This window comes from Peromyscus californicus, unplaced genomic scaffold, assembly GCF_007827085.1.
Source record: "Peromyscus californicus insignis strain IS unplaced genomic scaffold, ASM782708v3 Scaffold_10__1_contigs__length_136768540, whole genome shotgun sequence".
Lineage (NCBI taxonomy): Eukaryota > Metazoa > Chordata > Mammalia > Rodentia > Cricetidae > Peromyscus > Peromyscus californicus.
Genome location: NW_026294391.1, coordinates 132503159 through 132575247, shown reverse-complemented (window position 1 = coordinate 132575247; position 72089 = coordinate 132503159). Strand labels below are relative to the sequence as shown.

At 40.0% G+C, this 72089-nt stretch overlaps 1 protein-coding gene across 2 annotated transcripts; it reads left to right on the top strand.

The window, feature by feature from the left end:
- The first annotated feature begins 17685 nt into the window (after nucleotides 1–17685).
- Gabre (gamma-aminobutyric acid type A receptor subunit epsilon) lies at nucleotides 17686–42678 on the top strand. Of its 2 annotated transcripts, none has more exons than XM_052741037.1 (9): nucleotides 17686–17881; nucleotides 21311–22584; nucleotides 22942–23009; nucleotides 27526–27746; nucleotides 28444–28526; nucleotides 29803–29940; nucleotides 40063–40215; nucleotides 40493–40560; nucleotides 40805–42678. In XM_052741037.1, the coding sequence occupies exons 1-9, from the start codon at nucleotides 17826–17828 to the stop codon at nucleotides 41180–41182; spliced, it is 2439 nt and encodes an 812-aa protein (XP_052596997.1). In that variant the 5' UTR covers nucleotides 17686–17825; the 3' UTR covers nucleotides 41183–42678. The 2 variants fall into 2 exon arrangements, with proteins under 2 accessions (XP_052596997.1, XP_052596990.1); XM_052741030.1 differs by having other exon boundaries at nucleotides 40439–40560.
- The last annotated feature ends 29411 nt before the right edge of the window (nucleotides 42679–72089 follow it).

The window sequence follows — 72089 nt, the reverse complement described above, 5'->3', positions numbered from 1 at the left end:
TCTAACTACTAACTTTCATTTCTTTATATCCTAATAGTTGCTAATAATAACATTCAAGGATTAGAAAATTGTTATTATTAAATGAACTGTATAGGTACAATATCTTGAATAAGATTAGAAGTATATGTACAGCATTTTCTAACAAAATCAATCTCAAATTTGTATCAATATGTATAATTGTTATACAATATATAAAAATCCAACCAAATGTAAAATACTTAAAACTAGTAGTTGCCTTTTAAAAGTAAATTCAATAATCTACCTTTTTATCTGTATCATCCCTATATCCCCTCTTTTTTCTTTTCAAAGTAGATTCAATAATATGGTGATATTTTATTTGTATTAAAATGTTATTTGTATGTTAATAAATAAAGTTGCCCGGGGGTCAGAGCTATTAGCAAGCCATAGGAAAGCAGGGCAGTGGTAGCATACGCTTGTAATTCCAGCACTTGGTAGGCAGAGCTGGGTAAGTCTCTGTGTGTTCAGGGATACAGCCATTATTGGATACACATGCCTTTAATCTTAATACCAATCATGGAAAACCTGGAGGCCTATACAGACAGGCTGTGAGGAGGCGGTCATGTGGTTGGGTTTACAACCAATGAGAAGGCAGGACAGGAACTCTATATAAAGACTTTAACACAGGGGTAGCTCTGGTTCGGAGAGGTAGGACCACCGCAGGAGGAAGGGTAAGGTTTTAGCTCTTAGCTCTGACCTCTTGGCTTTCTTCTTTGCATTGGTTCTGTGTTTCTTATTTAATAAGAAGGTTGGATACATCTACATTTGGCGCCCAACGTGACAAGAATTCATTAAAAACCACTTGGCTTGGCTTGGCTTGGCTTGGCGGCAGGTCCGGTTTCCAGCCTGGGCAGCCCGGCTGCCTAGCTTGGGCCCAGGCCTGACTGACCCGCAGCTGGAGCTACTTGCAACTGCTACAAACAACTCAGACCTGCCCTGCTGAACAGGGCCCCTGCCTGTAAAGCCAAGGCTTGACTCTGCTCAAGCAGCTACACTTTCTCTCTATCTCTCTCGCTGGATTCACACCTTGAACACCAGGTGGCTGTGAAATTCCCTGGGATTCTACTGTTCTACCCAGACTTGGTAAGTCAATTAACATATCTATTTAAAAGAATTTTTTTCTACATTAAAAAAAATGGGCTTTATGTGTACATTGGAAGAAAATTGGGCTTTGTTTGAAATTTTAGGCACTCTGACAATGGAACAACTATATGAAAAGATTAATATTGATCGAATTATTCAGTTTATTACTTTTCTTATCCTCATTTTACTATTTAAAAGATCGTCAACTTAAGTGCCAGGATAACAGTCTTAGAAAAACTTGTTAAACCGGTAAAAATGAATTATAGAGAAATTCAAATTCAGACAGAAGAAATAAATAGTGAAGTTGTTTCAAAATTGGATCATAAGGTTACAGAAAGAAAGCCAGTTTTCACACAATCACCCTTAATTTATCCAGTAGCCGTACAGCAGCTACCTGATGAAGAGAATGAACAAAATACTTGGGTTCCAGTTGAAATGTTAGACTTACAAAGATTTAAGGAGGCAATAGCATCTTATGGCATGCACTCCCCATATGTAAAGCAAATGTTAAACACCTGGTCAACTTGTAATAGGATTCTACCAAAGGACTGGCGGGAATTGGCACAGGCTGTTCTTGAACCTGGACAAAATCTCCAGTGGAAAATGTGGTTCAGTAATGAGGCTAAAAATATAGAAAGACAATGGAGGGATAGCGGAATACAAGTCTGCCAGGATCAGCTTATTGGCGAAGGCCAATATGCTTCAGTACAAACACAATGTTCATATGATGTCCAAACCCTACTTCTATGTAAAACGGCAGCTTTGAATGCATGGGACAGAGTTGAAGAACCAGGAAAAAAAACTGAGTCATTTACAAAGGTTATACAGGGCCCTAAAGAATCTTTCACAGATTTCTTACAAAGATTGACTTCAGCAGTACAAAAAATGGTCCCGAATTCAGAGGCTAGTCAGATAATAATTGAATCTTTAGCCTTTGAGAATGCAAATGCAGCGTGCAAAAGAATAATTAGGCCGTTAAAGGCAAGATCTGCACCTTTGAAAGATTGGATTAGAGATACAGTTAATGTAGAGGCTTATGACCATGATGATATGTGGGTAGGAAAAGCAATTTCAAAAGGTTTGAGCAATGTTAGATGTTTTGGATGTGGAAAGCAAGGACATTTGAAAAGGGATTGTAAACAGGTCATTCCTAGAAATAATGTTTCTTCAAGGAACACTGGCAACAGAATGCCCCTTCCTTCTGGAGTATGCAGAAGGTGTGGTAAGGGAAAACACTGGACCAATGAATGTAGATCAACAAGGGACAGACAGGGTAACCCTCTGCCTCGAGCTTCGGGAAACTCCCAGAGGGGCCTCAGGCAGGCCCCCACAGTAAATCCAGTTCAAACCTTTCCTGCAGTTGTAGAGGAAACCCCTACTCAAAGCAACTAAATAACCAAATGTCTATTGGAATAAATCATGTTAGTCGAGATGATGAAACAGAGAAAATAGGAAATACAGGAAAAAACATAAAGAAAATTTTTTGGCAAACTTCTATTAATGAACAAAGACCAAAACTAACAATAAAAATAAATGGTGTTTTGTTGTCTGGTCTGGTAGACACAGGTGCTTCTATTAATGAACAAAGACCAAAACTAACAATAAAAATAAATGGTGTTTTGTTGTCTGGTCTGGTAGACACAGGTGCTGACATTACCATAATTGCACCAGAATTTTGGCATCCAACTTGGCCTCTTCAGGAGGTAAACATTCAACTCTTAGGAATTGGGACATTATCTAGAGTGAAACAAAGTGTAAGATGGCTTGAATGTATAGGTCCAGAAGGACAGAAAGGAAAATTAAAACCATATATGGCTAACATAGCTATGAACCTGTGGGGTCGAGACTTGTTACAACAATGGAATACTCAGATTAATATCCCTCCAATCTCAGAAACAAATCATAAATTAGTACATGTTTCTGAGAGAAATATTAAAAGATATTATTCTAATGAGTGCTCACCAGCCATCCATGTCATACAAGAACAGGGCACAACAACTGATAATCTTCCAAAAACATTAACAGCTCTACCTTTAAAATGGTCAACAGACAAGCCTGTATGGGTTCAGCAATGGCCTTTAACAACAGAGAAACTCCAGGCTTTACAAGAGTTGGTGGAAGAACAGTTAAATGCTCATCATATTGAAGAATCAACCAGCCCTTGGAATTCTCCTGTATTTGTTATAAAAAAAAATCTGGTAAATGGAGAATGGTAACAGACCTTAGAGCAATTAACAAAGTAATTCAGCCAATGGGCTCTTTACAATCTGGAATTCCTTTACCTACTCTGTTACCAAAAGGCTGGCCTCTCATAGTTATTGATTTAAAAGACTGTTTCTTTTCAATACCCTTACAAGAAAAAGACAGAGAAAGATTTGCTTTCACAGTGCCTACTTATAATAATTCTCAACCGGTTAAAAGATTTCAATGGAGGGTTCTCCCACAGGGAATGTTGAATAGCCCAACTTTGTGCCAATATTTTGTAAAACAGCCATTAGAAGTGGTACGTAAAAAATTTCCTAAATCTATAATTTATCATTATATGGATGACATTTTATTAGCTGATTCAAATGCAGATACTTTAGAAAGAATGTTTGAAAAAGTAAAGAAAATTTTGCCTTGCTGGGGATTACAAATTGCTTCAGAAAAGGTACAAAGAAGAGATTCTATTAATTATTTAGGTTATAAAATAGAACTTCAAAAAATTAGACCTCAAAAAGTGCAAATTAGGATAGATCGACTACAGACTCTTAATGACTCTCAAAGATTATTTGGAGACATTTCTCATCTAAGAACTATTGTTGGGGTAAAAAATGATGAACTGAATAATTTGTTTAAAACCTTAGAAGGTGATAAGGACTTAAATAGTCCAAGAGAATTATCACCTGAAGCTGAGAAAGAATTGGCCTTGGTAGAAAAGAAAGTACATGAAGGGCACGTAGATCGTATTAATCCAAAGCTGGATTGCATTTTGGTTATTTTACCTTCTAGGCATTCCCCAACAGGAATATTAATGCAAAGGGAAGATATTATATTGGAATGGATATTTTTACCAAATAAACCAAATAAAAAATTAAAAACTTATGTGGAAAAAATCTCTGACTTGATTTGGAAAGGAAAATTGAGACTTCGTCAATTAGCAGGAATAGACCCAGCAGAAATTGTCGTACCTTTAACTAAGGAGGACATTGAAAAATTATGGATAAAAAATGAAGCTTGGCAAAAAGCTTGTAGTAATTTTTTGGGAGAAATTAACAGCAAATATCCCAAAAGCAATAGAATTGATCTTATAAAGAGAGCTGATTGGATCTTGCCTCGAATTGTGAGGAAAAAACCCATATCTGGAGTTCGTACATTTTATACAGATGCCAACAAACAAGGAAAGGCAGGTTACAAATCAGAAAATTTAAGTAAAGTGGTTCAAAGTCCTTATAATTCAGTTCAAAAATCAGAATTGTATGCTATTCTGTTGGTATTAATGGATTTTTCAGAACCTCTCAATATAGTAACTGACTCTCAGTATGCTGAAAGAGTAGTATTACATATTGAGACTGCAGAATTTATCCACAATGCTTCAGAATTAACTTCATTATTTATTCAATTACAAGATACAATCAGAAAAAGGAGTCATCCTTTCTATATAACTCACATCCGATCCCATACTGGTCTGCCAGGCCCTCTAGCACAAGGCAATGATGAGATTGATAAATTATTGATAGGAAATGTGCTGGAGGCCTCAGAATTTCATAAAAACATCATGTCAATAGTAAAGGTTTAAAAAAGGATTTTTCCATAACCTGGCAACAAGCCAAAGAAATAGTAAAGAAATGTCCTACTTGTTCCTTCTACAATCAAACACCATTACCAGCAGGATGTAACCCAAAGGGTACTCGGAGGAATGAAATCTGGCAGATGGACGTGTTTCACTTTGCAGAATTTGGAAAACTGAAATATGTACACCACACTATCAATACTGATTCAGGATTTCAATAGGCAACTGCTTTGAGTTCTGAAAAAGCTGATTCTGTAATCACTCATTTGCTAGAAGTTATGGCCATCATGGGTATACCTGCACAAATCAAAACTGATAATGCTCCATCATATGTCTCTGTTAGAATGAAACAGTTTTTTGCTTATTATAATATAAACCATGTTACAGGTATACCACATAATCCTACAGGTCAAGCAGTTATAGAAAGATCAAACAGAACTCTAAAGGATATGCTAAATAAACAAAAAGGAGTAACAAAAACCCCCAGAAATAGACTACATAATGCTCTATTAACTTTGAATTTTCTCAATGCCAATGAGAAAGGAACAACAGCTGCAGAGAGACATTGGATAATAGAAAAAACTACAGAATTAAATCAACCTATATACTTTAAGGATGTGCTGACCTCAGAATAGAAACCAGGTTATGTGTTACGTTGGGGACAAGGTTTTGCTTTTATTTCTACAGGAGAAGATAAGCTGTGGGTACCATCAAAATTGATAAAGGTTCGATTTGAACAAGAGAGACCTCTTAATTAGAGGAGGTGATAGTTCATCAACTATCGTAAACATCCAATTTAAACTAACTTACACCAGTAACACATGCCTTTTCATTTAATCAGATAACTTGTCAAAAAGGAACATCCCCACAAAACCTTGGGGAAAGGTTTTTGTTTTTGTCTTTTAGGAGAATGAAGGTTAAGGAATTTGAAGAACACTGGACAAATGAGACAACTGAAGAAAAGGAACAAATCATCTATCCTAAGAAACAGAGTGAAATGGCGTATGGGTATGTTATCTAAAAAAATTTTATGTCTTCCTAAATGTTTGTTTCTGCTTTTCTCTAAAGATTTAACACTATTTAACTTCTAATAGTCCCAGTTCAATTAAAATTTAAAGCTGACTTTGGAGTTGGAGAATGGCTCTCTCCTTCTTTAAACTCAAGCATGTTGTTAAAAGGAAAATGCAAACTCCCTGTATCATGCCAGAAGAAAAGCTCCATCTTCTGCTATGGGACAGGAGAAAAGCCAAATTAATTAAGGGACTATTCTATTACGAATCTCAACTCTTTGATTCTATTCTGATTCTTTAAACTTTTCTTAAAGTATGAATTTTATATCAAAATTTACAAGATCAATATATATAGATATATATATACATTTTAAACTTTGTTAAGATATAAATGGTCATATAGAGTACTAACTAATTCTAAAAAGTCGCATATATAGTCTTTGTGTTTGAGTCTCTTATCAGTTTTTTGCAGGAAATCACGGTTAGGCCTAACATCAACTGAAGTCTCCAGGAAGAAGATGGGGCCCCACAACAACAACAATTCCACGTGGACAATAATAACATCACTAAGCTGACAAACATCATCTACAGATCAGCTTTGAACTACAAAGTGCTCAGAGCAATTTTGAGAAGAGCTAGCTGAGATGATCCAGTCTCAAAGACTACTTGAATAAGGATTTGAGATAAACCCTGAATTTTGGCATTATACACAGACTGGATAATGAAGGATATATTTACCTTTCCTAGAATTTGACAATTAACCTAAAATTTTTCTTTCAGGATAAAGATACCTTCGCCCATACCCAGCAGGAAGCAATTTCAAGAATACGACGCCCACATTCCCAAAGAGGTGGTATGGGGCGGTTGGTTTTTTTTGGTCTTTTAATGGGTTTTGGGTCTGGGATAATTTTCATTGATTAGGGGGGTTGGTTACAAGTTGTTGTCAAGGGTTAGGAAAAAGGCTAAGCATAGGAGATCAGATTTAAGGTTCTTATTAAAAAAAAAAAGAAAGAAAGAAAAGAAAAATGTAAATACTTTACATTGGATTGGATTGTTTTATATTGTATACAAATTATATATATTGAAATTGATATTGTTAGAAAATGTTATATATATTTTTCTAATTGTACCGTTCATCTAACAATGTAATGCAATTTTCTGATCCTTGAATGTTATTACCAACTATTAGTATACAAAGAAATGAAAGTTAGTAGTTAGATATTATAATAGAACTTGTAGTTATATTAGGTATGTTTTCAAGATTGAGTAGATATATTTTAGATAGACAGGTTATCTTCAAACCCTTCAGAGATCTACAGAATATGGCATTTAAAATGTTTTAATAACTTAGAAAATTTTTCTTTTTTGTTATGACTACGAGACATGTCGGCTCCTGGCAGTACCAATCTACTTCAGAGAAAATATGGGCATTGAAGAAACTGCATATGGAGTTAACTTTCATTGTGGCAAAAGTTAGCCACTGGACAACAAAGTATCCTCGAATCAACAGGACAAAATGGACAGACAGGACATAAAACAAAGGATTACTGATTCTTGCCAAAACAAGTGTGGTTATGGCTTTATCAAAAGGCATCTTCAGAGGCCAGGACAATATGGCACCATCCCTGAAGTGACCTTCGCAATTCGAAAAAGGTACAGTGCCCTTTTCTTCGAAGGCAGCTGAACAGGCAGTGGGCCGATGGCCTCTGATGTGCAATGGAACAGCAGCTGAAACAGTTATTCTTGAAGAGTAACTAAGCTCACGCCTCTCAATAGTAGACTGGCATTTGATAGAGGGATATGGAGAAGAATGGGATGCTGAGATGAAGCCATATATACACAGCCAAGAAGAATGGACAGCTGAATTAAAAAACCATCAACAATTTCCAGAATTTAAAATCCTGAATCATGACATGACACTAGTGGAATTCAGGTGTTTCTGGTACATGGACTACTCTCACTCAATGTGAGGTTGAACTGTTGACCTTGTGTACATCCTACTTCACAAATGAGTCTGTCAGATATGCTAAGCCTATAGGCTGAAGATGATGCCCCAGCACTTCGGAGAAACCTCAGGTGACTGTCCAGACAGCTGTCTGTTTCTGTCAACTCACAAATTTTTTGGAAGTTGCTTATGTGCACTTCCTGTTTTTATTTTTGTTAGCTAATATTATTTCCTTCTTGGGTCTCTGAGGGAGTTGAAGATTAGTTAGTTATAGTTGAAGATTAATTAGGATACATTTTGGACTTACCAAAATAGGATAGATAATGAAATTATTTTCTCTGAATTTGTCAAATACAAATGGACTAGACATTGTTTAGGTATTTATTACTTGTATATATTGTATATAGTTATTGTCCTTTTGTATATAGTTTTTCTTATATTATAAGCTTTTTCTTTTTTTTCCTTTTTATTAAAATAGAAAAGGGGAAATATGGTGATATTTTATTTGTATTAAAATGTTATTTGTATGTTAATAAATAAAGTTGCCCGGGGGTCAGAGCTATTAGCAAGCCATAGGAAAGCAGGGCAGTGGTAGCATACGCTTGTAATTCCAGCACTTGGTAGGCAGAGCTGGGTAAGTCTCTGTGTGTTCAGGGATACAGCCATTATTGGATACACATGCCTTTAATCTTAATACCAATCATGGAAAACCTGGAGGCCTATACAGACAGGCTGTGAGGAGGCGGTCATGTGGTTGGGTTTACAACCAATGAGAAGGCAGGACAGGAACTCTATATAAAGACTTTAACACAGGGGTAGCTCTGGTTCGGAGAGGTAGGACCACCGCAGGAGGAAGGGTAAGGTTTTAGCTCTTAGCTCTGACCTCTTGGCTTTCTTCTTTGCATTGGTTCTGTGTTTCTTATTTAATAAGAAGGTTGGATACATCTACACAATAATCTACCCTTTATTCTATCATTTCTATATTTTTTCAGAGTAGATTCAATAATCTACCTCTTATCTATATCCTTTTTTTCTTTTCTTGAAATGTGATATTTTATTTGTGCTGAAATGTGGTGATATTTTATTTGTACTGAAATATGATATTTTATTTGTGCTTTAATAAATAAAGTTTTCCTGGAGATCAGAGGAAATAGCAAGCCATTTTAAGTAAACAAATAAATCAGGCAGCTGTAGCACATGCCCTTAATCCTATCCCTTAGCAGGCAGGATCTCTCTGTGTTCAAGGACACACTGGGGAACAGAGCCAAGTGTGGTGACACATGCCTTTAATACCAGTACCAACGATAGAGTTCTGGAGGCCTGTACAGACAGGAATTGACAGAGCTAGCCAGAAAGAGGAAGTGATGTAGCTAGAGACAGAGCAAATCAGATGGTAGAACAGCAAGGCATATAAGCCTAGGTAGATAGGAAGTTGCTCTCTTTGGAAGCTGTAGCACTGCTGAGGTAAGGTTGGCTGGGGACTTTCCCTATTTCCCTGATCTCTCTAAGGTTTTCACCCCTATATATGGCTCCATGTTTTTTTATTTAATAAGACCATTTAGAAATTCGTCTACACTTTGCTTCCTGTTATAAAGGTTTAGTAGTCTGTGTGAGTAAGGGTTTTCATTATTGCAGCTAAAAACACCACAAATGATCTGACACTATAGTTGACTTGAGCAGAGACATAGGCTAAGTATGCAAAGGAACTATCATCCTTCTCATTAAAGAAACAAACACAAAAGCCGGTACTCAGAAGAGGAGAGTGAGTTTCGAAAAACATCCTCAAAATCCTATGGCTTATTGCACTCGTTGTAATTTGTGTAGTTTGGTTTACTGGATGGAATAAGTAAGTCCTGCTACCTACCTTCTGATTTTGCTGTTTTGTTTCTGTGAGTTGGGAATCCACTTCACAGGATAGCTACAACTGTGTGTAGACTAAGTATAAATTGGATGATTGGATATCCAAGAGCTTGCCTTTGAAGAAATTGGAGAATCTAATCTTTCATTCACATTTAAGAGGGGTTAGGAGGGTTAGGATATGCCAACTGCTTATTTTTCTTGTGAAAATGCATACTATCACTGGGTCTCTGTATGTATGTGTGTGTGTGAAAGAGAGAGAGAGAGAAGGAGAAAGGGAGAGGGAGAGAGAAACCAAGTCTGTACTAGGGTAGTAGGGACAGGAACAAATGTCAATCAAGTTTAAATGTTTTGTCCTAGAAATTTTTGAATAGAAAAGCAAGGGAGGATTTGTCCTGTGACTGTTTTTTAGGAGCCATGAACAAATACCTACTCACCCCAGACATGGCATTGATTGATGACATAGAAAAGAAATGATTCTACCCAAGTTTATCTGGGTGAACCAAAGCATTTATTGGCACTGCATACAGACTCATGGGTGAGGGATTACTTACACTGGGCTCTGCATTCTTGATTCCAACCAGGTTTGAATGGTCACTTGTGACAGCCTGGAAGGAACTTTTATGTCATTAGGAGTCTAGAGCTTGTTTCATCAAATCCTTACTGCCCTGTTACAGCCCATCATACTAGGTTCTTGGAGAGAGAAATTTTCACTGTTGTGGTCCAGTTGTGCATAGATAGAGGAGACACTTATCTGTCTCCAGTCTTCCCCTGAACCCTTTCAATTTCATAGAGTGCACTAGCCCTATTGATTTGGAACTGATGTTCAACTGATAATATGACTTGATGATGTATCAGAAAAGATAAATTACTTGTTAATTACAGGACATATCTACACTGAAACTACATATTTTCCTGTTGAACACACACCAATGTCTTCTAGCACAAATTCCTTTCATAGAGCTGGATTTAACAGCAGAGCTTCCATCTGAGTATTCTTTTACAGCAAGCACTTCACAGCTCTTGATCATGCTCAACCCTCTCAATTGTTACTACTGATCAACAGCTAGGTCCGTGGGCATTATGAACTTAATAACTGAGTTTCCACAGCTCTGGAAACTTCTCTGCTTGAAGACATGGTTGACACATTTTTCTTCCCATGAGACCTTTTGGAAAAGTCTTTCTTGCAGCTTCTCTGAGTTAATCAAGCTCAGAAGTCTTGTCACCTGAACTCCAGGCTCAGTAAAATAGTAAACCATCCAGAATATTTGGTGCAAAGTCCTGCAGCTCTGAAGGATGAGTCATCTGCTTTTACCACCACTTGAAATAAACGATAATGGCTTGCCAGTCTCTTGTATATTAATAGCCTTGTCATTTTACCTTTCTCCTGCTCTCTTTATTCCACATTAGAATTATACATGGCAAAAGTGGATTCAGATCTGATAGTCTTACCTTTGTTTTTAACTGCCAAGAAAGCCCAACAGGAGTTCAAAATGTCCCCTGCACCCTGACCAGATCGAGTTTTCCCAGTTATCTCCTGCTGTAGTTCTTGGCTACATTACCAATTTCAATTTCTCTGTAGCACTTAGTGATAGAAATATTCAGAACTATTTTCTTGTCTGTGCATTGCCTGTTTCCTGATTTACAATTGTGAATGTCCTGAAGACAAAGACTTATCCAACTTTTATTATATGCCAGAAGAGCACCTATGAGAAAGTGAGGCAGAAACTGGCTGTATTATATACCAGAGGGCAGGTGTTGGAACAGCAGAAGTGCTTTAAGAAAATGACAATTTTCCCTATACACAGAAGCTTTGACATATGGAGACCCTTTCCTCCCAAACCCTGCTTCAAACAAAAACAAAATGGGCTTGGCTCCATCTCTGGTCCATCTCAGACTTAATTATTAATTATAAAGGGTTAAAAGTAGGCCTGGAAATATGTCTTCAAGATTAAGATCACTAGCTGCTCTTACAGAAGACCCAGGTTTGATTGCCACCATCCACAACTATCCACATCGGATCCTCTGGGACCCGATGCCCTCTTCTGGCCTCCACAGGTACCAGGCAGTCAAGTGGTGCACAGACACACATGCAGGCAAAACCCTCAGACAAATAAAATAAAATAAATCCTTTAAAAGAGAAATAAAATCCTGGAGGTTTAATACAAAAATTCCTTTACTTGATGTAGTGTGTCCACTTTGCTTGTGAGGTGGGTCACTTGCAGGGCCTCTGAGACATGGAGAAAGGTGACTAGTCCTTTGTGTCTACCTGTCTGTTCTTGAATCTGAGGCAGGGAGAATGATGAGGCATTGTTTATGGAAACCCACTTGACTGTAGCTTTAACTCTTCATAGTCTTTATTAGGGGGAGTGTAGCACAAATATTAAAAGGTCTTATTAATAAAAAAAAAAAACTTCGGGAGCCAGATATTGGGGTGGACGCTGAAAGATCAGAGAGGCAGAACCAGCCACATCTAACCTCACCTCGTCAACTTCTCAGCTGATCCTGTTTCCTCAGACTGGAAACCTCTGAGTCCTCATCCGGAATAGATCTCAGCTGAACTGCCGCTCAAAAGCCTAAAAGCTTAACCAGCCAAATGCTTCTAGTTCCTGGTCTTCACGCCTTCTATATCTTTCTGTTATCTGCCATCATTCCCTGGGATTAAAGGCTCACTTCCTCGGATTAAAGGCATGTGTCACCATGCCTGGCTGTTTCCAATGTGGCCTTGAACTCAGAGATTCAGATGGATCTCTGCCTTCAGAATGCTAGGATTAAAGTTGTGTGTGCCACAATTTTCTAGCCTCTATATCTAGTGGCTGTTCTGTTCTCTGACCCCCAGATAAGTTTATTGGGGTACACAATATATCAACCACAGGGGAGTGTGTTAGAGTTTCTATTGCTGCAAAGGGACACCATGACCATGGTACTCTTATAAATGAAAACATTTAATTGGGGTAGCTCACTTACAGTTTCAGAGGTTCAGTCCATTATCATGGCATGGATCATGTTCACCTGCAGGCAGATATTGTGCTGGAGAAGTAGCTGAGAGTCCTACATCTTGAAGGCAACAGGAAGTTAGCTGAGACACTGGTTGATATCTTGAGCATAGGAAACCTCAAAGTCCACCCCCACAATGACACATTTCCTCCAAAAAGGCCATACCCACTCCATCAAAGCCATACCTCCTAATATGAGATTACATTGAAACTACCACAGGATGTATTGGGATTTTCTATTCTGTTTGCCACAGACTCTACATTCTCTTTTAAATTACTCTGAATAGGAGGAGAGAAGATAGAAGTGCAGTTAATCATGTCCCTCAATCTACAAAGTCCAGCAACTCCACTGCCTGTCTTCTACTGTTCTCTGTAGCACACCCACTCACATTGATCTTGCTTCTGCAGCTTCTCTGGCACTACGATTGGTCCTGGGACCCTCCACAACTTCCAAAGTGCCCAAGAGCCTGCCAGCACCTTGCTGTTTGAGATAATTGATTTCACCCTTGAACCTCAATTATGAGCTTCTCTGCCTCTTTGTCCAAATGTAGCTTTAGCTCCTCTGTGCCTTGCTGGTTTCAAGACCCAGCACTCATTCATTAATTCCATTGGTACTTTGCAGTTAGGCATCAGCTCAGTGCCACTTAAATGGGCATATTTTCCCACATACCTCGTCCTTCAAATCTGAATCCACTTCCATCAGCCTTTTGTCTCTCTTCCCCACCCTTGTGAACACACACACACACACACACACACACACACACACACACACACACACAGGGGACAGAGTGTGTGTGTATGCACATTACTATAAACTTTTGTTGCATGGGCACCCACAGTGTGCATGTCATTAACCCCAGTGGTCAATTTTTAGTGCTATAGATCTCTCTTGTACTGTGTCTTCCATGTTCTCATCAGCTCTATTTGAACCAGCATCTGCCCTACTGTTTCACTGCAATATCCCATGCAAACTTCACTAATGGCCTCTCTGTTGATCTAGCCAATGGTCACTGTTATCTTTTGCCTTGCTGACACATGAATGAAGCTGTCAATAGTCTAGAAACACCCTCTACCACCATTTGCTGGTGACCCTCAGTCTCCATCACAGACATGTCTCTTGTCTGTTGTAGGCTGGTTCCACCAGACTAGAGTATTTGTTCAATTGTTCAATGGTCCAAAATACAGAGTCAAGTTTTATACATGCCATTTCCACTTTCTGTGGACATGTCCTGGCTTGCAGTGTACATATGGATCTGGAGTTTTATTTCTTGACCAGATACCTCCTGGGTTCTTAGAAGTAACAAATGTGCTTGCTCTAACAATTACCAGTTATTTCCTAATGCTATTAATGATAAGAATGGCAGATAAGTTTTGTTGCATACTGACCATGTGCCAGACACTACACAATGTTTCAAGAGGATGCAAAAAGTTGGAAGTGTTCTAAATGTCATTTTTATGTATATGTAGGACCTAGGGTCACTGAACTAATTTATTTGTGAATATTAATCTACCATCTATTTGGGGATCTATAATTCAACCCCTCCTTGCCCTATCTGCAGGAGAGCACAGAGGATTGGGCTCTGCCCGATGCTGCCTCTACTTCCACTGTCAGTCTAGATGTTCTGAACCAGAGTGTCTTCTGCTTGCTCCTTCATCAACCTCAGTACCTGGCATAGCCATATAGATTACTATCTGTAGCTCACCACTCTCAACTCTACCCAGCATCCTAGTCTTATGAAATCCTAGATAATTAACAACTAAATGGTCTTTCACGATTTGTATAAACTAGTGTACTTTCTCTTACCTTAAGAGGGAAAGCATGATGTGTGTGCTACAGTTGGGTCCAAGCTAGAGCAGGAACACACAGACTTTATGACTAGCATCTCTGATTTCATCCTTAAACCACACACATAGCAAGCAAGGTACACAACAGTTTGATATTTGTTAAATTTGATAATTCACAACTGACAAGTGGTGCTTGCTGCTATTCTGATCAATGGCTAGTTTGCTTCACTTATGAAAACACAGCTGCTATGTTAACATTTTGTTTAGATGCAACTTGAATAATAAGTTGCATTACAAATAGCCAGGGAGAGAAAAATATACCCCCACACACATGCACACACACACACACACACACACACACACACACACACACACACACACACACAAAAACTAAGCAATAAATGTAAATTTTTATTTCTAATGGAGCATTAGAAGTACAATGCAACTTAGGGAACTGTTCTCACAGCAGTAACTAAAAGCTCTTCTTCCATCTCTCATGTTTTTATTTCTCTGCTGTCACCCTGGTCACCTGGGAAGAGCCTTCTCCCCTTTGTCTACTCCTACACTCAGTCTAATAAGCTGTTCATCTTAACTATTAGAAATTTCCACAGTTGCAGTTGCTCTCTCCTGTGATTCTCCCAGCTTTTTCTTCCTGAAATTCTTCTTGAAGTACAGTTCTGATACTGGATACTCTTATGAAATGTCCCTGTTGCCCACAGGATAGCATGCAATCTCTTGGCAGGATTCAGTGTTAACATTAGACTAGCCAGCCTCTCAATCCACCTTAATTTCCCATATTGACTCTTCACACAAACATTTCTGGCAAACTCCAGTTTCTTTGTCAATTATTCCACCTTTCTGTTTTGAATTTCCTGGGGTTGCCCATGTCTGCACTTTGGCAGCCTGGAAGTCCCTCTTCTTCTTGTGATAGTCAAAGCCTATGAAAAAGACTCTTCCTTGGAGTACTGGGGTTCTCCTGAAACTTAGTCTTATATTTCAAATCTCCAATTCCTTTTCCTAGCCTATGCTTTATATATAAGGTCAAAGTAGTATATGAGTTCTTTTTGTATATTCCTTTATCACCCAGGCTAGGACCTGGTAAAGATGACTACGCAGAAAACATTTGGAGGACAGGGAAACAATAATAATATTGAGTAATCTGCACAAATCCTTGTAGGTATACTACAGATGTGCTTATGAGAAAGTTGGTAAAGTGCTTAAATCTCAACCTGTAAAAAGGTGCCTGGGATTCTCAGGTGGGGGACCTAAAGACCTGCCTATTTTGGTTACTCAGGATTAGGATTAGTAAACCCTAATGGTCATTGGAGAGTATTCTAGGCCCAAGAGAACACGGACAAAATCTCCTTAGGACAGACAATACCAGATATATCATTTGAAAGGGCCAAGGAAAACAAAATACACAAGGCCACTTGTTTAGGAAGTCTTAAGAAATTTAAGAATGTGACAACAGTGTTAGGATCAGGGAGAAACCCTGTGAAATTACAGAGGCCATAGGCTGACCAAGGTGGTTCTTCCAAGCAGCTATAAAGCAGGAGAGGCATAACCATGCTCTGTAGTCATTTCTCCTCTGCTGCATCAGAGTCTGAAGCAGTGGTTCTCAACCTCCCTAATGCTGGGACCCTTTAATATAGTTCCTCATGTTGTGGTGACCCCCAACAATAAAATTATTTTCATCACTACTTCATAACTATAATTTTGCTATTGTTATAAATCATAATGTAAATATATATATTATTTTTTCCAGTGGTCTGAGGCAACCCTTGTGGAAGGGGCATTCAACCCCAGATGGGTCACGACCCACAGATTGAGAACCACTCATCTGAAGGCAGTCCCCTTTTATGCTGGCCTCAGTGGTAGTAGGCCACACAAAATTTTATGCAGGGCAGTAAAAAATGCTTGTTGAGTGTCTTCTGTGTACTCAGTGTCTAACTTTGAGGGATGTGGTTGAAAAGTTGAGATATAAGGTGTGTGTGTGTGTGTGTGTGTGTGTGTGTGTGTGTGTGTGTGTGTGAGAGAGAGAGAGAGAGAGAGAGACAGACAGACAGACAGACAGAGACAGAGAGAGACAGAGAGACAGACAGAGAGACTGAGCTTACTTAAGTGACAACAACTTACTATAAACAAAATCAGAAAGAAATGCCCATAAAAATAAACAGGTAGAGAGCAGTGCTCAGAACATGACAAAGCAGAGTGATGCATAGGGAGAGTGGTGCTGAGGGTTTATTAGATTAGTGTGCTACAGCAAAACCTCTCCACAGAGCCTTCAGGCCCACAGTGCTTTCTAGAGCAACAGGTGAAGGAGGAGGATGCTAGTGATCAATAAGAGCTTGTCATGCAAATCTCTGAAGTCAATTCAGAGGGTCTATGCAAAAGAAGTATTCCAAGGATGCTGGTGTGTAACCCCACCTCTCGGCTTTCTCATTTCTTCTTTTGGTATTCTCTGGAGCACAGACCTAAGAAAAAAATGCCTGCCCTATTGCAGAGAGGCACTTTCCAAAGCCTACTCTGATACCCAGGCCCCAAGGCTGAGCAGGAAACAATTTTGAGTTGATACCCCTATGGGATTCAGTCTTCCAGTGAATGCCTTTGCCTGATCCTCTGCTGCTGACTGTTCCTTTGCCTCCTGGGTACACATGGAATTGACCTATAGAGTGATTCAAAACAGAGGTTACGAAGGTTACTTGGGAGAACCGCTAAGCATCTCTTCTTCCCTGTACCAACGGTAGTGGTATTGTCCAGCTTCCTTTGGATGCCAGCAAATGTGTGGAGGGTGTGGAGCAAGACCAGGAAAAATCTGCGATGCTAGGGGAAGATGTGGAACAGCATGGGACTCAACAGGTAGTAAGGAAGAACATAAGGATCTCAGAGCTAGTCAGAGATCTCGAAGGGGGTCGCAGCAAAGTGCCCCCCGCCCACTCGCCTGTGTGAGCCTATTCTGGCCCAGCCAGTCGAGTCTCCCCAAGCCACAACTGCTAGTGCGGTTTCCCCAAGCCCAGGGCCTCACACTGTAGGCTCGCCTCCTCCTCACTCCTCCTGCCCCCCGCCCTAGCTGTCTGGCAGCGCCGCAGTGCTGGCGGCTGGGGGCCTTGACGACAAAGCTCCCTCCTCTCCACCCTTCCGCCTGCTCGCCCCAGCCTCGCTCCCCGCTGCCGCAGGGATCACGTCGTCGGAGATTTCCATGGGGCTCAGGGGGTGGGCCCATGGTGCGGAGCGCGATCTAGGGCGGGGCAAGTGGGAGGAGTGAAAGTTAGAGACCAACAAAACCCTTCACATCTCTCCTTAGCAGCCAGATCTGTGCTGCGACCTCAACACAGGTGGTCGTGCCAGGTACCGCCGAGATGTTACCCAAAGTTCTCCTGATGCTCCTCAACATATTCCTGGCCCTCCAATGGAGGTGAGTCTCCATCCCACTACCCGAGAGCCCTCTGTGCCCAGGAGGCTTCCGGACTCCCGGGGTTCCTTATCCCAGCTCCCGCTTTGCCAGGGGCTGTCCTGATGGCTAGGCCAACCTGAACACTTGTCCCCTCGATGCGCGCCACCCTCCTATGTGCCCCCTGGTAGGAGGGCGTCCCGGACTGACTAAGGGGAGCTCGGGGAAGGAGGTGGGACCGTCTTCTGTTGGAGTCGTGGACTCTGGTTGGCCCTCAAAGCCCCGGAGCGGGCGGCCAGGCAGCAAGAGCACCTGGTTCCCTCTCGGAGTTTAACGCAGGAAGAGGGGAAAAGGGCGCACAGAAACCACTAGAGCTAGCGCATACAACTCAGGGTTGTGCTGGGGACTTCGGGAAGGTGGCTACTGGGCTAGGGGACCTGAAGTGCCTCGAAATGCTTGAGCGTTTCCTAGTCTGTTCACTGTTGCTCACATTTTTCTCCCGGAATGCCTGCTGAGTACCAGGCATGATGTCAGGCAACTCTGACTTTACTTGTTTCCCCATCCCTTCGCGTCGCGTTTTTCTTCCAGTCCCAGACAGGAGGAGCCTGAGCCTTGCTTATCTCAGGGTTCCCATCCCATCTGCCTTCCTTTTTCCTTCTTACACCAAGGTATCCTGCTTGGTCTTAAGGGCAGACCTGAGCCAGAATGTTTTTCTTTCCTGAGGTCTGTGGTTTGTGGCCTGGATTTCTAGCCCCCTCCCTTTTTCTGTTTTCTCTTGAGCAGCCAGTCTCCCTCCCATAATTCCCTGACCCTGGGCATTGGTAAGAAGGATGTTCCTAGGATTTCTGGCATTTTAAGGTGGAAGATGAGTGTTTCGTGTGTTTTTAAATTCTCTTTTCTTTCTTTCTTTCTTCCTTCCTTCCTTCCTTTCTTTCTTTTCTTGGAGACTGTTTTTTTTTTGTGGTGTATGAGCTGTCAGAAGTTCTTAAGCTTCCTGATATGTTGAGGTTTCTAGAAGATTCTATGGCATTGGGCTTGTGTCTTGTCATTAGTTTGTTTTGAGGAGGGGCAATATGTCTTCGCTTCCCACTCCAGGTTATAGCTCCTCAGGTAGGCATATGTGGCTCTCTTCTGACTCCCTGGTGCCCAAGGTGAGGCTGGCCTCCTCAGCAGGGCCTTGGTGAATATTTCTAAGTGCATACTAGCAATTTCTTGTTATCCATGTCCCTTTAGATGAGATTTTTCTGGGAAAAAAAAGATGGCTGAGGATGAGGGAGGGGCGTGAAGAAGGGAGGGAGATGAGAGGGGAAAACAGCCCATCTAGTGGGGGTTGAGAGGAACAGACAAGGATGTGCACACACTGTCAGCATGTCAACATGTGATGTCAAAAAAGGGGAGGTGGCAGTGGAGTGTGTTGGACCAAACTTAGATTTGATCCGGGTTCAGCTTCAAATCAGGTGTGTGATTTTGAGCACAGCCCTCCCCTTATATGGTTTATCTATCAATAAATTGAAAAGGCTAGCATATTTGAGAAAGAAACCCAGGGCCTTCCTCATGCTCCTTTGCTCCCCTCTTCAGCCAGATTTGGAAGGTGGTAGTGCAGAGCATGAAAAGCTTACTTGGAAAATCCTACTAGGCCATGTGATTTTTCTAGGCTTTATTCTTTCTAGCCTTGAAAAAAAGCTTGGTGGCTTTTTGGAGATGAGTATGTATACTCAGGAGCTTCTTAACCCCAACGATCTCAAGGTGTGGCTATTTGTTTGTTTATGCTGGCAAAATCAAATTGAAGGACCAAAGCAACCTCCACCCCTCACTCATCATTTTCCTTGCAGGCTATTTCAGAAATGAGAAATGGCACCAGCTTAACACATCTGTATGCCAATTAAACTATTCTAAAAGCTTGGAACACTTCAGGAAAAATATTCACTTTGATGTCCAATTCCAAGTCCCCTAGTCTGCAGCACAGCAACTGCTCACCCTAGTCTCTTGTTCTCATTTTAGGGATTAAGGTTGCCTGGTAGCTTTAAAATAACATTTTAGAAAGTGTAATACACAAATATGTAAACACAGCAATCATAAATGAACAACAGCTCAGTGTATTTTCATAAAGTAAGCATGATCAGGTAACCAGCACCTAGATGATAAGGAAGAAGTCTGCAACCCCTCCCTGCCACCCCCAAGCCTCACCAAATGTGCAGTCTTCCTAAAGGAAACTGCTCTCTTGCCTTTCAACATCAAATGTTAATTAATGCTGATATTTTTTCAAATGCTTTTAATTGTATTTTTTCAAGGATATATAGTAAACTGAATTTCCACATAACCTTAACATTAATGAAGAAATTAATGATCATTTATTTTCTCTGCCTCCTTCATACCTACCACCCATTTTAACTTAGGGTCTTTTTTTAAAGAATAAATATCAGACTTCATATCATTTTGTATGTAAATATTGTAGTCATTAAGGGCTTCACCAATAAAAATGTCATCATTACACTAGATATTTAAGAATGATTTATTCATGCTTCAGTGATTTAGTGTTAAAATCTTTACCTATGTTTTTGACAGTTTTGGTTTTAAAAATCAAGACTCAAGTATGATCTATATATTAGTAGGTGGGATTTTTTTTTAGTTGGGTGGGATATTTTATTGTTAAAATGCCTTTTTACTGAACTAGAACTCATATACAGAAAGTTGTTCAAATAATAAGCATATAACTGATGAAGTATCACAAAATGTCCGTAATGGGGCCCTTTCATCACTACCTGTCATGCTAACCTCAAACACTGTGGGGACTTTCATACATTAGTAGATGGATTTCTAAAGTGTTTTTATTATAATTATTATCATTATTGTTGCTATAGTCATTGTTGGCCCTGGTACCCAAGAAGGTCTCCTATTGGTTACCCATTTCCTGGGTGTAGGACACAGTATAGAGACAGCCACAAAGCACTGCTCTATAGCCTGCCTTCCTCCACTTCAGAGCCTCAATATGAGTATTACGGAACCATCCCAGGAATTTTCAGTCCCACCTGCTTGCAAGTATTCCTCAGCCGCCCTGTCCTTTGGCCTGCCCTGTCCTCTCAGATGCTGCAACTCAGGCAGATGTGAGGCCAAGGTTAGTAACAGCAGGCAGCACAGCAGCTGATTGGCCAGAGTTCACAGAAAAGATGCCCACCTACTTGATTTCACATGAAATGGCCTTTGAAAATTTAATCTAATATTTGTTGTTGACTATTTTAAAGTAAAGAATTATGAAATAAGGATTGCATACAAAGTCTCCAAAGAGCAATAAAATTTAAAAGGAATTATCAAGTTTAATTTGTTAGTACTTCCTCATTTACTATCACTATTCACTAATTAAGCCTTGTGTTGTAAATATTTTTGTTTTCTTCTGACCCAAAAGGCATCAGCCTGATTAGAAGTAGAACTTAATTTTTTGGTTGTATATTCTAGGGTTGGACCTCACATTAAACTGGAGAACAAACCCCCTGCCCAAGATAATGTAGTCTTTGGCCCTCAGCCTCAGCCTGTGTCTAAACCTGTACTTCAGCCTGAATCCCCTGCCTATGATGATGTAGTCTTCAGCCCTCAGCCACAGCCACACCCCAAATCCCCTGGCCATGATGATGATGTAGTCTTTAGCTCCCAGCCACAGCCTCTGCCTCAGCCCCAGCCAGAGCCAGAGCCCCAGCCTCAGCCCCAGCCCCAGCCCCAGCCCCAGCCCCAGCCCCAGCCCCAGCCCCAGCCCCAGCCCCAGCCTCAGCCCCAACCTCAGCCTCAGCCCCTGGCTGGGCACCAGCCTCTGCCCTATCCCCTGCCTTGGCCAGTGCCTCAGCCCCAGCCTGATCCAGAACCCCAGCCCCAGCCCCAGCCTGAACCCCAGCCTGAGCCCCAGCCTGAGCCCCAGCCTGAGCCTGAGCCCCAACCTCAGCCTCAGCCCCATCCTCAGCCTCAGCCCCTGACTGGGCACCAGCCTCTGCCCCATCCCCTGCCTTGGCCCCTGCCCCTGCCCCTGCCTGAGCCCCAGCCTGAGCCCCAGCCTGAGCCCCAGCCTCAGCCTGAGCCCCAACCTCAGCCTCAGCCCCAGCCTCAGCCTCAGCCCCTGATTGGGCGCCAGCCTTTGCCCCATCCCCTGCCTTGGCCCATGCCCCTGCCTCTGCCTGAGCCCCAGCCTCAGCCCCAGCCTCACCCTGAGCCCCAGCCTCAGCCCCAGCCTCAGCCCCAGCCCCAGCCTTACCCTGAGCCCCAGCCTCAGCCCCAACCTCAAACCCAGATCCCAGTCCAGATCCAGGCTGGGCGCCAACCCCGACCCAGGCCCCAGCCTGAGCCCCAGCCCCAACCTCAACCAGAGCCCCAGCCCCAGCCTGAGCCTCAGCCTGCGCCCCAGCCCCAGCCCCAGCCTGAGCCTCAGCCTGCGCCCCAGCCCCAGCCCCAGCCTGAGCCTGAGCCGCAGCCTGCGCCCCAGCCCCAGCCCCAGCCTGAGCCTGAGCCGCAGCCGGAGCCCCAGCCTGAGCCGCAGCCAGAGCCCGAGCTGCAACCCCATCCTGAGTCAGAAACCCAGCCCCAACAGAAGCCTCAGCCTGGTGGAAAGAAGCTTAGAGAAAAAGAAACAGAACTCATTGTTGATTGCACGACTGAGCACTCACAAGAGAACCTGACAAGAGCTTCTCGAATCCTTAGCACCATCCTGAGTGACTATGACCATAAACTGCGCCCTGGCGTTGGAGGTGAGTTCACAGAAGAAAGCCGTCTCCTCTCTTGAAGGAAAAGCGGGTTTCATATGTAGTAGTGGGCAATGAACATGAGATGATGGTTCCACATACAGACAGGAACAACTGGAGCTGATCCACCGGGTAAGCCATAATTACTCTTCTAGGTCAACACTTTCCCCCTCAGATTTTCCAATTCCAAAATAAGATGAATGATCTGAAAGTGTATGCTTAACCCTTACAGTCCATTAGCTGGGACTTTCCGTGGAGGAACAAAGGAAGTAGGACTGGCCCTCTTCCCTCCCTTTTGATGACTCCCTCTTTGGTGGCATGCCTCTATGTGGCATTCACCCTGTACTACTTCTTGCCTTACAGAAAAGCCCACTATGGTCACTGTTGAAGTCTTTGTCAACAGCCTCGGGCCTATTTCCACCCTGGACATGGTGAGTACTGAGCTTTGATGACAGTTTTTCCTAGATTGGGCACCAAGATAAGGAACCTGCCACATACTTTTGCTTTCTGCTCTTCATGTTACTGCTACTATAGGAAGTTGTTTTTTGTTGTTGTTTTGAGAGTCAGGTGGGGATTGTAACCATAATTAAGCTAAGAACATGAGTGGAAAAGGTAAGTCCTTTGCTGCCTGAAGAGGACCTTTGGAATGGTGACTCTAATCTTCAGTTTTTCATTCAAAATAAAAACAATAAAACAACTGTAAATGCCACAATGGAATGCCTCTCTTTTGTCTGATTATTTATATGAACTTAAATCTACAGATACTATTTCTTGCTGTATACCTGTCCCCATAATTTTGTCTTAATTCTTTTGTCTCCTTTCCTTTCCACTATTATCAATATGATCCTCAGTTAACCATCATCATCATCTTCTACCTGAAATATGCAAATGTTTCCCTGTCTAGCCCTACTGAGCAAGCTTCCTCAGTGATGTGCCTCTTATATTTGTAGTTCAACTCCACAATCTAGCAAGCATGCCCTCTCCTATGACTCTGCTTTTTTTCAGCCCACTGAAGTCTATAGACTATGACCACACTATAATATGCACATTCCTGGACAACCTTGTACCTCAGAGGTGGGCTTTTGTTCAAGTTTGAGATGCCATTGCTCTACTTTTTCACTCATTCAGGGTCCAGCTCAGATAACACCTGTTTGTGATAACTTCTCTGACTCGCATAGCAACTAATTGATCCCTTCATACACCATACCCTTCTGTGGGCATTCACATTTTTCTGGCCTACAAGTAGCTTATCTTCCCTAGCTCATTTCATGGTAATTAATTGTTTTATGTTGGTCTTATTCTCTTTGTTATGAAATATTTGATATTAAGAACATAGTATATGGTAGCTGACAAAATGAATTACAAAAGATGCTCTGCAAAATTTAGATGTGCAGTATCTGACAAAGAAATGTGGTGGTAATCAGTTCCATAATAGCCATGGACTTAGTTTGTCCAAAGGTAGAGCCAGTTTTAACATACTTAAACCTAATAAACACTGTGTGATTTGGGTGAGTAAAGAGGACTGATGTTGAGGTGGGTATTCCTGATAGACTCAGAGGTAAGTAACCTTAATGGAAATCAATCTGTTTACATGAATGAGTGAGAGTGGCTCAGAATTGTTGCTTCCTCTTTATTATGTCATTCTTAATTTTAGCAAGCTGGCTTGTTTCTTTACTAGTGACCTTCCCAACTTCACGTAGTTAGTGTTGGCTAAATTTCATAGGAGAAATTTATTAGAGGAGAAACCACAAACTTTGATAAATACAACAGATGATCCTAAGTTGTTTGGCTCTGTATTCTGAATGAGTGTCCTATAAACCCAACAAGCAGTGGAAAACTTCTCAAGCAATTTGTGTAAGTTTTAATTTATGGGAACTAGCTTCTATCCTCTGCAAGAGTCCTTGTGGCAGCAGACTATTAGCCCCATTTATTCACCATCTATCTCTCCTTGTTCAACATCTATTAATCCCTCTAGCCTTAGTCTCACCTGAGCTTTTATTTATGCACAATCTAATCACCCAGAAGTCACTCAGCTTGATATCATACATGGAACTTGTTCAGGATGGGGATCAGCAGCCTGATTTATCTAACTGATAAGATTTTTTTTAACCTTCCAAAGCCTTATCTGATACATAGTCTCCCCCGAAGTTTCAGCTTCTACATAGTTCCACATAATTCAAGTCCCTGTTCTTGTTCAGCCTGATTTCCTCTAATTCATTTGCTGAGGAGAACATATGTGTCTTCCACACAGCCACAGATCATGTCAATGCTCCAGAATGGGTTATCTCTGTCGTTATTTGTGGCAGCCAAGTATCCTTTTCTGACCTCAACATTTGAAGCAGTTGATTGTCTCAGCAAGGTTTGTTGGTCAAAGGAGTAGCAACCCAGTCAGTGGAGTTGGTTAAGTGGACATTTGGCACCAGTCACTTGGGCAGATAGAATAGTAGAGAGAAACCTAAAAAAGCATTGCATTGTAATCAAATATTTCTACTCCCCTCCTTGTTTAACTCTGAAAACACCCAGTCTGACCTTCAAAGCAGTGACTAGTCTGGAAATGTTGGCTCTTACTATGGTAATTATTGCAGGTGATTCTAATTAAGCCAGCTCTGAAACACTGCATTTCTATTTCAGCTCAACTAAAAGAGATCCATCTCTAGTTCTCTGTCAAACTGGGGGAAAATTTAATCACAAACCATTAGTTTTATGTTGATGTATGAGGAATTTATAATTGGTGTCTTCTAAACAGCAGTAAAATGCTTCTTTTTAATATTGTATAGCAGACCTCCAGCATGGCTGGAGATGAAGGTTTCCCATCAACCACCATACAGTTCATGTGCTAGGATGCAGATAAGACTTTGCCAGTTACTGGGAAGGTGCAAATTCTTTGAAGTCTCTTTGTGAGGGTAGATAGAGTAGGACAGGACAGAACATGACAGGACAGGGCTGGGCAGGATCAGGAGTTCTGCCATTATTTGCCTGCTTTTCTGGTTCATTGTGGTAAACACTTTGCCCTTTACTTTCTTTTCTGGCTACCAGCAGTCTGGTGGCTGTTTCCAACACTTATTGCCCCAGTGCAGTAAAAGCCAGCAGGGATTTTGTTCCCTCTTCTCCGAGGGTGCTAATGCCCTTTAGCTTCTGGATCACAGTGTCTCACTCACTCATGATGGAAAAATGTTCTATCACTGAGGTATATTATTGAACTCTTTCTGTAATTTTTTTTTTAACTTTTGAGACAGGGTCTTACTCATTTGCCCAAGCTGGCCTTGATTCAGTACAGCCCAGGCATGACTTAAACTTTTCGCCTCCTTCAGCCTCCCAAGAATCTAAGATTACTGGCCTGTGCCATCAGGCCCATCTGATACTTGTTATTTGGTGCAAGATTATTCAGATTATTCAGGAAAGTCCTGGTGAAGTTGGACCTTGACACGCAAAGGTTTTTTTTTTTTTTTTTTGGTGCAAGTGAAGGCAATGACAGTGTAAAGCTATGGTAATGGTGCTCTGAGTGGCAGAGCCAGTGTGCTGTCACTGACTGTGTGACTTTGGACATCTTATCACTCTGAGTCTCAGTTTACCTACTTCTAAAATAAATTAGGCAACCAGCCTTTAATTGTGCTGTGGCATAGCTCTGGTGCTTGCTTCAAACTGATTACAATTATATTGCCATCTGTGTATTGCCCTACAAGCTTCAGCCATGTGAACTTCTTGCTTCTTGTGCTTCTTATTAAACATCTCCCTTGATGTTTAACAGTCTATGGGATCCATAATAACTAGAGACCACATAATCATGGAACTAACTATTCATGTGCACACACTCTTCAGAGATTATATGGGCACTTATTTGAAAGGAAAAATAAAACAAAGCACAAATGTAATTCTCCTTGTTAGAAAAACGACAATAGATAGACATTTTCTTTGTAAATCAAATCATTTCATTTTAAAATATAATTCTGTGGAATGAAAGGTTGTTTAATTAATAGCTGTGTGCTATGAATAAAATCTGAAAGAGAACCTTTCCTGTGTACAATGAGTTGTGTGTGCTTATACATTTCTGAGCACTTTTGAGCTGGGATTTTTTTATTTGCAGTGTAGTGGCTGAAAGAGTGTTGACATAGTAAGAGTAACACTATGGTCCTATATACCTGCAATGTCATGCTGAGTTCAGCTGTGTATTGATCCACCATAACACAGGGATTTATTGATGAATGCAATGTGCTACCTATTTGGGAATATTACTCTTTTAAGACCATATGACAATGGAAAATTTCTGCACCCAAACATATGTTGCTTTACTCTTTATAGTACTCAGTGGATGCAAGCCTAAGGGTCTGTCAATGACACAAGGCCTTTGCCTACTGGTAGAGAGAGGAGAGGCCACAATGTCAGCTACAAAAGGAAGCAGAGCTGTTTAAGGGAACTTCCCACGAAGATGAGGCAGAATACTTACAAGTTTGAGATTATCCCAGGCTTTGTAAGATCCCATATCAAACAACAAAACAAAAATAATGAAATGTCACTTCTGGAGATTAATTCTCCAGAACAGAATTTAGACTTTATATTCTTCTACAAGGCACAAAGGAGTTTTGTATGAGAAAGTAGAAAGTAGGAAACTCATTTGTGGCAACCCTTTCTATAGTTCTGAGCTGTGGAAGAATGATATTAATCACTACATAACGTGGGGACTTAGCTCCCTTAGTTGTGGCATTTGAGCTGGACATGACTGACTTCTTGTCTGTGTTAATGTCTGAGTCCCTTTCAGTCCCAACACTGAAAGAATTGGTTAAAAAGAAGGAACTCCATCCCTCTTCTGCTTCTTAGGCCAGTGTATCACATATTCTACTATGCTGTCTTCAGGGTTCCCTGTTAAGTAGTGACAAACACCACATTTGCATGTGACTATCCCTTGTCTACTTAGCCCCAACTATATGGTTTTCTGTCCCTTCTCACCAGGAATATTCCATTGACATCATCTTCTACCAGACCTGGTATGATGAGCGTCTTCGTTACAATGACACCTTTGAGACCCTTGTTCTACATGGCAATGTGGTGAGCCAGTTGTGGATCCCAGATACCTTTTTTAGGAATTCTAAGAGGACTCATGAATATGATATCACCATACCCAACCAGATGGCTCTCATCCACAAGGATGGAAAGGTGTTGTACTCAGTTAGGTATGTCAAGCCTTTAGTGTTTCATCTCCTAGGACTCTCTTACTCCTTTAACTAAGGACTCTTATGTAGATATATCATCCTGAAAAATGTTCCTAAAAGCCTGTGCAACTTTTCTAGACCAGGAATTCAACCTCTTCCTGTGTAGATATAGACACTGAGATCTTAAAATAAAAGACACTACTTAAAGACACATTCTAAGTTTGTGGCAAACTTGGGAGCTGTTATAGGCCCCCACAGTCTAGAAGGTGCCTGCATAACTGCATTGCCTGGACAATTTCATCCCAAGTGGGCACTGTATATAAAGACACATCCACAGTGGTGGAATTGTCCAGGCAGAGTAGAACTACATCAGTTGGAAATGTATCCAAGACTAGGCTACATAACTTGAATGCTGGGAAGGAGATTCTTGTGTCCGTGGTGTGGGGTATGGAGGTGGTGGAGATTAGAAGAGTGTAGAACAAGAACACTGGGTTGAGCAAGGAAGAAAAATCAATCTAAATGGTTCCATGTACTTCTCTGATGATGGAGTCCAGTAGTCAGATGTTAGAAGCTCTTCTTCCTCTCTTTGTATCGCTACTTTGAGCTTTTTGTCTTAAATTCTACTGACGCCATTCATTGGAGGTGAACCCCTGGTCAATGTTGAGTGAATACGTAAGTGCTCAGAGCCAGCCTAATATGGCTCCTTTCTCCCTTCCAGGATGACCATTGATGCAAGATGTTCACTCCACATGCTCAAATTTCCAATGGATTCTCACTCTTGTCCTCTGTCTTTCTCTAGCTGTGAGTACCTTCTTAGGTTTCTGAGGATCCAGAGATGTGCTGGGCCCCTCTTTTTCTCATCTTTTCATTTTATGTTTTCTGCTTCTCCTTTTTTTTCCCCCGTGATGGTGCCAAGGTTGCTACAAGCCTCCATCTTCCATCCTCACTTCCTTTCCTGTCAACAATGCTGTGTTTGCATTACCTTGGCTTTATGTTGGATTCTTTCCTCACCCTTGCTCTACCTTAAGCTAGTCATCTGCTTCTAAAGTGTACCTGAAGTATGTCTGCTCCTCTCCATCTCTGCCTTGATGCAGGGCTTTATCATCTTCTGCTTGGACTTCTGCAACATCTTCACTTTGAAACAGAACGTGTCCTAAGCTAAATTCATTGTCTCTTCCCAAATCCTGCCTCCAAAGCAAATGTGTTGCTTCTGTGTTGCCATTGGCCTCATTGCAGGGTGCCATCACCCACCCAGTTGTCCAAGCCAAGAACTGTGACCTTCCCCTCTCATTGACATCTACTCAGTCCACATATGCTGTTGGTGTTCCCTCCAAACCTCTATTGATCCCAACTATTTCTCTGCATTCCGAGCTTTCACTCCTGCCTTCACTCATTTTATTGTGTCTAGACTACTGCACTGGCATCCCATAACTGGCACCTTGTCAACATAGTACACTTATATTAGAATCAGAGTGACCTAGCTGAAGCACCATATAAACCTGCTCACTTCCTCATTTCAAATATTTTCTTAGCTGTCATGGATCAATTCTAAATTCCTTAGAATGAACTTCAAAGCCCTTCATGACCTGACCCTGTTGTTTCCTGCTACATGACCCATCTGTGAAGTAGTTGCCCTAAAATTTTCCATGTTCACCTTTCTCTGCTTTCCTTTCACTCTCTTCAGCTTCATCTATATGGAAAATGTTTAATTTCAAAATTTAAAGTGAATGCCCCCTGTTCTACAAAGTCTTTTCTGAGTCTGTCCCCAAATGATCTTTCCTTACTTGCCTATTGTTCCATGGGAAGAGATTTTTCAGAACAACTCCAAAAATCACAGCTCTATGACCTTACTCAGTGAAATGTTAATGCTGGAGGGTAAGTTCATGACTTACTCAAATCTGCATTCAAATACCAGGGCAAATGTATTCTTTGAATGGACTTCAACAACCAGGCCAGAGGCAAGGTCGCAAAGCTGGTGAAAAACTCCAAAACATGGCTCAAGCTAACACCATGTTTGTGGGGCACTCAGCTGGGCTTCCTAGACCAATTCACTCCTCTTTTCCACGTTGATTTCCAGTTTCCTATGATGCACATGAGATGATCTACAAGTTGGAGAATTTCAAGCTCAAAATCAATGAGAAGAACACTTGGAAGCTATTCGAGTTTGATTTTATAGGAGTGACCAACAAAACAGAAATCATCTCAACCCCAGTTGGTAGGTGTGCAGTGGGAGCTCAGGTTGGGCAGACTCTGAGGGAATAGTACCAATAACTGGAAGTGGCTCTTTGTACCAATGCTGTGTAAAGAACACATGGAAATACTGTGTAGAACATTGCTTCCCTCTTATACATGCTAAGTACTTATAACTGTTTGCAGAGGAAACTGAGACTTTATAGCTATGTCTCAGTCTCATCTACAAAGAAGTAAGTGCTTTGCCAAGCCCCTTAAAAGATGAGGTAAGTGGATACATTTTTGTGACTTTCAGAATGTTCATCTACCTTTGTTTTTTAGACCCTTTGGGTTCAATGTCTTTCTTATGTTACTGACATACTTAGACAACATTGGAGAGGGGGGTACTTGTGTGATTTCTTCTAACCCAGAACCAATCCAAGCTGGATGAGTGAGAAGCAAGATCTACCCTAGCAGGAGGGGAAAGGAGAAGCTAGTATAATAATGGTAGCTTGTGGGAGCCCGTTCTCGGGTTCCTCGTGGCTTTACCCAGCAGGTCCGCATAGAGGATGATTAGACCACGGGCCTAAGTGCAGGTGTCTGGGATGGTCTGCACTTGGCTGTGCTGGGGGAGGAGGTCTTTTGCTCCACCCCTTGGCATCTCTATAAAAACCCTGGGGCAGAGACAGTCAGGGCCCGTTGGAATAGGTTCCAGGCCCTCTCGAGGCTATCCTTTATTTTCTATCTGTTTATCTCTGCAAGATTCTCCGCAATAAATCCTTCTAATATTTCCTGCTGCTCGCACTCAAGAAAACTCTGGGGAACTGTGGGGGTGGTTGGTTAAACGCCCCACAGAATGGCGCCATGAACAGGGACTAACGAAAAAAGAAAAAAAGGGGGGGACTAAAGAAAAAAGAAAAAAAAGGGACTAAAGAAAAAAAGGTGGACTAAAGACAAAGTAATAGGGACTAAAGATAAAGGAAAATAATAGTTTTATTAGAGTTTTTGGCTAAAGTGCTGAGTTCAGCCCTGCCAGTAGATAAGGCATGCCAGTGTTATGGAAAATATATATTTTTTATATATATTGAGAGTCAGGAGTTTTATCCTTGAGAGAAAAGGAAAGCGGACTGGAAGGATGTCCGATGCTGCAGGGAAATTCTCTTCTGTCAAAATTTTCTATCTTCTATCCCTTTCTCAATTTCTATCTGTGAAAAATAAGTATAAGGCATAGGGTAGTAAAACAGTGTAGGAAAACCTTAGAAGTGTAAGATTGTGTAGGAAAAAATAAGTAAGGCAACTAGACAGAAAAACTCTCCAATTTTCTAACTTTGGGGGCTATGAATGCAAACTGGGGGGAAAAATCTTTCTTTGGGCTTTATGGGTAGTAAAAAAAGCTCTTCTCTGAGCTTTTGGGGAAGAAAAAGTTTCCTATGGAAGCTTCTTGACCTGGGGACAGCTGAAATGCTAAATCCAAGCTGCAGGAGAAAGTGATTTCTCCCTGAGGCAAAAATGGGGGTGTAAAAAGCCAAAGTTTAAAGTTGGGAAGTTTTGGGAAAAGTTGGTCTTTCTCTTTTGGGAAGAAAAAAAATCTTAAACTATAAAGCTTTTCTTGGAAAATTTGGGGGGAAAATCTCTCTAAAAAGCTTTAATCTTTCTCAAAAGCTCTTAAAAAACTTAAAAACTAAAGCCTTTAACTTTGTCTCTCAGAAGGACAAAAATTAGAATCACCTGAAGATATTACTATGGGAACCACCTGTGATTAGCTCTAAGGGAAAACAACAAACCTCTTAAGACAGCAAAACCTAAGTTCTTTCAAGCTTTAAAAATCCTCCCTGCAATGCAGGAGGCAGGGACAAGTTCCTAAAAACCTCTTCTAAGCTCTGTCTCTTCAAGCTAGTAAAAGACAGTGGGTCAGAGTACCCTGAGGGAAACGCTTGGGAGAGTGTGGGTGAAGAGCTACAGAGAGCCCAAAAGGGCAGGAAACTTTACCTGAGAAAAGCAAAAAAGCCAAGCTTTTCAGTTACAGCCAAGCTGAGGCACCAAGGGTTTTGTTTGAGCTTTTCAGAATGAAAAGGTGCTCCTAATCTTCCTAATCAAAGATCCCCTGAAGCATTGTATTCTCGCTTCTGACCAAAAACCCAGAGGAGACTGACCAGCGACTCTCAGTTGGAGTGCATTTCGGGGATACTAGGGTTCCTGCAGTTGTAAACTTCCTGGAGCACAGAGCTGAGGCAGGAAGGTGCAGGACCCAGGGGAAGATTGCCAATGAACAAACAAAGCTAAAGCCAGTGGGAACGGCACAGTTGTCCACTTTCCTACAAGTCCCGGGTTGATAGGTCCACAGCTGCAAAAAGAAATCTGAGAAAAGCTTTCCTATCAGAGTAAGGACCTTTCTGGGAAAACAGTAAAGCTGAACTGTGTCTGAAGCAGTTGTGCTGCTGAGTCACAATGCTGTCTGGGGAAAGAGCCCAGCCAGGGCAGAACAGAACTATCCAGGAGTAAAGCTTTCTTTTCTGTCAGAGAAAGCATCTCTTTGAGAAAAGCTTTGTTTCAACTAACTCCTGGTGAGATGAGGGAGTGTAGCCCTGAGGGGTGATTGCCTCTGGCATAAGCTCTGTCCTTGAGCACCCAGACAAGCAAATGCAACCCACTGGGGGACTGGGCCAGGTGAAGGCCTGATGAAGCAAAACACCTGTCCTAATGGGAGTTTAGAAATGGCAAAACCCTCCCTTGTTAGATTTTCAGTCTGTACGCAAACCACACAGACCCCGAAAACAGAAACGGACAAAAAGCCCCTACCTTCAATAGCAGGGAAAGCCGCCACTGTAGTGTTAGAAACTGTTTCTGGGGTAGAGAGGATAAACTGAGACCAAACTGGGAACTGTCTGGGAGAAAGACTCTGAAGAAACAGAAGGGACATAATCCTCCCCAGAAATATATGACCTGAAAAAGCTGCTAGAATTTAAGGCAGATTTGGGGAGAGAAAAAAGCCCCTACCTCCAAAGTCAGCTAGCAGAGGAACAGAGCCACAGACAGATACCTGAAGCTCTGCATCTGGGGAAGGGAGGAACAAGCAAAATGAGAATAAAATCAGTGGGAGAAAATCTCTCTGAAGGAGCTATGGAAAAGCTGTTGTATGTGATCTTGTTTTTCACTGACTGGCTAAGACAAACACAAGCCCCTAGGAAAGTTGCTATCAGAAATTGCCCACCTCAATGCGCGCTAACGAGGCAGGTGCAGTTCTGATCTGGGGCCAATGTCAAATGAAGAAGAAACACCTGTTGAAGCCAGCTGAGGAGAGAATGGGAATCTCCCAACGTGCCAAAGCTGAAAATGTAAAATGCTTGTTCAAATCTCCCATTGCAAAAGCAAAAAACTTTGTTCAAACCTCCCAGGCAAGAATTTGTAAGCAAGTCTGGTAAAAGAGAACCAGTTGACTCTCAGACCCAAAAAAATACGGGACATGACTGATATAAGGGAAATGATATAAAGAACTGATATAAGGAACTGATACTATTATGGACTGATATAAGGGAAATGCATTCTGGGAAAGGTAGTTTTTCCGCTAAAGATGGCGACATTGCCCTGAAACACTTGTCAGCTCGAAAATACGTTCATGGTAAACTTAAAATACAGCTTTTAAAAGAATAAGGAGTAAAATCATCTAAGAGTTTAAGTGTCAGTTCCAATGAAAAATTGAAAGGATACGGAACTAGGTGCTTCGAGATTTGGGGCTCCATTGGTAAAATGCCTTATTTACCCTAATAGCTGTGCAAAGTTTTTACAGTAGTTGGATGACAAAAAACTACCTTTAAGAGCAAACAAGCCACTTTAAAATCCTTAAGAAAGCAAGAGAGCAGTTTATACACTAAACGTTGTCTTAGATATGAAGAAACTTATGTGAAATTAAAAATTATTTACCTCTTGAACAAACAGCCTGCAACAAGTGATTCCTTTGCAAATCTAATTAAGGGGATAAGAAACAGGCATTCAAAAAGAAATGACTGCTTTATAGATGATGGGAAACAAACTTCAGAAAATCTAGCTGTCTTACAAAAGGTTTGCTTCATCTGAAAGTTCCTTATAAGAAATCAATACTAAATATCACAGCTGCTAATAACATCAGGAGTTAAAGCTAATGAAGTGAAAATACTAAATACAGTTCGGAGCTGTGCCACTTGTGGCTTTACTAGCTCCTTTAGAAAAATACTTTATATCACCTAATAGCTGTGCAGTGTTTGGTGAAGAGCTTTACAGCAGCTAAATACAGTAATTTCACCCTCAGTGTGAAGTGAAGTTTTTCAGTAGAACAAACCAAAAGTACTGCTGTAATAGAAACGTTTGTCTGAATTGAAGCACTTAGGGGAACTATTATGAATTTGGGTGAAGGGACAGCCTCTAGTTAAAAACCGTCTACTGCTGACAGTGCATCTCTGCCAGTCCAGAAGGGCTGAGAGAACTGGCAACTTTGGAGTGTGGCTTCATCCTGGGAAGGTTACAGTCCCCTAGCAACAACTATCACAATTCTATAACAATAACACTCACTAAATCCCAGTGCTTTATAACAAAGCTGACTATTAACTCTAAACTTTAGAAATGATGTACGTACTTCCTGTCTAGTTAAGAGAATCTTTCTAATAGAGATAGTAATAATAATTAAGAGTAAGAAGTAGAAAAATGAAAATAAGATGTGAGTTTGTAGAAATTATTCTATCTTGTTAGATCTGTGTTAAGAAACCTTTAGGTGTTTGCGAAGTTAAACATATATAGGGCTACTATTAGCATAAGTTTGTAAAATAGATCTATAGAGTTCCTTTAAGAATATAAGCTTGCAAGAAGTATCTAAGGTAGTCTTAAGACATGTAGTAATAAGCTTGTAAGAAGTAAAGATGCTAGTTGTAAATGTAAGTTTAAATAAGAATAAGATGGAATGAATATAATAAATATATAAGAAGTAATAAGAAATATATTTGCTAAAGTAGTTCTATAGTTTCCTTAAGGAGTATAAATAAGTAGATGTTAATGTTATGAGTTTGTAAAAACATGTAAATGTTGAATGTGAGTGTAAATGCTTTGCAAAAAAATGTTATATGTGAGTTTGTAAAGTGTAAATGATAAGTGTGAGTCTATTCTTAATGTATATGGTTGAAAGAACCTGAGACACAGAAGGTAGTGTCGCAGTAGACTGCAAAGCAGGCAGTCTGAATGTTTTCAAAAGTTCCATAAACTGCTAAGAAGCTAAGAATGGCAGACGCCAGAACCAGCGCAACAAGGCATCCACAGCTGAGATCTGTGGAAAATCAAGGCAACACAGAAAAACCTGAGCTAACAGCAAAAACGGTGCAATTTAAAATATTACTATAACTAAAAAGGTCTCTGGCTTGAGAATAAAAGTTGCAGAGATGCTTGTTTGAACGAAAATTGTTATCTGCAAAAAGTTTTGGTTGTAAAACGTCTCTTCATATTTGGAAGGGAAAGCCTGATACCAGAATTTACTTTTTTGAACTTTTTGAACTTATAATGAGATAAAACTACAGAAAGATTTTGGTTATGGATTTCTTCATATTTGGAAGGCTAGTACCAGAATTTATCATTTGAATTCTAGGACTTAATGAACTGAACAATGGATTTCATTGCAATGGGACAATTTTGAGTTTACTTACAGTAATGACCCAGAAACTGTTTTCTGGGACTGGTTTTGTGTTACAAATGGAACTGTTTAAATGGAAAAGTTTGGGTTTTCTAACCAGGCGTGAGATTTTGCTTAAATTATAAAGAAAAAGGGGAGAGTTAATATTCCTTAGTCTAATTTCAAAAGTTGTTTGAGTGGATTAATGTCATGTTTTTGTTAGTAAGAAATGCAAATGGGGTATACTAAGAGACTACTTTTAAAGTGTGTAAAGAGTTTTATTAAGAAACTGCTTTTGGATGTTTTGCTAAAAGTTTCAAAGTGTTAATGGTTAGATTGAAAATATTGCTTTTCAATATGGGTTTGTAGGAATTGTATAAGTTTGGGTTCCTCTAACTAGGTTTGAGATTTTGTTTAAAAAATTATAAAGAAAAGGAGGAGTTATGAGATTGAATTATGTTTGCAGAAACCTATTGATATTAATGCACCCTGGTTTTGTGGAGTTAAGGAAATATTTAAGTTTGATGTGAATACATTGAAGTTTTTCCTATGTTCTGTTAGCAAGAAAATTCAAATGATTGAGTTAAAGTTGTAAGACGGAGAAAATTGTTAACTATATTTAGCACCATATATGCTAATTCAAATGGTTCTGTTAAGAGTTTGCTTTGAGTTGTAAGATTGAGAGAATTGTGACTATGTATAGCAATATTTATGTTAACCTGTTAATGGTAATGATGAAGCTAAGGGATTCTTTAAGTTTGTAGTCACCTTAGGAGTTTTTGGCTTAGAAAGGGCTTGAGGCAGCTAAGACTGCTGTAGTCACCTTGGACCTAATTCAAAAGAGAAATGCCATCTTTATCATCCTCTACTCCCATACTGGGAGATGTAACAGCTATGGAGATTGCTGTAAGCCATTAATAGTTATTTTTTTATATATATTAAGAAAGGGGGAACTGTGGGAGCCCGTTCTCGGGTTCCTTGTGGCTTTACCCAGCAGGTCCGCATAGAGGATGATTAGACCACGGGCCTAAGTGCAGGTGTCTGGGATGGTCTGCACTTGGCTGTGTTGGGGGAGGAGGTCTTTTGCTCCACCCCTTGGCGTCTCTATAAAAACCCTGGGGCAGAGACAGTCAGGGCCCGTTGGAATAGGTTCCAGGCCCTCTCGAGGCTATCCTTTATTTTCTATCTGTTTATCTCTGCAAGATTCTCCGCAATAAATCCTTCTATCTAATATTTCCTGCTGCTCGCACTCAAGAAAACTCTGGGGAACTGTGGGGGTGGTTGGGTAAACGCTCCACAGTAGCTAGTGAAGGTTATGGGAGTCTGCAGGCACTCAGCTGCAATGGCTGCTGCAGCAACATTGTCTTAAAGAAGCAACTATGAAAAGCACAGATTGCCACCAAAGGCTTCATAGTGATATAAACATGGGCATGGTGATATTTTTATTTTCCGATCTTGTTCCTAGCAAAGATGAAAGGGGCAGATTCTGGGTCTCTTAATTTGTGAGCATCTTTGCTTGTATTCCTAGGTGATCTGAATGAGGAGCCAAAGAATCTTCCCAGGGTAGCTCTGAGAGCAACCTTGGACCCTCTTCACATGTACTGACAAGAATGTGGATGGAACAGGTCACCCAGCCAGCCTTTTGTCATGGGAAAAATTTTGCTTTGCTTCTGTGTGATGACACAAAATCTGCTTTTGCTGCTGTTGATCACTGGTGAGGGAAGCATATGCTCATCTGGCTAAAGCTTTGCTTACACAGTACTAGGCAGAGAGTGGATGCTGCTTTACAAATGCTTTTCCTTTTTCCTTGGTGGGGGGGGGGGGTGCTCTGAGAAAGCCACTTTACTTCCTTTGGCTTTGGGATCCTTGCTCTTCTACTAGATAACTATGAGTCTGCCTCTTAGTTCTCTGCACCTCAATTTTTCCAGATAGGTGGAGATCCATCATCAGAACTGGCAGAGGAGACAAGGCCCAGGGGCTTTCAAGTCACTAGTGGTTCCGTTTAGTAGATGATTTGCACATTGATTCAAAATGGTACCCTAGTGACTACAAAGCCCCAGAGCCTGCATCATCGGTGAAGCAATGGCAGTAGGTAAGCAATAGCTCTCCCTGTGGAGAAAGGAATAGGTCTTTTTTCTCTTCTGCTAGAGACTACTTGTTCTTAATTCATGATTTCTCCACTGCCAGAGTTATCTTTGAAACAGGTCCTAACTCTCCCAATTAAACCCTGGGGCAGTTCTTTCCAGCTAGAGCACAAATGTACTCATTTTTCAGGGTTTAGAATGCAGCAGTGCCCTGCAACTTTGGCAGCCTTAGACCTTAGAGCAGAGTCCCTACTTCAGGAGCTGCTCAGAAAGTACAGCCCTGCCTATAGTAAGTGAACCATCCTTCACTGATGGTTGTTGAGCCTCTGAGGAAATCTTCCCATGATCAGGAGTTCACTGTCTTGCAAGGAGACTTCTTCCTTTTCTAGACAATTCTTCCCATCAGAAAATTCTTCTTGTTCATCTGCAATGAGAGTCTCTGGGATGTTTTCCCATCAACCTAGTTCTCTTCCCTTTTAGCTACCAATTTACATTAACTGAAGTCACTCTTCCAATACGTCAAATTTAAAGACCTAGTGTTACTGCCAGAGCATTAATTTGTATTCTATCGAGACTATGCTCCCCAGTTCCTTTACTTCCCTTTCTCTTCGGTGCCATCAGTTCATGAGTCCTCTGGACAGTCTCTTAATTGTGTCTTTTTGACAGTGCTACTACCAACCCTGATCTGGACAAAGCAGGTAAGAGCAAAAATCATCTTAATGCATTTCATTTTGTCTTGGCTTTCAGCCATAGACATCTTTTTTTTACATTGGTGTTACTTCTTCACTCATCAGAAAGAAGGAAACACATGTTAGTATCCTTCTCTTGGCAAATTTCCAGCTTTTAATAAATGAGGAAGTTTCTTCTTTAGTCAGAATAAATAAGATTTAAAGAACGAGAAATCCAACAGCATAATAAATCTTGTGACAACAATATAAACTCAGATGTGAAGTGGCTACAGCCAATTAAGGGAGTTTTAAATCATAGTCAAGACTCCAGGGCAGAAGAACTAATAATTTGATTATTCTGGCTAGTAGCATAGGGTGGTCCTTGGTGCAGTGCTAGAGCAATTATAGCATTAAAGATACTACTATTCAAGAAACAAGTTTCCAGTGACCCTAGACCACTTTTTGCCTTTTCTTTGAAGAATCTAAAGCTTTGTTCATCCAAGGTCAGTGCTTCCAACACTTAGAGAAAAGGCTCTCTTTTGGCACTGACCTGCCCAGATTTGTCAGGCACCTGGTCTGTTTCCTGTAGAGTCTAAAGTGAGGACAATTAATGTTTGAGTCTGCTTTCCAAGGCTATTACCCCATGGTAGCAAACATCACTGAATATCATTGCCTTCCATGTTGTCCTAGGCTTGGTTGGTTAGGAGTTAAGCTGAAGGCTTTACATGAGCCCTTCTTGGAAGGGACTTGAAGGTCCACTTAGTTCAAAGTCACAGAAGTCTATAGCATCAGAGGTGGAAATTCAGGGCTTAGCTTCACAGAAAAGCTATAGTTGAAGCAATTTAATGTCCAGTGTCATGAGGAGAGTAAAAATGATGCTCTGGGCAAACCAAGTATGAAGTCATAATACCATGAGGAGTGTTAGGAACAGCATGTGTAACAGAGTATGCCAGCTGGAAATACAGGTTTGATCAGCCTCTGACAGATCCATTCCTATCTAGAGTAAGAACAAGAAAAGATCAGCATGCCCAAATGAATCTGAAAGCCTAAGCTGCCTTAGGACTGGATATTCTACAGACCTAACATCTAGAGATTAACTGACATGTTCATTTTCAGCTAATTTTTCTATTTTACTAGGTTAGGAGTAATATATTAAGAACAAGGAGTCTAGGATTTGCTTACCAGGATAAATATGTAGGCTATCAGCTTCAATTAGTTTTGGGTAAGGCATGCATGTTGTGTGTATGCATGTATGTGAGTCAGATCCAGAAGAAGTTAGACCTTAGCATCAGAATAAAGATTGTAGACTTTATTGTGTAGCTCATATATAGCATAATATATCATATTTGGCTAACCCAAGAGGGCATGCTGTGAGGGTTAGCAGTGCAGATGTAATGCTGTGATATCACAAACTATACATGGCATTTCTCTAAGTAGGCAAGTCTCAGCTAGCCATCAGCTGTGAGGTCTTGATATCAAGGTCACTTTAAAAAAAAAAACTTTTCTCTCACTGCTGATACTCTGGAAAAATAGACTTGGGGTGAGTGAATCAATTAACTGAAAGAAGATTCATTAATATTCTTATGCTGTCTTATCTCTCAACTGCCCAGGGGTCTTAGAGTAAGTCTGCCCTCTGGGCTTCTACTGGGCTGCACTGAAATAATGTGCCTTTATTCTAGAACTCTGATAGGGTGTCCCATGAGCTGGACAGTGGAATCCATGATATATATGCAGTGCTAAACATCAGGCTGGTACTGCAATGCAGTGGTGTGTTTTATGTCTTTCAGGTAACTTCATGGTCATGACTTTATTCTTCAATGTGAGCAGACGGTTTGGCTTCATTGTCTTTCAAAACTATATCCCTTCTTCTGTGACTACAATGCTCTCCTGGGTCTCCTTCTGGATCAAGATAGAGGCAGCTGCAGCCAGGGCCTCTGTAGGTAAGAAAGTACAGGGATCGTAAATGTGGGCATATATCGGAGAGTTACCTTGACCAAGGGAAATATCTGCCTTCTCCTGCTATTCTGTAAACAGTGTAAAGCATGGGTCAGGAGCTTAGCCCACCTTCACTCCTTGTTCTTATAGGAGTCAGTTCTGTACTCACCATGGCCACACTGGGCACCCTTTCCTGTAAGAATTTCCCTCGTGTCTCCTATCTCACAGCTTTGGACTACTATATTGCCATTTGTTTCGTCTTGTGCTTCTGTGCTCTACTAGAGTTTGCTGTGCTCAACTTCCTGACCTACAATGAGACAAAACAACAGGCTTCTCCAAAGCTCTGCCATGTAAGAACCTGGTGTTGGTGTGGGAGGCAAAGCTTTAGAATGAGGGTACTAGGCACATATGTGAGTAGTTTCCCAAATGATGGAAAGTTCCCTGGGGTCATGGAGGAAATAAACTTCTTGGTGTGATGGTGGAAATCCTGGAGGCCCAGAACTGGCGTGGCAAATGTAGTTTATAGGAAATTCCAGGCAACCTTTACTCTTGATTCAAATCCCCTTGACTGTTTCTCCTTGTTCTCTATTTCAGCTTCCAACCAGTAGCTGTGCTAATACACGTACTCGTGCTCGTGCCCGCGCCCGTGCCCTCCAGCAGCAGGAAGTGTTTGTGTGTGAGATCGTCACCTATGAGAGGAATGCTGAAGAGGAGCATCAATATTGCCCAGTCCAGCAGTCTTCAAGCTTCAGAAGACCCCAGTGTCTCCGGAGGCGATGTGGCAGAAGCTATGTGTGCTTTAAGGTTCTCAGAAAGTATTTCTGCATGGCTCCTGGTTGTGGGGGCAGTACCTGGCAGCAGGGCCGCCTCTGCATCCGTATTTACCGCCTGAATAACTACTCTCGGGTGCTTTTCCCCATTACATTCTTCTTCTTCAATGTGCTCTACTGGCTGATTTACCTTAACCTGTAGGCTCCAGCTGGTAGCTCATGGGGCAGCCTCCCAGTTCCCCAGGAGGTGCCAAGCCCCTTTGCCAAGGGAGTTAGGAGACAACAGCAACAGCAGCAGGAGTGCCTAGAGGGAGTTTTTTCTTCCCTGGTTCTCAGTACAAGCCTGTGGAGAGTTTGTCTCTGCTGGCCCTCTTTCCATTAGCCCTTTCACTCAATTTTCTCAACAGCCCTTCTCAAGTGACAGACCACCTCTCTATTCTTCAAAGAGCATTCATGATGTTCAGTGTGCCCACATTTGAGCAGATAAGATATCTCTCAATGATGTTTACAGCTACAGTCTTTCCCCAGAAGCCCATGGTTCCCTTTGTGGTGCTAAGGGGCATAGCTCAGGCTCAGCCCCAGAATGCACAGAGCGACAGTTTAGCAGAAGGAGGGTCCTCATCCATAAGTCTTCAAGTCAGACCATTAGATTCTTGTTTTTTTTCCTGACCTCCCTTCCTCTACACACACACACACACACACACACACACACACACACACACACACACACACACACACAAAATCTTTTTAGGAAGTGAGGAGCTGGCAAGTGGGTCTGTTTGGGAAAGTAACCCCTCTCTGCTGCTGTGCCATCTCCTTTTCCCCACCTGCCTCCATCGCAGTACCAATTCAGTTCCCTTCATCCAATGGATATGTATTCGTGTGTGCAATGTTTGTAATTTTCCCTGCTTTGTATGCCTCCTTCTTCTTCCTCTTTGACCCTTGTGATTTGTTCTGTAACATCCCCAGTGACTTTCCCAGCCCTGATCCAGGTGCTAGGCTTTGTGACTCCCTGGGGCCAAGAAACTGAGAACACTCTGGCAGCAGCCATTACCTGCTACTGACTGGTGCTCACCTCAGGCACAGTCTAAATGTTTGACTGCTTTCTTGGCCTCTGGACCTATAAGCCAGTCCACTGCCATCCCTGGGGCACTTACAATATCACAATCAATTGAATTCCCTTAAATTTATACAGAATTTTCCCTTTGGCAAAGTACCTTTGACAAATCATTTCTATTTGGAGTCTTCTTATAGCCCTATGACATCTTTGGGCATAGTTTGTTCTCCATTATGCAGATGGCAACTTTAAGGTACAGATTTCTATAGGACTGTGGATCTTGCTGGAAGCCAATCTGGAGTCCCCTAGTCACATGCTAAAGCACATGACAGGGCTAGGTAGCTCTGATCACCATGACCCAGTTCTGTTTCCCTTGCTGTCACCGCAGTGGCAGGGCATAGAGTAGTGACAGCCTCCCCGCCCAAGATGGGCCTGCTCCCTAACTAGGCCTGAAGTACTCAGACTGCTCCACAGGTTGAACTTTTGCCTCTAGTAACCAGTGAGATGAATTTGTACATGCCCCAATGCTTGTATATGCTGAACAGAATCTGTGTCTGTACTTTATGGAGATGGGTGGGATTGGGAAATCCATCTGCTTTTAGTCACCATCATCTGTAAAGGGAAAATATATGAATAAAGGTATCAGCAAAGCAAAGCATTCAAGGTGTGGCTGGTTTTCTCGCCTCCCCCACCAAATCCAAGCTTATTTTTAATTAAATCTATTGTTTGATATGAGAGTATCAAATAATATATAATCACACACACACACACACACACACACACACACATATATATATATATATATATATATATATATATATAGAGAGAGAGATAGAGAGAGAGAGAGAGAGAGAGAGAGAGAGAGAGAGAGAGCAATCTGATCACATTCACTACCCCCCCATGGCCTCCCTTATCTTCCTTCTGCTCCTGCCAAGCCCACTTCTCCCACCCATTTTCATGTGTATTTTCTGGTTGGTTGGTTTTATGATCCTGTGAGTAACAAGGGTTACCTTACCTGACATGATCATATTCTTTGGAGTGTGAGGGACACACCAGTAAGCAGACATTTGAAAAGAATGAATCCATGATTCCTTATCAGCCGCACTCAACAGCCAATAGTTTCTTGGGGAGGGGCAGGATCCCAGGAGTCCTTCCCTTATCCATGAAGAATGTTGACAGGCCCAGCCTTGTGCAGGCCCAGTATATGTGTCCTCAGCTGCTTTGAGTTCATAAGTGCAAAGGTCATGCATGTCATGGGCAGAAAACAGCATTTCACAGCACTGATCCATCATTTGGCTCTTACGATCAGCTCAGGTTTTAAATCTTAAAAGCAATTGCCTAAACCATTGTTCCCATCTCCTATCCACTTACCAGACATGTACCAAGTACCCTTCTCTCATTAATGGTGATAAAAGGGACAATGGCACCAACCAGTATATGTGGCTGCCTTCATACATTCCTGACCTGCCTTCATCCCTTCCATGTTCCTTTTGTTATGCTTTTCACTCCTGCTCCTACCTTATTAGAGCTAGAAAGTCCCAAGATGCTACCAGGTTCAGTCCTTCTCACATACACCCTGATGTAGAATCCTGTGAAGATGGAGATGCTTTGGCACAAAGAAAGAAGACATTTCTTCCTGTCACACAACCCACCAGTAGTAGAGTCTGTGATATAATCTGCCAGTAGTGGACTGAAGTCATATTCCAGAAATCTTAATACCCTTGCCTCAAATAAAAATCATTTGTTCAGCTGGAGACCAAGTTGTTTACCTTTCAAAAGAAGTTTCTGAAGGTATATTGAAAAGTGTTAGCCCTGGTATCCTGTGACATTTCTATATCAAGCAATAACAGAAACCTAGAAGAGACAAAAGTGTCTGTGAATGGTTGACATTTTTGTCATAACATCCTTACTGTTGGGTTTTGTCATAACATCCATACTATCCTTGGGTTGGAGATATGGTTTAGTTGTAGAGTGTGCACATAGCATGCACAAAGTCCTAGATTTAGTCCCTGTGCTACAAAAAGGAAAAAGTACCCCCATCCCTACTGCATATTTTCTGATGTCCTAATGCACTGCAAATAGAAAGTAACACTGGGAACAAAGGAGATGTTTCCTCCCTTTTGCTTCTTTTTTTTTTAATGTTTCAAGTGGATTTTATTATTTTGGTCACTCGCTTGTTTAGTATAAACAATATTACATACATATCATGGTGGTGACATAAGCCTGTAATCAAATAAAATTAAGTCTAAGTTCCACCAAAAGATGTTAAAGAAATATGCAAATATAACACAGGAGCTGAGAGAAGGCACTTAAATGCACACACCTGAAGAAAGACTGTCATGCTTCTCATATTTAACCATGCGGGTTATCATCCTTCTAACTCACACACATTTTAGTTGGCTTACCAAGTAATGGCTTCCATATGAGTTTTTGTCATATACCCTTCTTTTGTGGTTAGCTCTCCTTTATTTCCTCTTTGCCTCCTCCATCCCCTCCATCCATGCCTTCTTAATCACCCCCACACCCTAGGTATTCTCTTATCTGTTTCCATATCACTTGCATTCTGCTATGCTCCATCCCTTGAGGTATTCAACCAATGATCTTTTTCAGGGGCCTTACATTCTACAAGTATTCCATTAAGCCAAAATATCTAAATATTTGAAGGTGGGCTCTATAAAGAGAATGTGAGGCATTTGTCACTTACTGCATTCAGTATAATTTTTGATGGGATTGCCCTGAATATGTGGATTATTTTTTGATTGGGTGGCCATTTTTACAATGTTGCTTCTGCCAATCCATGAATACAGGAATTCTTTGCACTTTTTAGCATCTTCCTTAATTCTTTCTTCATTGTTTTAAAGTTTTCATTATAGAGGTTCTTTATTTCTTTAGTTATATTTTCTCCAAGGTATTTTTTTTGAGGCTGTTGTAAATGGAATTGTTTCCCAGATTTCTTTCTCAGTGTATTTGTAACTGGTATATAGGATGGTTACTGATTTTTGTAGATTAATTTTGTATCCTGCCATTTTGCTGAAAGTGTTGATCAGATGTGAGTTATTTGGTGGTGTCTTTAGGAGACCTTGATTTGGGAGATGTGGGGATGTGGGGTGGTTTGGAAGGGAAGGCTGGAGGGTGGAATGAGGGGGGGTCTGTGGGTGCTATATAGAGTGAATAGAAAATTTCTTAATTAAAAAAATAAAATAGAAACTATAGAATCTAAAAAAAAACATGTCAAACTTCAAAATATCTAAGAACACAAGTTCCATTTCTCTTTTCTTTATGAGAAAAACTGCTGTGGGATAATCCTTCTGTATGTTGTGAATATGTGTTACTTTCATTAGTTAATTAAAAAATGCTGTTTGGCCTATAGCAAGGCAGGATAAAGTTAGGTCAGACAATCAAACTGATGAACAAGGTGGAGTTGGGGGAGATGTGAACCAGCTGCCAGGGAAGCAAAATTGGCATCCAAATTGTGAGCACAGGCATTTAAATGTGCTTTGAAGCATAGAAATAGCATAAATCAGATTCCATAATTATTCTACAAAAAAGTTTATGATACCTAATATTGTTACTATTTGTAGGTCTTAAAAATCATGTAATCAAGTGTTTAAAAATAAGGGAATTGAAATAGTAATTGAGTGTACACTTGAAAAATTAATGAGGAAAATATTACATTAGTAAAACCCATGGGAGACAGCCAATAGTAAATTTACATAAGGCAGTCATAATTTAGGCATTTTAGTTACTAAATACAGTGGAAGACAAAGGAGCTCAGCATCAAAATCTAGAGACTAAAAAGGATCAAAACACTACATCACAGAAGTTAGTGGAAAGAAAGAATTTTTAATATAAACAATATAGAGACAACTACTTCGGCATTTGAAACACAAATAAAAGGTGCTTGTTTCAGTGATAAAGGGAAGGAGGGAGAAAGAGGACTAGGAGGTTAAGATGAGTAAAATTTATTTTATCTATGTTTTAAAAGACAAAATCTCTCTAGGGATAATATTGGTGAGTATGTTTACATACTTGGAATAGGAAAGACCCTTCTAAACATGATATAAAATGCCAGAAACTTCAAAGGAAATGGATTAAAATATGTCATACTAAAGAAATAACAAAACAAAAAAGTATACAGGATTAAATGAATGTACAGTCACAAGTCAGTTTTCAGTGGAAATAGTTTCTGAGCTCAAGATAGATTTAAAATTTTATGTGTGTCTTTATATGTGGGGGTCGGGGTGGAGAGTGTAGGTCATTACACTAGAAAGGAAATCACGAAAGTGGGTGTCTTGATCTAGGAAAGAATACAAAATAATTTGTGTGTGTGTGTGTGTGTGTGTGTGTGTGTGATATGAAACTGAGAGAAGTAAGGAAACTAGCCAGAAAAAGGACAGAAGTGGGCAAAAGGATGAATTCTGACAAAATATGAAGGAATACATATGTGTATGTATGTATGTATGAAAACACTATAATGAAAACCATTACTTCTAATGCTATATTTTACGGCATTTATTTACTTATGGTGTGTACGTGTGTGTGTGTGTGTGTGTGTGTGTGTGTGTGTGTGTGTGTGTGTGTGTGTGTGTATGTGTGTACATGAACGTACATATGTGTGCTCTTGTCAGGTTGTGCAAATGTAAATCAGAGAACAACTTATGCAGGAGTCAGCCTTCTCCTTCTACCATGTGAATTCTGGGAATTGACCTCAGGTCATCAGGTTTGGTAGAAGGTATCTTTACCCACTGAACAGAGACTCTCTAGTAAAGGAAAGCAAACCTAGGTATGAAGTCAATATGAAGTTTTTAAGAAACTGGGTGTAGCCAAAGTGCTTCTAAATTGCAATTTGAATATCTTCAAGACTTATGACATCCTACTATTACTGGTATCTTTTACTGATAAGGGTGATGGATAAATAAGCCTTAGTGAGAAAGTAGCCATGCTATGGGATTTGCTTTAAACCTCCAGTCCTACAAGTCAAATCACTGTCCAGTTATATTGACTTTCAGATAAAATTCAGCATGAATATGATTATTTGAAAGCCATACTTTCCTTTAAAGGAATGTTCCTAATCCAAGGCTGAGCACAGCACTTTTAGGGTATGATCATGTCTATCAAAGACAATACCCCTTCAGTAGAATTTCACTTCCGGCTCCCTCCTCCTTTATTGTTCAAAGATACCCACCCCATCCCTTACTGTTCTCATCCTATCTTGGTATGTGTTTCCCAGATGCTCTAAACTGAGTTTGTTGATACCAAGAAGCATGCTATAAGAAGGGATTCTGGAATATTTAGTCATATCATGGTAAGAAACAAACCTTCCTTGAATGGTGCATGGGTCACAAACAGCACCTAGCACACTATGAATAAGCCCAAATTCTGAAGATTTCATGGTGGCTACCCTGTGAAAACAATCCAATGTGGAGAATTCTGTTTTCTGGGCCATACATTTGAAGGCTTGCAATAGTAAAAGCTGTATATGCAAATTGGAGTTGGAGTTGACCAGTTATTACTAGTTAGTATTATTACCCCACACAAGGATCCAGAGAAACCCAAAATCATTAACAACAGTTAACAGATAAATATGAGTCAGAGGGCCTCTTTGGAAACTTACAAAAGGGATTTTCTCTTCTGCAGCCACAGAAATGCAATAAACCCAGAACATAAGAGTTAGGCTTGAAAATCTACAGAGATGAACTAAAAGTTCAGCCAAATCATGTTAATTAGACTAAAGTGAGGGCCCTGTTTAGGAAAACTCATTACTCTGAAACACTGAGTTGTGTCACAGGAATGGGTATACAAAGAATTAAAGCTTTGTAGACTTCCCTGGAAATTCAAAGCCTTAAGAAGTAGTCTTCCCTTCTCAATTAAGAGTTAGTATTCAGATATTACTGGATTGTGGGGCGTTTACCCAACCACCCCCACAGTTCCCCAGAGTTTTCTTGAGTGTGAGCAGCAGGAAATATTAGATAGAAGGATTTATTGTGGAGAATCTCACGGAGATAAACAGATAGAAAATAAAGGATAGCCTCGAGAGGGCCTGGAACCTTTTCCAACGGTCCCCAACTGTCTCTGCCCCAGGGTTTTTATAGAGATGCCAAGGGGTGGAGCAAAAGACCTCCTCCACCAGCACAGCCAAGTGCAGACCATCTCAGACACCTGCACTCAGGCCCATGGTCTAATCATCTTCTATGCGGGCATGCTGGGTAAAGCCACGAGGAACCCGAGAACGGGCTCCCACACTGGATGATCCTTTAGAGACCTTTATCATGCTAAGCCAATAATTGGAGTTAAATAGAAGTAAAATAAATAGCAAGTTCTAAGTATAGTAGTTATGATAAAGGAGGAAAGAGATAATCTTCCAGATAAGTTATAAAGCTTAGCTTCTGAGGGGAAGACATCAGTGACACACATTTGAGGATGGTTTATCAAGAAGGCTAGAACACAAATGTAAATAACTAGAAATCCATCCATACGAGGATGGTTTCTGAAGACATATTATTTGAGTCTAGTAAGAAAACCAAGATATGTGGCAAAATCTTTGTTAGAGTGGCACTGGGAAGCTTAGGGAAACCAAGTTAGAAAGCCCGAGTTTCCTTGGCAGACAATAAGGGAAGGGATGTAAGGGCCTAGAAATAAGATGCTACAAAGGAGCTCAGAAGATGAGTTGGGTGAAGTCATGCCTTAAGCAAACAATGAGCTGTGACATGTGCAAAGAACATTCTGGCCAGAGGAAAACTGACCCATAAGCTCCAAACCAAAAGATGATGACATGCAGCCCAGAGCCAACCAAGAAATGCCACAGCAGCTGAGATCAAAAGCCCACCAAACAGCCCAAACATAAATACCTCAGCCCTTTGTTTAATAAATGAGATTGCTTGCAAACTCCCAAAGTCTGTGTCACTGATTCTGCATCTACTCACCCTCTGCCCCCAGGATCAGAGACAGCTAGACGCCAGCTGCAGAACCAGTGACAAAAAGACTCCTTCACCTCCCAGAGAGGACTATATTCTGTGAGAGGACCTAGAATATGTACAGTTCATCCAAGTTTTAGGAATATACTGTTTAAAGAAGTACCAACATCACCACAAAGCTCAATTATGGCTCTCTTCTGCATAGATATCAACTTGCATGGTCTGTTTGAACTTCTATAACAAAAACACCACAATCTTGGTGGCTTGTTGACAAGAAAATTTATTTATTTATTGAAATAATGAAGAGTGTAAAGCTGAAAGTAAAGATGCTGGCAGATATGTCTAGTGAGGGCCTGCTTCTTGGTTCATATATGGCAGCCTTCTCATTGTAGCTACAAAGACAGGAATGTCTCTCTTGAGTCTTATGAGGGTACTAATGCAATCCATGAGGTCTTCACCATTATGATTTGATCATTTCTCAAAGGCATCATCTCCTACTATCATCAAACTGTGAGTTTGGATTTAAACTCAGGGATCTGGAAACAGAAACATTCATTCTGTATCATATAGCTAGTAACAATGGGGATAATGGTACCTCTGAACAATTAAAATCAGCCGGGCAGTGGTGGCGCATGCCTTTAATCCCAGCACACGGGAGGCAGAGCCAGGCGGATCTCTGTGAGTTCGACGCCAGCCTGGACTACCAAGTGAGTCCCAGGAAAGGCGCAAAGCTACACAGAGAAACCCTGTCTCGAAAAACAAAAAACAAAAAATTAAAATTAAAAAAAAAATTAAAATTAAAATCAGGCCTCGTTGTTTAATTGCCAGAAATGAAGGACTAAAATTATTTTAAGTCTTTAAGTTGGAGGAGTAGCTTACAAGTCTTGATAAATAGGTAGGAAGCTGTGGTAATGGTGGCAGTGATTTAAAGAACAGGCAAAAATGATGACCAGTCAACACTGGTGCTGTTTAAGTATGTAATCATGTATACCACAGAAACAGAAAGCTGTGGGTGATTTTCTAAATAAAAAGTCATAATGTTTTTCTCAGTTCTTGTATCTGAGTCATGTTTTAGAACTGTAAACTATATACAGAGTAAGTGGTTAGGTATCAAGGGAGAAGTATCATGAGGTACAATGGTAAGTATATACTGTGATTATATCCCAATTCTTTCACCAAAGTGTTTTCAGATAGTAATTCAGATGACAGCATGCTTTAAAGACAGGATACACAGACATTTCAAAAGATTATGAACATAATAATTTGAATTAACACTGAACAGTAGACCAAAGTATGGACAGCAAGTAATAAATAAAGTTATTTTTCATGTTGCTGTGATAAAATACCTCATGGTATTGTGGTTCACAGTGTGATACAGACATGGCAACATAAGCATGAAGCAGGTGGTGACATTGTATTCCCAGTAAGAAAGTAGAGAAAGGAATGTTGCGCTCAGCTCCTTTTTCTCTTTTTCATTTGGCTTAGGATCCCAGCTCATGAGTGGGTTGTTTCATCTCAATTAATCTAATATAGAGATTCTATAAAGTAAATACCCAGAAATTTGTCTGCAGTGTGATTCTGCATGCTATCCAATTAACAATAAAAATTAACTATCACACAAATCCCATCTAAAGTGCAGTTCTCTGTAGGTTCTATCAGGCTCACATCCAGTCATTATCTTTGCAGACTTGCATACTTAACTGTATTTGATATACCTGAAATTTAGAATGACTCCCATACTGCCTGTGTGCAGGTGGAGTTTTACAGTACCAGCAACCACTTCCCAAATAACCAATACTGAGACTTAATATTACCTATAAATGCTTGGCCAATGACTCAAGCTTATTATTAGATAACTCTTACATTTAAATTAAGCTATATTTCTTATCTACACTCTACCATGTGGCTTGGTACCTTTTCTCAGTACAGCATGTTCATCTTGCTTCTCCCTGTGTCTGCTGGAGACTCCTCTGACTCTGCCCCTCTTCATCCCAGCATTCTCTCTGTCTCAGGGTGTCTCACCCAATTTCTTCCTACCCAGCTATCAACCAATCAGCTTTTTATTAACAATGAGAGCAATACATATTTACAGTGTATAGATGGATTTTCCACAGCATCTGTGGTCCTCTGTTATAAGAGCTAGTGTAGTGGTAAAGTTAAAGAGTGTAAATTGAAGGAATGCACAAGTCAGGAATGGACAATTAATGCCACTTTTTAAGTTCTTAATGATATTACCATTGCATTTCATTCTATGAAAGGATGTATCAAAAGGAGTGGATGGAATAAGACTATTTACAATTTTCCCCAAAGGCTATGTTAATTCTAACACTCCAGCCATAATGTAGTCCAAAAAGATCTAGGATTGCCAGAGTATCAATGAGAAGTATCATTCCTGCTTATTACAAGGGCAAATAATACCAATTGGAAATGGTAACTATGCAAAAGCCAGCATAGTAGAGGCTGTGGCAGGACACACACACACACTCATTTAGAAAGTATATGATAAATCCTAGAAGCATGGGGGACCTACTGCTCAACTCAGTGAGGATTTTAGGGGTCTACTTGTCAGAAACACACCAAGATGGCCCACTCAATGTATAAGACAAATGGTTGCATCTTGAAGTCCCCAGCATAAAAAGTAATTGGAGGAGTTATAGGTCTCCTAGGGTTCTTAGGAGCAAATACACACCTTAGGATGAGTACTCTGACCCATGTGTTACATAGCACAAAAAATTGACAGGCCAGAAGTAGTAGAGAGACTTGAGCAATGTCAAGCTGTGATGCAAGAAGCTCTTGGATCACCAGACCCTGTAGTATCACAGTTATCTTGGTCTTTGTGCATGACTTAGGGTTAGCCCTCATGAGAGGATTGCCATGCAGCATCCTGGGCTTTTGGAAATGAGCCATGCCATTTGTATTAGGCAATTATATGCCTTATAGAGGCAGCTTCTGATGTGTTTCTGAATCTGGTGAAACATGATGGCTCATGAGATGCTGAGTTACTGTGTATCTGGAGTCTGATTGCTAACACACACACACACACACACACACACACACACACACACACACACACACACACACAATGTGTTAAAGACATTCCCCTAAACTATGTGTGAGCATCACTAAAGAGAAAGTGTAAATTCCAAAGCCGTTGTACAGACATTCATGCTACAGTAGCCCTAGACCTCCTCTCTTGATAGTACACGCTGGTAAAACCTTGTAGCATTTTTTCAATATGGTCTGTCTTACATATTAGCAGATTCACAACTTACTTGACTACAGTACACTATATCTTAAGCCCACTAATTGTTATATAGGATAAATGAGAGAGTTAGTAAAGACAAATATTGAAAGAGATACATCATGTTTTCTTACAAAGCTGCATGGACTTCAAGCAAGTACAGAGCAGTATTTAACATGGGAAAAGGGACCCATTCTGAAGGCCTCTGATATTCAGAAATTTGAGGATCTAGACAACTGAGTAAATCAAATGGGATGTTCCTTCTCCTTTATTCAGGCTCCCAATAAAGAACCAGAAGTTCATGCAACTGGACTCAGCCCATGTGTGGGTGATCCAAGTTAACATCCTCCTTTAGAGTTCTATTTCTCAAACCATTTCTGGCACCAGTTGCTGCTGGTTGGGAAACACTCTGAGGCAAAGAACTGCATGGGATAAGTCTATTAGAAAGTATCCTCCAGTTCAACATTTGGGTGGGGAAGAAAAGAATCACAATAAAACAGCAGAGGTTGGTCTGTGGTACATTCATCAGAAAGACCTAATCCTGATTCAGTGGCAAAGGGGTGAAGATCATCACAGTAGCTTCCACTTGATGCACAGTTAGAATATTAGACATATAAAGATGAGATTAAGAGTCTTTTGCACAAAGGGTTAATGGTTCTAAAATGCAAATATTTTAACCAGCTTAAAAACAAAACAAAGGTCAAAAGCCACAACAGAGAACTGGGTAAATGATATGAAGGAAAAAATAACATGAATACAAATATATGTAAAAATATACTCAATTTTGCAAGCAATCTAAGATATACAAACACAGATATGTATTGGGCAGGGGAGAAAAAGATTAATGATATTGAATATTAGGTGTTAGGAAATGGGCATTTTCTGCATGGTTGTATAAACTGGTGCACTCATGTTGGGAAGATATCTAGGAATATATATTAAGATATAAATATAATATCACTTTCTAAATAGTTACAGCCATGGAAATCAGTCTCATAGAGATTACAAAAGCACGTGAGTATATGTAGCAAGAATCTTAACAGGTCTTATTAATAAAATCAAACCTGAGCCAGGTATTGGGGTAAATACTGGAAGATCAGAGAGACAGAACAAGCCACAGCTACCTCACCTTGACTGTTCCTCAGCTGATCCTATTTCCTCAGACTGGAAGTTTCTGTGTCCTTATCCCAATGGCTCTCAACTGAACTGCTGCTCGAAAGCCTGAAGCTTAACCAGCTAAAAGCTTAACCAGCCAAATGCTTCTAGTTTCTGGTCCTCACGCCTTATATATCGTTCTGCTTTCTACCATCACTCCCTAGGATTAAAGGCTCGCTTTCTGGGATTAAAGGTGTGTGTCACCATGCCTGGCTGTTTCCAATGTGGCCTTGAACTCACAGAGATCCAGAGGGATTTTTACCTCTGGAATGCTAGGATTAAAGGTGTGTGTGCCACCATTTTCTAGCCTTTGCATCTAGTGGCTGTTCTGTCTCTGACCCCAGATAAGTTTATTAGGGTGCACAATATTTTTGGGAACACAATGCCACCACAAGTATAGACATACATAAATAAACTATACATCACAATCAAGTTTAAGAGTGCAATTAAAATGACTGAGTTTCTTGTCAAACAATTAGGAGTTTGAATCCATTTATGATACAGCCACACAAAAACCCTCTCTGCAGCTGTTATTTAAAGTCTCAAACACATTTACATGGACAAAAGACATAATTACTAAGTCAAAGAGAAATCAAACTGCAATGGACCCAATTTAGTATTTTATCACTGAAATGTGCCATTGGTATACATGTATCTGTGTTATTTGGGATTTTGTTTGGTTGGTTAGCTTTTTGCATGTGAATGTATGTGGTGCATGTTGGTGTATAAATATTCATACATGTGTGGACACATATGCATGTACAGGTGCATGTACATTTATGTGCACATGCTTATGGACGCCTGAAGTTGATGCTGAATGTCTTCCTTAATCTCTCTCCACTGTGTTTATTGAGGCAAGATCTCATGCTGAATCCAGAGTTCATTTATTTCTGCTAATCTAGCTAGCTAACTTGTTTCAAGTCCTGAGATGACAGGCTGGCTACCCTAATACTCACATAAAAAAGTGTTTTATCTACTCAGCCATCTCTTTAGTCCTTGTATTTTTTATTATTTGTAATAATATATACTGTTTTTGTTTTCAACAAGAAGCACATGTCTTCTTTAGAGCAAGAAATAAACTAGCATTGTCATTATCTTAACTGTAGAAAAATGGCACAGTGAGAAGGAAATTAGTAGTGCTCATAAGATGAGTTGAGTCACAAGGAAAAGTATCTAATACTGTTGGCTAAATAAAATGAATAAATCTTTTCTTGTCAAATAAACTTTCTACTCAGTTATAACAGAAGCAAGCTTATTTCCTCCCAATACCCTTTTGTATACATAGAGAGAACTAGAAATATCAGTGAGTAATCACATCCTCAATGTAACATAGATATTCTTGATTTTTCACATGCATGTCAGCAAGGAACATTTAAACTCACAAACAAATTTACTCCTCTCTGAAAATCAGGAAGTGACTTTATAGCTAAGTGTGTAACATCTGCACTGTCTAAGAGGTCAGGGACTATAAGAAGAGCCAGCCCATTCCCTTCAGATAGTTCAAAGCACAGAGTCCCAAGGATGGGCACAAATTTGTCTCTCAGAATCAATGGTCTTGCCATTGAGTATTTCCCAGGTATTCTCTCTGATTTGTGGTTTGATGGTCTCATCTCCTCTATTCTCCTCCTTAAAGACCAGAAAAATGGGGACCCCAAAACCTAGCTGGGAGTGGGGAAAGTTCCATGGGCCTGACCTAAGGAAGTCAAGACTTCTTCTATACACCTAGGCAGATAGCAACAAAGGGTACTGTGGATTCATGTCATTGTTTTATGGCTTCTAACATCACTACCTGCTGTAGGCCGCAGGAATATATCATAAGAACTCAGCTGGTTATGGCAAAGTCACTACCTAGAGGAATCAGGGAATTCCTCCAGAGGAAGCCAAATCCCAAGGAGTTTTTGGTGTTACTTGGTTTGTTATATATCAGCTGTATTCTGTTATAAAAATCATGTGTGCCTTCATAGTTTTCCCAATTGATTTTTCCTTAAGAAGGGCTAACAATGTGGACTGATCACTCTCTGGACATGCATTCCAGGCATTTGGAGAACAGCCTCAGGAAAGGCTTTCTCTGGAATCAGATTATCTCCCTTAGCCACTTTCAAGGACTACAGGAAACACCACCCAGGGGGGCACCCAACTTCCGAGGACTAACAATGATAGCAGCCCACAGGCAAGTCTCCTGATTTAAGGTAAATTCCACAAGGAGATATCACCTAGGTGAGGTGGACATTAAGTAAATAGCTTTACACAGTTTAGCTCGGACTCTCCCTTGATATACCAGGACTTCCAGAGAACAGAGAGAACGGAGAAGAAAAAAGAATATGGAAAAACTAGATGGGTAAGAACTTGCGAGGAACAAACTGAGATGGGGAAGAACTAGATTGAAGGGCTAGAAGAGAGAACCTTCTCTGCTGTGGGATGTTCTGTATGGCAAATGTGTTGCTGATTAGTCAATAAATAAAACACTGATTGGCCATTGGCTAGGCAGGAAGTGTAGGTGGGACAAGGAGGAGAATAAAGCTGGGAAGTGGAAGGCTGAGTCAGAGAGACACTGCCAGCCACCGCGATGACAAACAGCATGTGAAGATGCCGGTAAGCCACGAGCCACGTGGCAAGGTATAGATTAATGGAAATGGATTAATTTAAGTTGTAAGAACAGTTAGCAAGAAGCCTGCCATGGCCATACAGTTTGTAACCAATATAAGTCTCTGTGTTTACTTGGTCGGGTCTGAGCATCTGTGGGACTGGCAGGTGAGAGAGATTTGCCCTGACTGTGGGCCAGGCAGGAAAACTCTAGCTACATCTCTCTCTCTCTCTCTCTCTCTCTCTCTCTCTCTCTCTCTCTCTCTCTCTCTCTCTCCCCCTCGCTCTCTCTCTCTTTGGATTCACACCCCGGACACTAGGTGGCTGTTTTGAAATTCTCTCGGATTTCTACTGTTCTATGCAGACTTGGTAAGTCAATTAAGATATCAGATATTTTAAAGGAAACTATTTAAAAGAGAAATTTTTTTCCACATTTAAAAAAATGGGTTTTATGTGTACATTGGAAGAAAATTGCGCTTTGTTTGAAATTTTAGGCATTCTGACAATGGAACAACTATTTGAGAAGGTTAATGTTGATCAAATTATGCACTTTATTACTTTTCTTATCCTCATTTTACTATTTTAAAAAATAGTCAATTTAAGTGCCAGGATAAAAGTTCTAGAAAAGCTGGGCAGTGGTGGCGCACGCCTTTAATCCCAGCACTCGGGAGGCAGAGCCAGGTGGATCTCTGTGAGTTCAAGGCCAGTCTGGGCTACCAAGTGAGTCCCAGGAAAGGCACAAAGCTACACAGAGAAACCCTGTCTCGAAAAACCAAAAAAAAAAAAAAAAAGTTCTAGAAAAACCTGTTCAACCTGTTAAAACGAATTATAGAGAAATTCAAATTCAGACAGAAGAAATTAACAGTGAAGTTGTTTCAAGACTGGATCATAAGGTTACAGAAAGAAAGCCTGTTTTCACACAATCACCCTTAATTTATCCGGTAGTTGTACAGCAGTTGTCTGATCAAGTGTCTATACAAAATATTTGAGCTCCAATTGAAATGTTAGATTTACGAAGGTTTAAGGAGGCAATAGTATTTTATGGCATGCATTCCCCATATGTAAAGCAAATGTTAAACACCTGATCAACTTATAATAGAATTATACCACAGGACTGGCAGGAGCAGGCACATGCTGTTTTGGAACCCAGACAAAGGCTCCAGTGGCAAATGTGGTTTAAAGAGGAGGCTAAAAACATAGAAAAACAATGGAGGGATAAAGGAATACAAGTCTTCCAGGATCAGCTTGTTGGAGAAGGCCAATATGCATCAGTACAAACACAATGTTATTATGATATCCAAACCTTAATTCTATGTCGAACGGCAGCCTTGAAAGCATGGGACAGAGTTGAGGAGCCAGGAAAGAAGACTGAGTCATTTACAAAGGATGTACAGGGCCCAAAAGAACCTTTCACAGATTTTTTTTTACAAAGACTGGCTTCAGCAGTAAAAAGAATGGTCCCAGATTCAGAAGCTAGTCAGATAATAATTGAATCTTTGGCCTTTGAGAATGCCAATGCAGCATGCAAAAGAATAATCAGGCCGTTAAAGGCAAGATCTGCACCTTTGGAAGACTGGATTAGACACACGGTTAATGTTGAGGCTCACGACCATGATGATATGTGGGTAGGAGAAGCAATTTCAAAAGGTTTGAGGAATATTAGATGTTTTGGATGTGGAAAGCAAGGACATTTGAAAAGGGACTGTAAACAAGTCATTCCTAGAAAAAAAAGTTTCTTCAAGGAACAATGGCAACAGAATACCCCTTCCTTCTGAAGTACACAGAAGGTGTGGTAAGGGAAAACACTGGACCAACGAATGTAGATCCAAGGGACAGGCAAGGTAATCCTTTGCCTCAGGCCTCAGGAAACACCAAGAGGGGCCTCAGGCAGGCACCCACAGCAAATCCAGTTCAAACCTTTCCTGCAATTATAGAGGAAACCCCTACTAAGAGCAATTAAATAACCAAATGCCTATTGGAATAAATCATGCTGGTCAGGGTGATAAAACAGAGAGAATAGAAAATTCAAGAGAAAACATAAGGAAAATTTTTTGGCAAACTTCTATTAATGAACAAAGACCAAAATTATCAATAAAAATAAATGGTGTTTTGTTGTCTGGTTTGGTAGACACAGGTGCAGACGTTACCATAATTGCACCAGAATTTTGGCACCAAACTTAGCCTCTTCAGGAGGTAAACGTTCAACTCTTAGGAATTGGGACATTATCTCAAGTGAAACAGAGTACAAGATGGCTCAAATGTATAGGTCCAGAAGGACAAAGAAGAAAATTAAAACCATATGTGGCTAACATAGCTATGAACCTGTGGGGTCGACACCTGTTGCATCAATGAAATACTCAGATTAACATCCCTCCAATCTCAGAAACAAATCATAAACTAGCACATGTTTCTGAGAGAAATATTAGAAGATATTATTCTAATGAGTGGTCACCAGCCATCCATATTATACAAGAACAGGGCACGACAACTGATGATCTTCCAAAAACACCAAGAGCTCTACCTTTAAAATGGTTAACAGACAAGAGTGTATGGGTTCAGCAATGGCCGTTAACAACAGAGAAACTCCAGGCTTTAGAAGAGCTGGTAGAAAAACAGTTAAATGCTCATCATATTGAAGAATCAAGCAGCCCTTGGAATTCTCCTGTATTTGTTATTCAAAATAAATCTGGTAAATGGAGAATGGTAACAGACCATAGAGCAGTTAACAAAGTAATTCAGCCAATAGGCTCTCTACAATCTGGAATTCCTTGCCTACTCTGTTACCAAAAGGATGGTCTCTCATAGTTATTGATTTAAAAGACTGTTTCTTTTCAATACCCTTACAAGAAAAAGACAGAGAAAGATTTGCTTTCACAGTGCCTACTTATAATAATTCTCAACCAGTTAAAAGATTTCAGTGGCGGGTCCTCCCACAGGGAATGTTGAATAGCCCAACTCTGTGCCAATATTTTCTACAACAGCCATTGGAAGTGATACGTAAAAAAATTTCCTAAATCTATAATTTATCATTATATAGATGATATTTTACTAGCTTATTCAAATGCAGACACTTTAGAAAGAATGTTTGAAGAATTAAAGAAAATTTTGCCTTGCTGGTGATTACAAATTGTTCCTGAAAAGATACAAAGAGGAGATTCTATTAATTATTTAGGATATAAAATTGAGCTACAAAAAATTAGACCCCCAAAAGGTACAAATTAGGAGAGATAGACTACAGACTCTTAATGACTTTCAAAGATTATTTGGAGACATTTCTCATCTATGAACTTTTGTTGGGGTAAAAAATGATGAACTGAACAATTTGTTCAAAACCTTAGAAGGTGACAAGGACTTAAATAGTCCAAGAGAATTATCACCTGAAGCTGAGAAAGAATTGGCCTTGGTAGAAAAGAAAGTACATGAAGGGCACGTGGATTGTATTGATCCAAAGCTGGATTGCATTTTGGTTATTTTACCTTCTAGGCATTCTCCTACAGGAATATTAATGCAGAGGGAAGATGTTACGTTGGAATGGATATATTTACCAAATAAACCAAATAAAAAATTAAAACCTTAAGTGAAAAAAATCTCTGACTCGATTTGGAAAGGAAAATTGAGACTTCATCAATTAGCAGGAATAGACCCAGCAGAAATTGTTGTACTTTTAACTAAGGAGGACAATGAAAAAGTATGGACAGAACATGAAACTTGGCATAGAGCTTGCAGTAAATTTTTTGGAAAAAATTAACAGCAAATATCCCAAAAGTAATAGAACTGATCTTATAAAGAGAGCTGATTGGATCTTTCCTCAAAGTGTATGAGAAAAACTCATATCTGAAGTTCCTACATTTTATACAGATGCCAACAAACAAGGAAAGGCAGGTTACAAATCAGAAAATTTAAATAAAGTGGTTCAAAGTCCTTATAATTCAGTTCAAAAATCAGAATTGTATGCTATTCTGTTGGTATTAATGGATTTTTCAGAACGTCTCAACAAAATAACTGACTCTCAGTATGCTGAAAGAGTAGTATTACATATTGAGACTGCAGAATTTATCCCTGATGCTTCAGAATTAACTTCACTATTCATTCAGTTACAAGATACAATCAGGAAAAGGAGTCATCCTTTATATATAACTCACATTCGATCCCATACTGGTCTGCCAGGCCCTCTAGCACAAGGCAATGATGAGACTGATTAATTATTGATAGGAAATATGCTGGAGGCCTCAGAATTTCATAAAAAAATCATATCAATAGCAAAGGTTTAGAAAAGGATTTTTCCATAACCTGGCAACAAGCCAAAGAAATAGTAAAGAAATGTCCTACTTGTTCCTTCTACAATCAAACGCCATTACCAGCAGGATGTAACCCAAAGGGTACTCAGAGGAATGAAATCTGGCAGATGGACGTGTTTCACTTTGCAGAATTTGGAAAATTGAAATATGTACACCATTACCATTGATACTTATTCAGGATTTCAATGGGCAACTGCTTTGAGTTCTGAAAAAGCTGATTCTGTAATCACTCATTTGCTAGAAGTTATGGCCATCATGGCATACCTGCACAAATCAAAACTGACAATGCTCCATCATATGTCTCTGTTAAAATGAAACAGTTTTTTGCTTATTACAATATAAAGCATATTACAGGTATACCACATAATCCTACAGGTCAAGCAGTTATAGAAAGATCAAACAGAACTCTAAAGGATATGCTAAATAAACAGAAAGGCATAACAAAAAAAACCCCGAAATAGACTGCATAATGCCCTATTAACTTTGAATTTTCTCCATGCCAATGAGAAAGGAACAACAGCTGCAGAGAGACATTGGATAATAGAAAAAACTACAGAATTAAATCAGCCTATATACTTTAAAGATGTGCTGACCTCAGAATGGAAACCAGGATATGTGTTACATTGAGGACGAGGTTTTGCTTTTGTTTTTACAGGATAAGATAAGCTGTGGGTACCATCAAAATTGATAAAGGTTCGATTTGAACAAGAGAGACCTCTTAATTAGAGGAGGTGATAGTTCATCAACCAGCATGAACATCCAATTTAAACTAACTTATACCAGTAACACATTCCTTTTCATTTAATCAGATAATAACTTGCCAAAAAGGAACATCCCCAAAATTAGTCTTGGGGAAAGGTTTTTGTTTTTGTCTTTTAGGAGAATGAAGGTTAAGGAATCTGAAGAATACTGGACAAATGAGACAACTGAAGAAAAGGGACAAATCATCTATCCCAGAAAACAGAGTGAAATGGCGTAGGGATATATCATCTAAAAAAATTTTATAAGTCTTCCTAAATGTTTGTTTCTGCTCTTCTCTAAAGAAATTTAACACTATTGGTCTTCTAATAGTCCCAGTTCAATTAAAATTTAAAGCTGACTTTGGAGTTGGAGAATGGCTCTCTCCTTCTTTAAACTCAAGCATGTTGTTAAAAGGAAAATGCAAACTCCCTGTTTCATGCCAGAAGAAAAGAGCCATCTTCTACTATGGGACAGGAGAAAAGCCAAGTTAATTAAGGGACTATTCTATTACTAATCTCAACTCTTTGATTCTATTCTGATTCTTTTAACTTTTCTTAAAGTATAAATTTTATATCAAAATTTACAAGATTAATATATATATATACATATATATACATTTTAAACTTTGTTAAGATATAAATGGTCATATAGAGTACTAACTAATTCTAGAAAAAAAGGCTTCAATTAGCTGCATATATATGTCTTTGTTTTCAAGTCTCTTATCAGTTTTCTGCAGGAAATCATGGCCAGGCCTAACATCAACTGAAATCTCCAGAAAAAATTGGGGCCCCACAACAACAACAATTCCACGTGGACAATAATAATATCAATTCGCTGACAAACATCATCTTCAGATCAACTTTGAACTACAAAGTGCTCAGAGCAATTTTGAGAGGGCTAGCTGAGATGATCCAGTCTCAAAGACTACTTGAATAAGGACTTGAGATAAACCCTGAACTTTGACATCATTCACAGACTGGATAATGAAGGATATAGTTACCTTTCCTAGAATTTGACAATTAACTTTAAATTTTTCTTTTCAGGATAAACATACCTTTGCCCATACCCAGCAGGAAGCAATTTTAAGAATATGACACTCTCATTCCCAAAGAGGTGGTGTGGGGAAGGTGGTATTTTAATCTTTTAATGGGTTTTGGGTCTGGGATAATTTTCATTGTTTAAGGGGGTTGGTTACAGGTTGTTGTCAAGGGTTAGGAAAAAGGCTAAGCAAAGGAGATTAGATTTAAGGTTCTTGTTTAAAAAAAAGAAAGAATGAAAAGAAAAGGAAAAGACAATTACTAGTTTTAAAATACTTTACATTGGATTGGATTGTACAAATTATATATATTGAAATTGATATTGTTAGAAAATGCTATATGTATAGTTCTAATTGTACTTATACTGTTCATTTAACAATGTAATACAATTTTCTGATCCTTGAATGTTATTATTACCAACTATTAGTATATACAGAAATGAAAGTTAGTAGTTAGACATTATACTAGAACTTGTAGTAATATTATTATGTTTTCAAAATTGAGCAGATATATTTTAGATAGGTTGTCCTGGCCAGCGGGATCTTCAGCAGAGACCCTAGAAGGGGGAATGGCGAATGAAGGGACAAGAATTGACAGCAAGGCAGTATTCTGATCAAGCTGCAAAATTTTATTTTTCTCAGGTGGGTTTTATAGTAAGCAGACCAGGAAACTTTCTATGGGAAAAGATCAGGGGACTGTTGAGTTGCCAAGCAACCCAACCAAGCAACCTAACCACAAAACATTGTTACTAATGGTCACTGTAGCAGAAACATAAGGAAATGTTAAGTTATTTTCTAATAACTCAGGACTTGTCCCAGCTTGTCAAAAGTTTCTGGTTAGTGGCTCAATACTGGACAACAGAAACTTAATTCAGGCAGGCAATATGGCATGGCTCTTAAAATTGTCCTCGGCAACAGGTCATCTTCAAACCCTTCAGAGATCTACAGAATATGGCATTTAAAATGTTTTAATAACTTAGAAAATTTTTCTTTTTGTTACGACTATGAGACATGTTGGCTCCTGGCAGTACCAATCTACTTAAGAGAAAATATGGGCATCGAAGAAACTGCATATGACGTTAACTTTCATTGTGGCAAAAGTTAGCCACTGGACAACAAAGTATCCTCGAATCAACTGCTGACAAACAAGACAGACAGGACATGAAACAAAGGACTCCCAATTCTTGCCAAAACAAGTGTGGTTATGGCTTTATCAAAAGGCATCTTCTGAGGCCAGAACAATATGGCACCATCCCTGAAGTGGCCTTCACAATTTGGAAATGGTACAGTGCCCTTTTCTGCGAAAGCAGCTGAACAGGCAGTGGGCCAATCGCTTATGATATGCTATGGAACAGCAGCTGAAACAGTTATTCTTGAAGAGTACCTAAGCTTACGCCTCTCAATAGTAGACTGGCATTTAATAGAGGGATATGGAGAAGAACAGGATGCTGAGATGAAGCCACACACACATAGCCAAGAAGAATGGACAGCTGAATTAAAAAAAAAATTAACAATTTCCAGAATTTAAAATCCTGAATCATGACATGACACTAGTGGAATTCAGGTGTTTCTGGTACATGGACTGCTCTCACCCAATGTGAGGTTGAACTATTGACCTTGTGTACATCCTACTTCACAAATGAGTCTGTCAGATATGCTAAGCCTATAGGCTGAAGATGATGCCCCAACACTGCAGAGAAACCTCAGGTGACTGTCCAGGCATCTGGCTGTTTCTGTCAATTCACATTTTTTTTTTTGGAAGCTGCTTGCATGTACTTCCTGTTTTTATTTTTTAGTAGGTAACATTATTTCCTTCTTGGGTCTCTGAGGGAGTTGAAGATTAGTTATTTATACTTGAAGATTAGTTAGTTATAGTTGAAGATTAGTTAGGATAGAAAGTGAATTAAGTACATTTTGGACTTAGCAAAATAGGATAGATAATGGAATTATTTTCTCTGAATTTGTCAAATACAAATGGACTAGACATTGTTTAGGTATTTATTACTTGTATATATGGTATATAGTTATTGTACTTTTGTATATAGTTTTTCTTATGTTAGTTATAACCTTTTTCCTTTTTTCTTTTTATTAAAATAAAAAAGGGTAAATATTGTGGTATTTTATTTGTACTGAAATGTGATTTTATTTGTATGTTAATAAATAAAGTTGCCTGGGGGTCAGAGGTAATAGCAAGCCATCGCAGAACCTGGGTGGTGGTGCACTCCTTTAATCCCAGCTCTTGGGAGGCAGAGCTAGGCAGATCTCTGTGTGTTCAAGGATACAGCCAGCATGGAGACACATGCCTTTAATCTCAATACCAACCACAGAAGACCTGGAGGTCTGTATAGACAGGCAGTGATGAGGAGGTCATGTGGTTGGGTTTACAGCCAATGAGAAGGCAGAGCAGAAACACTATAAAAAGACAGACACACAGGAAGTAGGTCTCTTTCGGAGAGGTAGTGCAACAGTGACAGTGAAAGGTAAGGTTTTTAGCTCTTAGCTATTGCTCTGACCTCTTGGCTTTCATCTCTGTATTGGCTCTGTGTTTTTTATTGAATAAGTCGGTTACTTCTACAAGCAATAGATAATCTCACTACCATAAAAATCCAAAGAAGAGAAGCACACACACACACACTACCATCACCACCACCAAAACCAAAAAATAACAGGAATTAGTTATTACTGGTCAATAACATCTCTTAATATCAATGGACTCATTTCATCAAAAAAAAATAAAAGACACAGGCTAACAGAATGGATAAGAAAACAGGATCTATCCTTCTGCTGCATACAAGAAACACACTTCTACTTCAAAGACAAAAACTCCCTCAGAGTAAAGGGTTGGGAAAAGATTTTCCAATCAAATGGACTTAAGAAGCAAGCTGGTATAGCTATCCTAATATCTAACAAAATAGACTTCAAAATAAAATTAATCAAAAGAGATGGAGAAGGACACTTCATATTCATCAAAGGAAAAAAATCTTTGCATCTTGAGGTAGACTGATTATTAATTTTCTGAGAAACCACCATACTGTTTTCCAAAGTGGCTGTACAAGTTTGTACTCACACCAACAGTGGAGGAGTGTTCCATTTACTCCACAACCTCTCCAACATAAGCTGTCTTCAGTGTTTTTGATCTTAGCCATTCTGACAGGTGTAAGATGGTATCTCAGAGTTGTTTTGATTTGCATTTCCCTGATGACTAAGGATGTTGAACAATTCCTTAAATGTCTTTCAGCCATTTAAGATTCTTCTGTTGACAATTCTCTGTAGCCCATTTTTTAATTGGATTATTTGGTATTTTGCTGTCTAGTTTCTTGAGTTCTTTATATATTTTGGAAATCATCCCTCTGTCAGGTGTGGAGTTGTTGAAGACGTTTTCTCATTCTGTAGGCTGTCATTTTGTCTTGTGTCCTTTGCCTTACAAAAGCTTCTAAGTTTCAGGAGGTCCCATTTATTAATTATTGCTCTCAGTGTCTGTGCTACTGGTCTTATATTTAGGATGTGGTCTCCTGTGCCAATGCATTCAAGTCCACTTCCTACTTTCTCTTCTATCAGGTTCAGGGTAACTGCGTTTATGTTGAGGTCTTTGATACACTTGGACTTAAGTTTTGTGCATGGTGACAGATATGGATCTATTTGCATTCTTCTACATGTTGACATCCGGTTATGCTAGCACCGTTTGTTGAAGATGCTTTCTTTTTTCCATTGTGTATTTTAGCTACTTTGTCAAAAATCAGGTGTTCATAGGTGTTTGGATTAATGTCAGTGTCCTCGATTCAATTTCATGTGTCTGCTTTTGTGCCAATACCAGGTATTTTTATTACTATAGCTCTATAGTATATCTTAAAGTCAGGGTCTATTGGTCTATTTAAATAACTTATCTGGTCTTGATTTAATTTTGGTAAGTGGTACCCATCCAGAAATTTGTCCATTTCTTTTAGGTTTTCCAATTCTGTGGAGACAGACTTTTGAAGTATGACCTGATGATTCTCTGAATTTCCTCAGAGTCTCTTGTTATGTCACCCTTTTCATTTCTGATTTTGTTAATTTAGATATTCTCTTTCTGCCTTTTAGTTAGTTTGGATAGAGGTTTGTCTATCTTGTTGATTTTCTCAAAGAACCAACTCTTTATTTCATTGATTCTTTGTATTGTTCTGTTTCAATTTTATTGATTTCAGCCCTGAGTTTGATTATTTCCTCTCATCTACTATTCCTGGGTGAGTTTGCTTCTTTTTGTTTTAGAGCTTTAGTGTGTACTGTTAAGTCTCTAGTGTGAGATTTCTCCAAATTCTTTATACAGGTGCTTAATGCTATGAACTTTCCTCTTATCACTGCTTTCATTGTGTCTTATAAGTTTGGGTATATTGTGGATTCATTTCATTGAATTCTAGGAAGTCTTTAATTTCTTTCTTCCTTGACAAAGGCGTGGTTCATTTGAGAGTTGTTCAGTTTCTATGAGATTGTAGGCTTTCTGTAGTTTGTGTTGTTGTTGAACTCTAACTTTAGCCCATGGTGGTCCAATAAGATACAAGAGGTTATTCCAATTTTTTTTTTGTATCTGTTGATATTTGCTTTGTGACCAAGCATGTGGTCAATTTTGGAGAAGGATCCATGGGGTGCTGAGAAGAAGGTATATTCTTTTTTGTTAGGGTGGAATGTTCTTTAGATATCTTTTAAGTCCATTTTAATCATAGAATCTGTTAGTTCCCTTGTTTCTCTGTTAAGTTTTTGTCTGACAGACCTACCCATTGCTGAGAGTGGGGTGTTGAAGTTTCGCACTACTAGTGTGTGGGTTTTTATGTGTGATTTAAGCTTTAGTAATCTTTCTTTTACAAATGTGGATGCCCTTGTATTTGGGGCATAGATGTTCAGGATTGAGACTTCATCTTGATGGATTTTTCATTTTTTAATTTTTTAAAATTCATTTTACATATCAACCACAGATCCCCTCTCATCCAACCTCCAGATCCTCCCCCCAGCTTCCCCCTAGTCCCCTCCTCCAACAAGGTAAGTTCTCCCATGTGGGGACAGCTAAGTCTGGTACATTCAGTTGAGGTATGACCAAGCCCCTCCCTGCTGCATCAAGGGTGAAAAATGTGTCCAACCATATGTAATGGGATCCAGAAAGCCAGCTCATGCTGGATAGATCCTCATCACACTGCCAGCGGTCCCTCAAATAGACCCAGCTACACAACTGTCTCCTGTATGCAGAGGGTCTAGTCTGGTCCCATTCAGGTTCTACATCTATTGGACTAAACTTTGTGAGTTCCTTTGAGCTTGATTCAGTTGTCTCTGTAGATTTCCCCATCATGATCTTGACCCCTTTGCTCATAGAATCCCTCTTCCTTCTCTTCAACTGGACTCCTGGAGCTCAGACTGGTGCTTAGTTGTGGATCTATGCATCTACTTCTATCAGTTACTGGATGAAGACTCTATGATGACAGTTAAGGTATTCACCAATCTGATTACCAGGGTAGGCCAGTTCAGGCAGCCTCTCCACTGTTGCTAGTAGTCTAATCTGGGGTTGTCCTTGTGGATTCCTCGGAATTTTCTTAGCACCAGGTTTCTCCCTTATCCCATAATGTCTCCCTCTATCAAGATATCTCTTTCATTGCTCTCCAACTCCAGCTCTCCCCCAGCTCAACCATCCCATTTCCTCATGTTCTCATTCCCCATCTCCTTACCCTCTATTGCATCCCACCTCATCCCCAGTTTACTCATCAGGATCTCCTCTGTTTCCCCTTCCCAAGGTGATCCATACATCCCTCTTAGGGTCCTCTTTGTTTACTAGCTTCTCTAGAGCTGTGGGTTGTAGTCTTATTATCCTTTGCTTTACATCTAGTATCTACTTATGAGTGAGTATATACCATGTTTGTCTTTCAGAGTCTGGGTTACCTCATTCAAGATGATATTTTTTCATTCCATCCATTTGCTTGCAAATTTCACGATGTCATGTTTTTTTTTTTTTTTTTTTTTTTTTACAGCTGAGTAATATACCATTGTGTATATGTACCACATTTTCTTTATCTATTATTCAGTTGAGGAGCATCTAGGTTGCTTCTGCATTCTGGCTATTATGAACAATGCTTCTATGAACATATTTGAGCAAGTGTCCTTGCAATATGATTGAACACCTGATTTTTGACAAAGAAGCCAAAACTGTACAATGGAAAAAAGAAATCATCTTCAACAAATGATGCTGGCATAACTGGATGTCAACATGTAGAAGATTGCAAATAGATCCATATCTATCACCCTGCACAAAACTCAAATCCAAGTGGATCAAAGACCTCAACATAAATCCAGCTACACTGAACCTGATAGAGAAGAAAGTAGAAAGTATCCTTGAATGCATTGGCACAGGAGACCACTTCCAAAATATAACACCAGTAGCACAGACACTGAGAGCAACAATTAATAAATGGGACCTCCTTAAAATGAGAAGCTTCTGTAAAGCAAAGGAAACAGTAAACAAGACAAAAATGACAGCCTAAAAAATGGAAAAATATCTTCACTAAACCCACATCTGATAGAGGGCTGATCTCTAAAATATATAAAGATCTCAAGAAACTAGACATCAAAATACCAAATAATCCAATTAAAAAGTGGGCTTCAGAGCTAAACAGAGAATTCTTAACAGAAGAATCTTAAATGGCTGAAAGACATTTAAAGAATTGCTCAACATTGGGGTAAAAAAAAGAATTGCTCAATATCCTTAGTCATCAGGGAAATGCAAATCAAAACAACTCTGAGAAACCATCTTATACCTGTCAGAATGGCTAAGATCAAAAACACTGAAGACAGCTTATGTTGGAGAGGATGTGGAGCAAGGGGAACACTCCTCCACTGTTGGTGGGAGTGCAAACTTGTACAGCCACTTTGTAAATGAGTATGGTGGTTTCTCAGAAAACTGGGAATCAATCTACCTCATTATTCAGCAATACCACTCTTGGGCATATACTTGAAGGATGCACATTCATACAACAATGACATTTGCTCAACTCTGTTCCTAGCAGCATTATTCATAATACCCACAACCTGGAAACAACCTAGATCCCTTTCAACTGAAGAATAGATAAAGAAAACGTGGTACATTTACACAATGGAGTATTACTCAGCTGTTTAAAAGCAATGTCATCATGAAATTTTCAGGAAAATTCATGGAGTCAGAAAAAAGTCATCCTGAATGAGGTTACCCAGACCCAGAAAGACAAACATGGTGTGTATTCACTCATAAGTGGATATTGACTTAAAGCAAAGGATAACCAGACTACAATCCACAACCCCAGAGAAGCTAGCTAACAAGAAGGACCCTAAGAGAGACGTGCATGGATACCCCCAGGAAGGGGAAATAGATACCATTTCCTGAGTAAACTGGGAACTTGGCTGGGGAGAGGGAGGAGGTAAGGGGAGGTGGCAAGAGAACATAAGAGAACTGAATGGTCAAGTTTGGGGAGGGACAGAGAGGGAGAGCAAGGAAACAGATAACTTGATGGAGGGAGCTAGTATGAAGTTAGTGAGAAACCTGGTGCTAGGAAAATTCCCAGGGACCCATAAAGGTGACCCCAGCTAAGACTCCAAGCATTAGTAGAGAGGGTTCCTAAACTGGCCTTCCCCTATAATCAGATTGATGACTACCCTTGTTGTCATCATAGAACCTTCATCCAGTAACTGATGGAAGCAGATGCAGAGATTCACAGCTGAGCACTGGATGGAGCACCTGGAGTCCAGTCAAAGAGAGGAAAAAGGGATTTTATGAGCAAAGGGGTCAAGATCATGATGGGGAAACCCACAGAGATGCTGACCAGAGCTGGCTGGAGCTCACCGACCCCAGACTGTCAGCTGGGGAAACTGCATGGGACCAAACTAGGCCCTCTGAATGTGGGTGACAGTTATGTGGCCTGGGCAGTTTGTGGGGCTCCTGGCAGTGGGACCTGGATTTATCCTGGGGTGCACTAAGTGGCTTTTTGGAGCCCATTTCCTATGGAGGGATACCTTGCTCAACCTTGATGTGGGATTGGGAGTGGGGGTTTGGTCCTGCCTCAACTTGATATGCCAGACTTTCTTGTCTTTTAAAGTGTTAGTCAATATTGTTCAGAAGGAAGGGTTTTAAAACCAAGATATGGTTTCATCTATGTAGCACAATATTTAAGTGTGAAATAAGTTGGGTGTCCATATGTACTGTCCTAGCTGTACTTCAAATAATAAATACCAGAGGTGATATACAGCAAAGTAGGAGATTGATCCATAGAAGAAATAAACTGTTTAAACTAAATATGTTTATTTCTGTTACTGTAAATAGCATTTTAAAATATATTTTATAGATATAAATACAACCCTCACACATTTCAGGAGATTAAAGACAAAGAAGTAAGAAAATTAAGAAATAAATTTTATTTCTACAGGCAAAGAGAAAAATCTTTGTTATTTTAATGTGTACTCTTCCAGTTCTAGGTATGGCCATATGAGCATATACAGAAGCCCCTTAGACACTTTTAAGATTGATTTTACTTTTATTTCTAATGATCTGTATATGTGGGGTGGGTATACACACCATGCACACAGTGCTTGGAGTCTAAAAGCAGGCATTAGAGCCATGGTAACCAAACTCAGGTCCTCTGCAAGGGCAGTATGCACTCTTTTTTTTTTTTTTTTTGGTTTTTCGAGACAGGGTTTCTCTGTGTAGCTTTGCACCTCTCCTGGAACTCACTTGGTAGCCCAGGCTGGCCTCGAACTCACAGAGATCCGCCTGGCTCTGCCTCCCGAGTGCTGGGATTAAAGGCGTGCGCCACCACTGCCCGGCCCAGTATGCACTCTTAACTCCCTCCCCTCAAGTCTTTTATTCATGGCTTTAATTTAAATAGGTTTGAAATGCTGGGTCATTTGTCAATAATGTGTATAGATTTTAAAATTTGAAGTATAAAACTTCTTTTACTAATATCAAGTATTGAGAACTGAACTTTGGCCGGGCGGTGGTGGCGCACGCCTTTAATCCCAGCACTCAGGAGGCAGAGGCAGGCGGATCTCTGTGAGTTCGAGGCCAGCCTGGGCTACCAAGTGAGTTCCAGGAAAGGCGCAAAGCTACACAGAGAAACCCTGTCTCGAAAAACCAAAAAAAAAAAAAAAAAAAAAAAAAAAAAGAGAACTGAACTTTAACTTATTTTAAACAATGAAAGAAATTAGACAAAGAAGCTCTTTTCAGTGTATTGAGCATTCAGCAGTCAAAAGGGTATGATTTCCAATTGATGGAAAGCAAGAAAGGCAAGCCCTACAATTACTTCCAGATTGTTACCTGAAAGGAGACTCCAGCTCACATTGCATAGCACAAGAGTCTGATTTATCCTTGAGCATGGAACTTGCAATCTTAAAAAATTTAGGTGGATGGATCTTACACTCTGACATATTATAAATTACACAGAAATCTCAACCCATGGAATGATAGAGACAGTTCCCATCAGATGAAGTGCAAAACCTCATAATTGATAGGGTACTGGATTAGAGAACACAGAAGGCTTTTGTCATACTGGTGAATAAATATTGATCACAGATCAAACACTGGTCTGACCTCACATAATAAAACTTAAAGATTCAATAGTGTCATAGTATTTCCACATAACTTAGGTATGTCTTAAAATAAAGCATAAGCATAGCCGTTTGTAGAGACAAATACTATCCAGCAGTTGAATAAAAGTAAAATTCACAACACTGGGCATCTTATAAAGAAGCAGGATATTGAGTTACTATCATTGACACACAGAGAGCAAGTAGACAGGAGACAGGGGTAATCAAACAACTATTAAAGCTGAAACGTATCAATTCAAATATAAACAAAAATCAAGTATGCAAAATAATGACAGGAAAATCCAAATAATATTTGAATTATAAAAATAAAACTTTTAAGATAAAAATATAATATGCATGCTAATGACAGGTTATACACGAGAGAGAAAAGATTAGTGAATTTGAAGTTAAAACAAGAGAACTTTCCAGACTGTAATACAGAAATAAAACTTAAAAAACACTGGAAATAATTAATAACCATTAATAAGCTACAGTAGGACTTCCAGTGACCAAATACAGA

What these genes read in the sequence shown, in the direction of transcription:
- Gabre (XM_052741030.1), top strand. Translation starts at nt 17,826, where the DNA reads ATGTTACCCAAAGTTCTCCTGATGCTCCTCAACATATTCCTGGCCCTC. An exon ending in AAGGTGTTGTACTCAGTTAG is followed by an intron (nt 27,747 to 28,443) that starts GTATGTCAAGCC and finishes TCTCCCTTCCAG; the next exon opens with GATGACCATTGATGCAAGAT. An exon ending in AATCATCTCAACCCCAGTTG is followed by an intron (nt 29,941 to 40,062) that starts GTAGGTGTGCAG and finishes TATGTCTTTCAG; the next exon opens with GTAACTTCATGGTCATGACT.